The sequence below is a fragment of the Folsomia candida genome, unplaced genomic scaffold, assembly GCF_002217175.1.
Source record: "Folsomia candida strain VU population unplaced genomic scaffold, ASM221717v1 Fcan01_Sc013, whole genome shotgun sequence".
Taxonomy (NCBI): domain Eukaryota; kingdom Metazoa; phylum Arthropoda; class Collembola; order Entomobryomorpha; family Isotomidae; genus Folsomia; species Folsomia candida.
The window spans coordinates 3,343,761-3,415,849 of record NW_019091205.1 but is presented as its reverse complement, the minus strand read 5'-3'; the positions used below and the strand labels follow the sequence as shown (position 1 = coordinate 3,415,849).

General features: G+C 35.5%; 2 protein-coding genes across 2 annotated transcripts; one reads left to right on the top strand and one right to left on the bottom strand.

The window, feature by feature from the left end:
* Positions 1–3,139: 3,139 nt before the first annotated feature.
* Positions 3,140–5,925, bottom strand: LOC118437502. Its single transcript, XM_035856534.1, has 2 exons — positions 5,409–5,925; positions 3,140–3,481 (listed from the first exon to the last, which is right to left on the bottom strand). Exons 1-2 carry the CDS (start codon positions 5,923–5,925, stop codon positions 3,414–3,416), a joined length of 585 nt encoding a protein of 194 aa, XP_035712427.1. The 3' UTR covers positions 3,140–3,413.
* Positions 5,926–34,046: 28,121 nt separating this feature from the next.
* On the top strand, positions 34,047–64,623 carry LOC110855588 (probable G-protein coupled receptor B0563.6). The gene is made up of 6 exons (XM_022103995.2): positions 34,047–34,715; positions 58,565–58,714; positions 60,852–61,043; positions 61,832–62,011; positions 63,269–63,426; positions 63,926–64,623. Exons 1-6 carry the CDS (start codon positions 34,397–34,399, stop codon positions 64,145–64,147), a joined length of 1,221 nt encoding a protein of 406 aa, XP_021959687.2. The 5' UTR covers positions 34,047–34,396; the 3' UTR covers positions 64,148–64,623.
* Positions 64,624–72,089: the final 7,466 nt, after the last annotated feature.

The following is a 72,089-nucleotide window of genomic DNA, read 5'->3' as shown; positions in this document are numbered from 1 at the left end:
TTTACAATGAATTTCTCTTTCGTGGTCTCCCACGTCAACGTTGGGTAGAAATTATAAATTTTGAGATCATCCATCCATGAAAATTGTTCAGCTTAAAACAAGCAAAATTTTGCAATCATTCGAATTCTTTTCGTTTACCTATTTTGAAAAGATACTAGCTTTGGTGGTTCTATGCAAAAAAGTGTTCTGTGCATGATCCCACAGTTATTCAGAAGTAATTATACTTGACGTATGCAAAGCGAAATGTGCCCATCCCGGCCAGACAATTTTCTAAGTAGTTATGGCCACCGTTCCTTCTACCTCTCACTCGAATCGGGACTCTCGATCTGTTCCTTATGAACTACAAATTTTCCTACAATGCCAAACCTTCAAGCTTTGTATATTTACCGTAAAGTTTTCTTATTTTATTTCGAATTCCCGTGTGCATATAATCGGTCAACACGTAGATTCTACGTGAAGACGAAAAAGGATTTATTCTACTCCTTCTACGTCCCAGAGCTTATCGTGATCATTGCCATATTTTCAAACTTGGCCGAGCTCATCAACATCCTATATTCAGAAAAGATCCAAATTTTACAAGTCGTCGTTCTCCTTATTGGTCTTATTCAATGCTCATCCAACGTCACTACGGCGGCCGCTATTTCCTTAGTAAAGTATGAATACGCCGCATTCTTAAATGATCTGATCCGACAGGTTGAACGGTTAGAAAGAGGTGAGTGCTAATCAGTTTATGGATGTATATATAATACAATAACTATATACATATCTATGTAAGTAAGTAATTGGTAATCATATTTTGTTCAGAAAATTCTTGCAAGCCTCATAGCTCTTAAAATTGTTATTAGTACTACATAGGTTTTGGAGTAGTACCCAGAGTCCGTAAATATTTATGTGTATACATGAACACAATTGAAGCTAAATTACTATTTACTATATAACCTATTGAACATTTAATGTATGCATTTGTTGTGTCAGTGGATAGATTGTCTTCCTCCAGTATCGTTTTCTCGATTCTTAAGACGTCATTGAAATAGGGTCGGCACGGACAATTTTATTACCAAGTAATCCCATTATCCTTTTGCATCAAGTATTCAAATTCTAATTCCTTAGCCTGGAGTCAGTTTCAATTTTTGATATAACATTTTGAATGCTTCGGGTGGAATGTGAATATAAATATTTATATATTACCATGTCCAACGCAATGGCAACGAAAGTTGGGGAGACATACATATTGGGACATGAGGGATCGATGGAAAGAGGAGGGGCAAGATCTGCTTTAGCTGAATTTCTGGGAGTCCCTGTCCCCCCGCTTCTGCCGCCAATTGTACAAGGGTGATGTTTATGAATTGATATCTCTGTTTGTCCCTATTAAAATTTGTCCCTCATAACAGCATAAGTAATCTACAATATGGCAAATATTCCAAATCAATGTTATAATAATTTAATTATTCTCAGTGCATTTACACATCACAGGTTCAAAGAAACGTCTAGAAAAATGGGACAAGCTGGCCATCATGTTATCCAACTTTATCGTCGTATCCACTCTGCCAATACTTTTCACCCTGTTCGAAGCATACTTGACCATCAATGACAAGCTGGCTCACCTTCAGTACGACTTGGCAAATTCTGTTTGTCCAATGAATACGTATTTTGCATGCAAATTGATCACATTCATAGTATTGGAAATTTACTATGTCTTCGTTGCATTCCACTGTACCGCTATCCTTGTCGGGTCAGTAGTAACCAGCGCGGTAATTTTAAACATGTTGATGGATTCGGTAAGTAGTTTGGCCCGACTTAATCTCTGCACGCAATCGATCCAAATGTATCAAAGGTTTCGCATTTTGTTCAAAACCCTGGAGAATATTACTACTTGTTTCACCAGTTTGTTGCTCTCGACTGGATTTGGATTTACGGTCATGTGCAATTTCACAACTGTTGGAATGTTTGGTGTTATTCGGATGCCGTTCTATCTTTTTTCCCACTGCGTCTGTCATTGGAATGGTTGCAATTGGTGTGCTGCTGCCTTATGGGATCGCGTGTCAAGAGAGGACTGGGAAATTGTTGACGGGTTGGAAGGGGAAGCTGAAAATCAAGAGGGGCACAATGCGACTTGAGGAGAAAATGGTAAAGGCTCTAAGGCCTATTGGAATCAGGGCAGGAACGGGAGAATTCAGTTTTTTTGTGTTGAAAAAATCCACAAAAACAAAGTACTACGTGGCCGTGACGGATAAGACGATTGAAGCTTTGATGACGTAACTGTTGGACGACTTACACGTCCTGGTTAGCATTGCTTTAAACAGTGTTAACCTGAACGTATCGATAATTTCGAACGGGCCACAATTGGCCCGCTGTAAAGCGAGTACGAATTGGCAGTGAATGTATTCGTAAGAAATTCTACATAAATTTTAACAGAATTTGTAGATGATGCTTGCTTTTGTGAATTTTTATGATAAGTATTATATAAAATGTGTATGTGCAACTTCAGTTCATTTCATGAGTGTAAGATCCCCATCTAAAACAGTTAAAATGGAAACTTAATTTCACTAGATAGCAAAATCAATTTTGAAGCAAGAAAATGCAAACAATAAATCAACGGACGTTTAACTTTACTGTAATTCAAAACTGTTTTTAAACTACATTTCTTATTATTACTACAGTTGTAAAAATGCAGTATTATAATAATAGTAGTCCATAGTGTACCAGTCACATTCCAAGATTGTAAAAATATCGTATTGGTCTTGCAATGAAATCCAAACCTTAGTATCCGGACACCAAAGTTGACACCACTATGGCATATAAACGATGTATTTATCTAGCTCTTGTAATGCCCTGTTCGTGAATTCGTATTAAATGAACTTACATACAAGATCTACATACTATTAATACTAAAGAACATTACAACAACGAAAAATGTACTCTTGCTCACAGCGAAAGAGTTTATTCTTCATGTAGCCCAACAGCATTGCGCAATAGGAATGTCCACACTATCTCCCAATGCTGTAGGGCTTTGGTATGAATAAACTCTTTGGTTGTGAGCAAGAGAACAGGCATATGCATTTATAATGGTGACATAAGAATATCTGAACATAGTGATTTATTCAAGATTTTGTCAAATAACTATGCTCACTGCCTTAACAAACAAAAAAAATCAGGCTTATTAGGGTAAACTGATAATCCGTTCGTATTTGTAAACTCCATATACACATTAATTATGAAGCAGATTTTTCAAAATTTTTGCATCGGGCGTCTCATGGGAAACTTCCCGGGTATCCCACTCCTAAATTGGGGTCTGCATCATCTCGCAAAGCTATGGCCCACCCCACTGAAGGCCTAAGACTTGCCCCATTGTCCTCCCACCCCGTTCCCACCAATCCGGCAAACATGACCGTGGGGATCCGTTCCTTGGTCAATTATTCCTCCAAAACGACCTCCACGTGCACATAGCTCAGCGGAATGTCCTTCATCTCCAACCCCTTATCTGAAAAGAGTGGCCGTTAATACGGGTTCAAGTACATAGTGGAAAGTTTTTTAACCATTTATATTTCAAATAAATTGAAGGTATTCGTTATTTCTTCGTATCCTTAGTATTCATCGTATCGTAAAATTACTTACGACGCTTATGAGATTTTGTAAACGTCCTAAGATTTTCTCATCGAAAATCGCGTTACTACGCTTACGATTTTTACGAAACCTGACCCCAAATTCTATCTCCGTAAACTATTTTACGATACTAAGGATACAAAGAAATAAACCGTCGTAAACGCACATAAGGAAGTAGCTTCAGACTACTTCATCCCAACCACTCCCAAGACGTCTGGGAACACTCGATTTCGCTCCATTTCATCTATAGATTCAATTTTTGTAAAAATCTCATTTTGCCCCGACCACACCCCCTGACGAAGAGTGGGTGTGGCACAACTCGGGACCAGTTAATTTCACTCTATTTCATCTATAGATCAAATTGCACTAAGAATCTCATTTTGCCCCGACCACACCCCCTGACGAAGAGTGGGTGTGGCACAACTCGGGACCAGTTAATTTCACTCTATTTCATCTATAGATCAAATTGCACTAAGAATCTCATTTTGCCCCGACCACACCCCCTGACGAAGAGTGGGTGTGGCACAACTCGGGACCAGTTAATTTCACTCTATTTCATCTATGTATAGATCAAATTGCACTAACAATGGGAGCGCAAACCATGTTCAGCCGAGATTTTCTTTTGACCATGTTAGTTTGAGAGAGGAAGTCTTTAGAAACAAATTTGGTTCGGCACTTGCGCAGATGCACAAAAATCAGCACGTTATAGGCGCCACAAGTTCGCAAAAACGCTCGATTCTTAGTGCAACGTCCATGGCGAGCTGAATTTTTCTCCGTTTCTCTCGCTCGCTCTGTGACTCCCACGCGAGGACATTGGCCCTGCAACCCTTCACCACTCGCATTTATCATCAATAAATAACGTCGAACTGTTATATTTTTAACTATAAATTTTGGATTTATTCACACAATTTCGTAAATTTGACGGATTTTTTTTTCCTCACAACCAAAATGATCAACATCACTTTTTCTGTCTTTTTCTGTTGCCAAATCATTTTTAAACCTTGTTCAGAATACAACCATAATGACAAAAAAATTCTATAAAATTACGAAATTGTGCCAAAAAAATCCAGAAAGTATGGTTAAAAATATAAAAATTCTGCACGATTGATGATAAATGTGAATGGTGAGGGGTTGCGGGGTCAACGTCCTCGGATGGGAGTGACAGAACGAGCCAGAGAGACGCATAAAAAGTTGAGCTCGCGCTGGACACTGCACGAAAAATCACGCGATTTTGCAACCTTGTGGCGCCCATAACATGCTGAAATTTGCGCATCTGCGCAAGTGCCGAACCAAATGTTGTTTCTAAAGACTTGCTCTTTCAAACGAACATGGTCACAAAATAATCTGGGCTGAACATGGTTTGCGCCTCCATTGTAAGAATCTCATTTTGCCTAGACCACACCCCCTGACTCCAGGGGGGGGTGGTTCGATTGACACCAAATTTGATAGGATCCTCCCCCTAGGGTCCTATGTATAATGGCGAAAACAGATTTAAATTATCTCGATCCGTTCTCCCGTTATCCTGCTGACAGACGGACAGACAAAGTCTTCGCATAGAGTAGCTGAAGCTACTTAATAACGAATACTCTCGTTATATTTGACATGATTTGATTTTATTTGTATTTTTGAGTCATGCCCCCATGACCATGGGAGAATGACCTGTCGGATTAAATGTGAGGAACAAACTGTTTCGAATGAACTGTACTGCTTATCATTATAAATTATGAAGATGAGCATAGTTGTTTTGAATCAGGATACAATTTTAAAATTTAAACAAAGAGCATATTAAAATATGTATAACCTACGAATTGTGGAACGGGGCCGGGCCTCAGAAACATCGAGGGCCCAGGATAGCTTAGTCCGGGAAGTGGAATTTACATTTCCTTCCACATCAAAGTAACCAAACGTGGTGATCCATCCCGTAATCCAACTTTTATTCGGGTCCCCTGACATATGACCTTCGTAATATTCAACGTCACAAATCTTGCTCCACCAACTTGTATCAACTTTCCCCTCTTTGGCGGCAAGAAATTGCTGGGTAATCTCCTTCAGCATGGTCCACCACGTTTCCAATCCTTCGTACTCCCTCAGCTTATCAATCCGCTTATCAATCTCCACCCAATCGGCTACACTTCCCTCCAAAACTACTTCCGGTATACCGCACAACGTAAATGAACATTCGTAGTCGAAATATTTTTTCATCGTCGCCATGAAAATGACGCCGCACGAGATGACGTCATTTTCCGTGGTGGTGGAAAAAGCGGGTAGAATCCAGTTCTTGACTTTACAGTCGGTCAAACTGAGGTCGACCGTTTTTCCCATGAGCTTAACAAATTCAATTCGAATCAAATAGTAATGGCGAAAGGGGCAAGGAAATCGAGATATAGGGTCCTTTGTCTACTCACGTTATTCTACGTGGCGACAATATTCGTAAATCTGGCCTTCAGTAAGTTACACGTGTCTCTAAAGATTCACGGATTCGTGTACTTTACGACATACTGCATTACTCTGGTGGGTCTATGGAATTTTGATTTGGACATTGCACCCATGCAAGTGGTCAATTCATTCATGGACTTTGAGGAGAAGATACTACAGATAAAAGGTGAATAAAACGTGTCTTATTATCTCTCTATTAAATAACATTACCGTCGGAGTGGTAGTGGTAATTAAGTAATGCAGATTGGTAATACAAATACTCCGTAGTAAAAGTTGACGAAACCGGTAAAACATTTCTGATTGTAGAAATAATTTTAAAACCCTGCAATAATAAATTTACCAACCAGAAGTTAATACGTTATTTCAACCAATGTTCGGACTAAAGCATTTTGAATGTGTCGATTAATGGAATCACTGCTGATTTAATAATTGATTGACCGTTCTTATCAGACAGTAATTATTTATCAATAATCGATACATGTTTGCTCGAAGTGAAAAGTTAATGAGAAGTTCGTAGTTTTTCTTGTACCTTTCTGAAATTTAAGTATTACATTGAATTGTAAAAAATGCAAAAAATTTAAGATACTGATCCTATCCCTCCAACATATGCACCTCGGTTATAGTGAAGTGATGTTAGTGGTGGCACATATAGCGAAGGCAAGTGCACAGTGCGCGGATCATTAAAAAAGCGGACAAATTATTTTCAGGTTCGAATCCTAGTCGGGGCGTTATTTTGCTTTGCATCTTTGTTGACGTTTTAAAGGTGGAGGGTCCAGAAACCACTATCCGTTTGACATTCGATGACCTGGTGACCGTGAGGACGGGACGAATAGTGAGAAATATAAAATTTTCCGACTTTTCATCTAGTCCTCTCGGTCACCAGGTCATCGAATGTCAAACGGATAGTGGTTTCTGGACCCTCCACCTTTAAAACGTCAACAAAGATGCAAAGCAAAATAACGCCCCGACTAGGATTCGAACCTGAAAATAATTTGTCCGCTTTTTTAATGATCCGCGCACTGTGCACTTGCCTTCGCTATATGTGCCACCACTAACATCACTTCACTGTAACCGAGGTGCATATGTTGGAGGGATAGGATCAGTACAAGAAATGAATTTGTGGTATCTTTTTGCATGGAAAAAATGAGAGGTATTGGAAGTACAAAAAATAGGTCCACTCATTCTAGGGATTTTCCGCTAAATGCAGCTCGTTTCTTGCATTTCTTGCACCACTGTTAGAAATTGTGCCTGCCAAAAATACATGTCACGCACTATGTATGCAGTACGTCATGCAGTGCAAAATTTAAGATAATTTATCCACCTTTTCACCCAATTAAGATTCATCCCTTTCTATGCAGATCAACCAAATTTGAAACCCTCTCTGGAATCGAAAGCGATGGAACTCCTCTTTCAAGTCGGTCAAATCACGTGTTTCGCCGTCACCTTGGCAGTATTTAGTCTCATAATATACAAACCTTGTACACTGCCGTTTCTTCTCTCAATTTCGCCAAATTGTGGAGTCATGTCGTGGAACATGTATAGATGGGAAATTTGGGTAGCTTTCTTCGAAATGTGGATCTGCTTGCATTTGTCCCTCTTAGGATCGACTTGGATCAGTTTTGTCTTCTTTGCAGGAATAGTTTGCCTCCTGGCGTATTTCCAGGTTCTTGATAGGTATGCATTTTGTTTAAAAAACAGAACTTAAGAAAAACGATATCAGTGTTGTTTTCTTTCTTTTTTGAAGACAAATATATTTTACATGGAACAAGATGTAGAATTTTATTGAAAACATAATACTTTGCACGAAATAAAACAATTTAAGAAATAATCACTATCTAGTGGACAAGTTAAATAATAATGTACAGAACTGTATAGCCTGAACAACCAGATGTGCATATTTGGCACCTTTCATTTCGTGGAAAAAATTAATGTTTTGTAGCTACGTTGACCTGCAAGAAATGTAGGTCAGCTTCTTTCGTTACTTGCTTTGTGGTGCACTAATTGTGTGTAGCTAGCCCGCAAGAAACAAAACACTGATAATAACATATATTCGAAATTAATTAATTACAAGTTTTTCTTCTCGATTTAGAAAAATCCGAAAAGCAAAAACACAATATGACAACAAACTCTGCATCCGAACCTACCGGAGTATCCAACTCTTGGAAAAACTGATGAACAGCTACGTAACGCAGCGAATCGTTCCTGCCCTCATCATTGGAGGACCAATCCTACAAATTGTGGCGCAATACGTGTGCATCAAGATTCGAGATGAAATTGAAATGCCCGGGTTTCTCGTGTTTCCCTTGCTCCTTCTGGACGCCACGTTGCTCAACGTGCTCGTCTTCACGTGTGCATCGTGGGTTTACAACGTGTCCGTGCAGGTAATGCGGACACAGGAAAGAAATCTATTGACAGATAAGAAGAATTCTGTGTTGAGGAGGAGTGCAAAGGCGTGCGCCGTGTTGAAAATCAAATTCGGATCAAACTTTATCGATAATGGGAGGCCGTTGGTAATTCAGAATTTCTGTCTGAATCAGACCGCGTCTCTAATTCTGATCAAGCGTGGTGACAATAAGGACTAGTAAGGAACTGGATGTAAAATTGGATGGGGGCTCGAGTAGAAATCCCTGTATCGATGTCTGCAGTAAATCAAGAAAAAGAAAGATGCATATTGTCCTCTGAACAATTTAATTTTTACATAAGAAGTATTGTGTTTTAAGCTTGCACTGACAAAAATGTTACAATTGTAAAATTAACATGTTAAGATACATTTGACACGATTAATATTCGATTATGTAGCCTTTAACCTATTTCGCATTAATGTCTTACAGTTAATCCATCACGAACAAAAATATTATCAAACATAGTCGTTAGTTTATATATAAATAAATCGACTTTTATACATCAAAGAGATTCAAGCGTATTTAAGATTGCATTTGAATATTTCATTTTTCCACAAATTTTCATTTCGTACAGAGTAAAAGTTAAATACTTGCCGGTTTTAGCAAGCCAAGATTTTTAGAAGTTCCCTCCACTTCCCAAGTATTAATTAGAATTACAGACATACGTTAAGACATTTTCTTTAGCTGTCACACATTATTGAATTGTATTTTAAAACATTTAAGTAAATACTTATGTGCTTCCAAAAACTCATGCAAACTGAATTACATACCTTCAGATCTAGCAATAAGCAAATTAATCGTGCAATCTATCCCATGTTCATACCACTCCCGTTTAGTCTCCTTATTCATGCAAAACAGTTTACTACCAGCAATCCCGGCGTACAATTTCAACGATTGAATCGACCTTATCTTCCTCCTCATATATTTCTTTACTCGCGCTTCGCAACCTTTAAACTTTCCCGCACAGCCACCATTTCCCTTTGCCGCCAACCCGATACGAAATGACCTCAACAGCCGGACAGAATCGTCCGTTACGCTGTGCGTCAGGGGCAACACGAGATAAAACACTATCCCCACAATGATCGAAATAAACGGGTAAAATAAGTACACTGGAAGCGGGAATAAATCGTAACATCGTAACGTTACGTAGTTCGCGAAGGTGGAAAGCATCATCCCAAATCCGAGAAGTGTCAAAGTTCCCACTTCTTGAAATGGGGCCACATTCTTGATCGTGATTTGAAGCAAGTGGTAAATTTTGATTAAGTACAGGGTAACCTGAGACTGGGCGGGACGAGAATTTGAATTCTCTATGAGCACGGCGAACACCTCGTTGCCTACTTTTAGTCCGACAAGAAAGGTTAAAATCAGGATGACGATGGACAAGCAGATTTCCGCTATATTGACGGCAACCATTATAGAGCGGATGATGTGGAGAAGGATGGCGGTTGGGCGGGAAAGCCGGAGGCGGGCGGCAATCATGACGACGATTGGGTAGAGGACGTCCTGTCTTAATATGATGCTGGAGGGGGCTAGGATGTAAGACGCGATTTCGCCCATTATTACCATGGCGGACATGAGTATTTTTTCCGTGTTGTGGCCGGTGTTGGGGGGGTTGGGCTGTTGGAAGGTTTTGGTGCCTGGAGAATATTTAGCTTTGCAAAATGGTTAAAAGGGTTAGATGTGGACAGGTTGACCCCATGCCATATATTGCCCCCGAGCTACATTGACCGCCGCACGCCATCCATAAATATACTTACAATGGAGAGGTGTCAGGTGGTTATCGCCAATGTGGCCGGACTAACTTTAAATTGTTCAGGCCCAGAAATAAGCCCACCCGTATTTTTTCGTTTTCCTGAATGGGCATATTTACGCCCGTGGCGGAATTTTCAAACAAAATTTCAGCCAAAATCCTGATTTTTAAAAACGCTGTAACTTTTCGAATTTTAGCCCGATTTCAAAAATTGAATACAATTAGTGTTCAGAATTACTTCCCTGAAAATATAAAAATTCATTTTCAAAAATTTTTTAAATTTAATATTTTCATGCCATTTCTGAGTTTTTAGAAATGAACAAAACGATAATTTTTTGAAAATTAAAAAATTTTTGAAAATGAATTTTTATATTTTCAGGGAAGTAATTCTGAACACAAATTGTATTCAATTTTTGAAGTCGGGCTAAAATTCGAAAAGTTACAGCGTTTTTAAAAATCAGGATTTTGGCTGAAATTTTTTTTGAAAATTCCGCCACGGGCGTAAATATGCCCATTCAGGAAAACGAAAAAATACGGGTGGGCTTATTTCTGGGCCTGAACAATTTAAAATTAGTCCGGTCCACATTGGCGATAACCACCTGACACCTCTCCATTGTTAGTGTATTTAGTAGCACTAATTTTACTATTTGAATATGAACTTTTAAACTATATTTTAATATGAAATTAAGGTAATTATTAATGGGCAAATTAGAGGTGACCTGGATATTCATGTTGTTAATAATTCATGGCCCGATCCAATCCAGCTAGGTTTGGATGTATCGGATCTGAAATTGGTTTATGTAAATTGGATTTGGGCTGATCGGGATCTCAAAAAATGACGATCCAGCTCACCTCCATGAAATGTAAATGCAGTAAGTGTTTAGTATATTTACGTCGCTGGGTCAGTATCTATAGCATGAGGTCAATCCGACCGTGTAAATCTGACAATCATACCTTATAAAATTAAATCTCAGTTACATACCTTGTTTTCTTCGCCAAAGAAGGACATCCACCCAAATTTTTAGCAGTGAGTTACACCCATTGACCACTCCTTTTCCTTCGAACGCTATTATCAGGTGTACCGCCGTTCCACAAAAGTTGAAGAATCCCAAGAGATAAAGAACAATCTGTTTCGTGGCAGATTTGCGCGGACCGGTCCCCGTAAGTTGCTGGACTATGGCATAAATCATGGCAAACGAGTAGACCGAGTGGACCAAGGTCAGGTAAAGGTACCAGGAAACACCAGTTCGCCACGTTCTGAAGTGAAACGTTCGAGTCTTTGGGTCCCATTGCATGGGATTTTTGGGAAAAAACTTGAAAAGTTTGCAATATTTGGTCAAAGCTGGAAATAAGTTTGCAGCAGTCATCGCGACGGAATATTCAACAAAGTGACATTGGTTTTATTTCGAGAGAAAGTTCTATATAAAAATGACGTACTTAAAAAAGTAAAATTATGGTATCATTAAATAAGCGGTTTATTTGCATAAATAAATCTAAGCAAATAGTAAGGATATGTAAATGCCTATGTATGTTTTTCTTTAAACATGCTGGATATATGGTTGCATGTATTTATTTGGTTAGTTCGAAATATATGAATAAATTATTGAGGTTTGAAGCTTATGAAAATTTTTTTCAAATAATACATACGTATGTATTTATACAAATACATATGCTTACTTGGTTTACCATGTGTTGTCAGCACAATACATAATTATGCCATCTGTAAGTTAATACAAAATTGGTATATAGTCATACCATAAATACACCTATTTACATACGTATTTATGACATAATTCCCGAGTTTCATAGGTAAGGTTAGAATACCATCCTTACGAACAACACATGCATATACCGGAAAATTGCACGATTTTAAAGTTTAAACCCAAATTTGTTTCGAGACTTACATACATACATACGTCAATCAGTGTCTAATACTTCTTAATTTTAGGTTCATAATAAGAATAATTGACATTTAAATATTGGCTAAAACAGAAAATAATATGCTATATATTTATGTGCATTCGTAATTTATGCACAATTTATGTTATGAACATTATTTCCGCAAGGTACAAATTATGTACGTAGGTGTTTTATTATTAATTTTCAAAAGGTATGTTCCGCACTGTTTCTGACCAAAATTGTGATGAAATAACAAACTTCAAATACATTTAGGAGGCTGTGATTTTTTTCAGTTCTTAAGGTTAACGTCCACACTAGCAATAAATCGGCAAACTTTACCTCGACGGAAAAATGCTAGATTTGCAAATTAAATATCGTAGTGTGATTTAATTTTTAATGCTGGATAGGCAATACGTGTCGCAGATTTATGGTTGAATGCTTAAAATGTACAATGAAAACTGCCCAACACGAAACACAAATTCAATTGGGTCAATAATTTTTAATTATGGCGAAACGAGGTCTCGGGCAAAAAGTCGCAAGGATGCTCAAAATCCGCTTCTTCCACAGAAAGGCTCCGGAAACTAGAGGAACCAATAATGAGAGATCCGCGATTGAAACTGTCCTATATAGCAGATGAGATGGGTGTTCCAAAACCAGCAATTTGTTCCATGTTAACTGAAGACTTAGGTATGAAAATGGTTTCCGTCCGTTGGGTACCAAAATTGCTTTCGGCATCTCACAAACAGGATCGAGTCGACTTTTGCAATGCAAATTTTAACCTATTAAATGAAAACTGGAACCTGCTCAATATTTTATTAGCTGCATATGGTACTTGGGTTTACTATTATGACCCGGTGACCAAATAATAATTCCCTCATTGGAAGCTCGAGGGGTTGCCACCGCCCGTGAATTGAAAAGTGCAAAAATCTGACAAAAAAATTGATGATGACCATTTTCAAGGATACCAAAGGTCCCCTCCTTATAAAATTCATTGCTGGAAATACTGCAATAAATGGGGCCGTGTATGCAGGAACCCCGAAGGAGCTGCGTCCTCCGGTTGAAAAGAAACGTGGGGTCAAAATAAAGAGTTGGCCTTTTTTTAGACGACAACGCGCCACCTAATACCTGGCTTTTTGCGAGGGTTAGTGCAGACGAAAATCGCTTTACCTGCACAAACCACGCCCCGTGCAGTCCAGACTTGTCCCTTGGTGATTATTATTCGTTTCGAAACTTAAAGAAAAACATCAGGGGAAAACGGTTTTCGGATGATAATGAAATCAAGTCGTAAATTTTGGCATATTTTCGAGGTAAATTTTAATGAGTTATTGCTAGTGTTAATGTTAACCTACAGAACTGAAAAAAATCACAGCATCCTAAAAGTATTTGAAGTTTGTTATTTCATCAAAAGTTTGGTCAGAAACAGTGCGGAACATACCTTTTGAAAATTAATAATAAAACACCCACGTATGTACCTTAAATTTTTCAAAATTGCCCAATTATAATTTTGTCAAACGTTTACCTTGCGTCTTTGAACCATTGAACTTCAAATCCTTGAAATAATTGTGGCAAATTTAATAAGTACCGAGTCGGAAAGTTGTAGTAAACTTTTACTAGAGAAATAATCACAAACCTAGACCCAATTTGGACTAAGGGTTTGCTGAATTATCCTAATTTACACTCGAAATCGACATTGTTTTGGGGGTCGAAGGGTACAGGGAGGTGAAAGGTTTCGTATCATGTGTCTCAATAAATTTGTATACGTAAGCAGTGCAATTATTGGACCAAACAATGTGAGAATTAGACTATTTTTTTGGCGGAGAAAATATTTTTCCTCTGTATCATGCTGTCCCTTCTCTGTTTGTGGCACTCAGGATACACTCAAAACAAAACGGTGTCAATATATGACTTAACCGCCTTGGTTACAATCGTGAGTCCGAGTAGTAATGAATTCTTTCCGGCCGGTCATAACATTATAATGACCGGTATCAAAATCATCATAACTCGGATTCAACATTGTAACCAAGGCGGTTAAGTCATATATTGACACCGGCGGTGTTGATTCGACAAATTTTTATTTTGAGTGTACTTTCACATTATCAGCGTTAACGAAACCTCGCTATCCAGCCATGTAGTTATCAGCCAGGCGTAAGAAAGAACTTCAAACAAGAGCGTAGCAAAACAAAGAAAAAAACATCGTTTTTCCCTGTTCACTAATGAGCCGAGAGTGACACTCAATCATGCACCGGATGCAGTTGCCAGCAAAAAGGTGACGTAAACACAAAAACTGTGTTTTGCAAGTTGTTTCCCTCTTTCTTGAAGTTGACTCTAATTTAACTCCAGTCCGTTTTTTTGTGCACCTTAAGGTAACCTAGGATTTTCTATACTCATAAAAACAATGTAAGCCTTTTGAGCAGGAAGTATACTCTAAGTTCTTAATTGTGTAAAAAAACTAAACTCTCAGTAGCGGTATCTTGATAAAGACAAAAGCTTATGTACGCTGGATTTAGTGTAATTTTAATTAATACGGAATTTAGAGTGCATTAGCTTTTCAAAAAGGCAACATTATTTTTAAGTGTGTACATTGACAAATAAATAAATAGTTTTATGTAGCGTCGTGAAATGTAATCTTAAATTAGCATATCAAGAAGTCAGAATGAATAATTATCCTTGCGGTGAAAAGGTATATGTACGTATCTCGTGCATTTTTGGTTTCACTCATGTGCAAATAATGTTCAGTTTAATACATGTCAAGCGTATGATTTACTCCGATTTAGCGGAATGTACATATGTAAGTAGTAAATATGAAATTGCATCAACTTGTCACAGATCTTACTTTCCCGGTGGGAATTTAATCATGCATGTGATTTTGTAGACAGTGGTTTTGGTCGGTTGAAAAATGGGTAAAAATTCACATTTATGAAGACATATGTACATATATTCGAGAGTGTGTGTCTAGGTACAAATGAAACAAATATTTGTAGTATGCAAAGTGTAGAATTCTCATGAAATATGAAGACATGTTCAATATGTACATAAACATAATTCATTGCTTTTTATCAAACAAAACAAGGTTTTGGAATGCGATTCCAGAATCGCATACACTTCTTGAACTTAGGGTTCCAAATCATAATTCGTATGTACTTTTTTAAATATGTAGCTACGTCAATAGTTGATAAGTATTATCCCTATTATTATTTTTTAAACTTTTTCAGTTGTAAATTTGAATATGTTTTGTAGATTATTAAATTATTTTTATTTCTGAATAACATATTTGACAACGGAATACACATTTTATTAAACAACGCTTCTATGAACCCTGTTTCAATTTTGCACGAACAAAGCATAATAATACTTCTACAACATCACGATCATTTCTCAGATATCGTACATTCATTTTTTACAAGAAGTGAGCTTAAATTTGTGTTTGAAAGCAAATTGTTGTTTTAGAAGTGAAAGACTACTTAATCAAGTTGAGACAACTTGAAAAATGTGTTTTCCAGGAAGAAATGAATTTCTGTGATTTCATCATCGAAATTTCTGGGGCAGAATTTGTACACCGTGTTTCTCCGTCGGTCTGTCTCTATGTATTCCCATTAATCTCATTGTTTTATTTCCTGCAGAGAAACTGCAGTGCACGAAATCATAAGTTTCATCTGGCTGGCCATGGTTTCCGCCCTTTCGTAATTCGGTGATCTTATGTAGGGTTTGATGTCTGCATGTGTAATTTCGTATATGCATTTAGTGTCTCATTTAGATTGTGAGAGAATACATATTTCTCTAATAATAGATCTTGTGCTATAAAATATCTATTCATGAGAATGATATGATATGTCGTTAACGGAGAATAATAAATATCGATTGGAATACGGAGACAGTGCGGCGTCACCTTTCACTTTCTCCTTTGATTCTTCTTACAGAAAGGAATAACCCGGTTTATTATCTCTCTTACCAGGTCGAAATAGCCCTATTTTCTGTGCAAGGACTCAATATTTAACGACTTTATTACATGATGGCTACATTGCCTCGTCATTTCTGACCACGTATGTCTATCCCCAGTCTAGACAAGTGAGTCAACAACTTTCTCTTTTTTTCTTGGTAAAGAAAGAGTTGCGGTCTCATTTTTCTGTATTTGAATTTTTTCACATTAATAAAATAAATATATTTACGCACAAAGAACTTAAACATATAACGTTAACAGATACATATCTCGAAATTCTATAACATTCCGAAACCCCTTGACATTTCGGAGTTTAGAGAATCCCTACATTTTTAACCTTTTCATCTTTTTACAAATATTTCAAAAGTCCGAGACATCTCATCTCGTATTTACAATAAAAGTACACATTTTTCCGCACGGCTAACTTTTACTCATAAATGCTTACATGTTCCAGGCTTTTAGTCAGATATAAAAGTCCACGTGGGAAGGTGAAAGTAAAAATTCTCTCTTTCATGTTAAAGCATTCGTGTATATGCGGCCTCAATATTAAAGTATGTCAACCTGAAGAATGAATGAAAGAAAAAAAACTTATCTTCTTCAGTCACCATTCGTCCATCGCTTGAATAAAGACATAAATACCGTGACCTTAGCGGATTTTTGTAAGGTTTGCTTGAAAAGAAAGATTCTGGTAATGGAATGAAAGGATGAGAAGAAGCTTCGTAAAAAAAACTCACTTTTAAAATTCTGCGACGGAAATGGCGAGTATTTCTTTAAATGCGTATGTAGCTTTGACTTATCAGTTCGACAGCAGACCGGGGGATGATATTTCCGAAAGTAAAAGGTTTGCTGTGCTGAATTCTCAATTCGGTGATAACACTGGGCAACGGAAAGATAGCCAGTGACGTAGGTAGAAATTCATTCTCTTATCGGGAAGTAAAAGCAGAAAAGGGAAAGTCCTTCGTGGGAGAAAGTGAGTGCAGACTGGTTGGTTTGTCAAAGATAAGTGTAGATATGTATCCAATACGAAGTCACATGACTGTCAAATTTGACGGAATATGTAAAACATCTCGAGCCTAGATATCGAAGTATACCGTTAGTGGTATGATAAGATACATAGGTAAGTTATGTTCGTTATATAAGGTCGATCTGTACATATATATATAAATACATTCATATTCTGTGGCGTAATATCACAAAGTGAGTTGTTTTATTACAAAATTTGTAGTCGAACACTGAACTTTACTTTTGATTTTGTGTGTGTAAAATTTGCATTAATTTGCATTAATTAATTTGCATTAATTAAATTTGCATTTGCATATTGTGAAAAGGATTTCTAAGGAATCATTAGTTACATAAATGTGTCTTTAATGAAGTCAAAGTTAAAAATGTTAAAAAATTTTTATTGCATGGAGCTTATTTACGTTACATTTCTTCTGTTGTTTTTGCAAAAATTATTTACCGTTTTACCAAACATGTATGCATTAGCTGAAATAAATGGCGATTCCTTATTTTAATTTATGTATACATATGTAACGTGGGCACCACGTGGGTATGTTAGTTGTATTAACGCAGCCCTGACTGAAGATAAGCCACGTAGAACAAGTAGATACATATGTACGTATGCGTTTATTTGGGGGCATGGAATTCATCCCAGCGCAGTGTTACTAAACCGAATGCTTGTTTATCTAAATATGCACCGGATATTACACAATCCAGGGTATACGAGCCGCGTATACATAAGCTATGACATTGATAACATGCGTTCAGGATAGCCTGTTCTTTCTATGATTTAAATTACATATGAATTGATACCATAGAGGAAAGGGGTGCAGGTAACAAGCTCGCGAAAATCAAGCATATCGTTTCTGTACGGTACAATAATAAGAGAAACTCACTACCTATGTATACGTACCGTTACGTAACAAAATAATTACGTAAGACACATATGTACAGGGTGGTTAAAATGTCACGCCACAATGGAAAATTTTTTCGATGGGAAAAATTCGTAAATTTCCATGAGTTACCGAAATTTTGTCGCTAAAATTCAATATTTTAAAAATTTCGTCATCAATGTTCCATCAGTTTTGATAATAATTACAAAAATCTTGATCCAAAATCTTGTAACTAATGGAGATTTAGGGGTTTTTCCCATTAGAAAATTTTCCATTGTTGCGTGACATTTAAACCACCCTGTACATATGTACCTAACTCTAAGTGGGTACAGTTCAACTTAAAAGGAGTTTGGACGACATTCCACTAATTGTAATGGACTTGGAATTTTTGGTCAGTAGTCGCCACAGAAATTTCACCAGTGTGAAAATACATGGCATTACACGTTCACACGTGAATTGCTTATGTAACAAGAGGTTTAAAAGCAGATGGACGCCAACTAAAAATAAAAGTAGTGATATACTCCACCAGTCTTGGTTTGTCTAAAAACGTACATATGTAAGGTTCTTCCTTGTATTTTTAAAGTGTTACGCAAAACAGAACAGGGTCAGAAATATAAATTATGTTAACTCAGCCTTCAGTTCTATTGAACTAAGAAATTCTTAACTTACCGACAACGCTAAACTATTCCTCTTTCTTATATGTATGCCTTATCATTAGTTAAATTCCGTTTTAAAATTTCCCAACTTTATTCTAATAATTTTTGTTTGTACGCAATGAGTGAAAATCCTTGAAAAGTTTTAGGTTTAAATAAGTGTATAGGGTATTTAATAACGTGCATGCATATCTTCAACCTGTAGTTCAATTTTAGATAACCCCTTTTAGATAACATTACACACATATTCCCGTATATGAATCTTCCACCGGTACAAAAACCACTGTATCGGTCAACCGCAATCTCATCCATCAAAAAATCCTGACCCTTTTCTCCCCTGAAATCTAACAAGATCAATTCGCACATCGGAAGTGAAGTTATAAATCACGTCTACATCCCTGACTAGATTCCACCTTTCCGACTTTCTCCACTGACCGCAACTCTGTGAAAAAAATATTTCCTCAATATTTTACAAGCTACCTAATACGTATACTTTCTCTCCGCTACTATTCTTACACTGAAACACGTTCGTTGTCTCCACACAATTTTTTGTACGCCGCAAAGATCTTCCTACACATTTTGGAGACGAGTCATCAATAATGCATGATCTTTAACCTCCTACTTTCTACTTTCACGTGAGATCAAACCAATTTTGAAGCGTTTGTCTTCGTTAGTGCAAAAAATATACGGGTTCATGGTCGATGGTCGAGTTCCACGTGACACGTCCCATTTCAGACGTGAATGAACATTTTTATGATCCGTCTTGTGCGTGGAGTATTTTCAGTGTCAAAATTGCAATCCGTATCATTAATTTGGAACATGTAGGGTCCAGGCAAAAAGGATTTCATTTATTTGATAATGGGTTTCTATTAGTTTCTTTAAAATGAGGGTCAAGTTTTTAACATTATCGAAATACAAGATAACGGCAAAAAATACCCGAAAACTGATCACATCCTTTATGTCTGGTCACTATCGTAATGTTTGCTGGGAAATGTGAGCCTACATATTTTTGTAAAATTGGTACTCACATATTTTGTAAAATTAAGTCCATTAATTGCCACAATTTTTGCAAGTTTGATGCCCAAGAGATAAAAACTTCTTAGAAATAAAAAAAATAAGCCGATTAAATGCCAAAGAAATCTACACTTTTGCCAAACCTATTTATGAGGAACACCTCAATTCATAATTATAAAAATCTTGTTTATTGACTTAATAAATACTTACCCTGTCGTCCTTGATGGAAATTTCCTTATGCAAAATTATTCTAATGCCAATTTTTTGCAAAATCACCTATTTCATTTGCAAAATTGAAAATCAATTCCATCATCTTACATAAGATACCATTTCAATATTTCAACACTCGGAAAATGTGTCACATTTCCAATTCACACAGGTTTCGCACACAAACTTCTGGGCCCACACTTGTCTTAACTTTCCTTTCAACGCCGTAAAAAGTTTTCAATGTCGAAGTAAATTCAATCAAAAGAGAAAGTGCAACCGAGAAAATAAACTTTCTCATTTTTTCTCTAGCATTTGAAACAACTGCTACGCAATTTCCCCTGAAAACTTGGCAACTGCAAGTTCACTGAAAACAATTGCGAAGTTTTAAACGATTTCAGTTGCCAAGGAGAAAAATAAAAAAATTCGGAAACTTGGGAATTTTCAAAAGCATGCATCGATCCATCTTTTCCGACCTGATTCCTCTCACATGTCGAATTCACTCCACTCTACTTTCTCCTACTTTCTCTCAGCAGTAGATTAATGATCGTGTTTCTCCAGTGGCCGCGGAAGCCGTGGGGACATGTGGGCATACCTGTTGACTTTCATTCATGTGACTGATTATTATAGAGAATGAAAATGAATTTCTTGTGATTTGAATGAAAATGAGTAAAAGATTCAGTCATTTTAGATGAGTGACTGTGAATAAAAGAATTTTTCAATACTTTCATTTTTCCCACTATGCTTAGAACATGGGGCGAAGTAAGAAATGGGGTAAGATGAAATGAAATGAAATGAAATGAAATAAGTTTGAAACCAAATGAATGAATGTGAATGAAAATCTTCAGTCAGAATTCGGAATGAATGAACTTTGAACGAAAAAAAAATTTGAACAGGTGCCCATGTGGGGATAATAACATTGTAGGGTAGGGAAAGGAGGGGTTTATATAACATGGGCAGATGATTTGCGACACCGAATAACCGTGGGGACATTGACCCTCTGTCCCCACGCTTCCGCGGACACTTCATCGCTCTCCCTTGCTAAATACATGACCCGTGTATTTCCCGATGGTGAAAGTATATATGGTTGACTTGGTTTGTCCATTGTCCTGTGAATAATGGGATGAGCTTTCACTTCGTCTCTACTTTCTCCTCGTGTGTGAATAAGAAATATTTACTTTGCGCTTTCTTCACTGATTCAGTATGAAAAAGTTGGCTGAATAAATATGGATCTACTGCCCGAGGTGGATGGGAGATGCAGGAGAGAATAATTTATGGCGTGAAATGCAGCGAAACATTTTATCAACTTTTGGAAGAGAAATCGGATTTCGAATTTTTGAAATAAATCAAAAATTCAAAAAAAATGTATGCATTATTGATTAATTTGACGGAAAGTAATGCAAATCTCGACATATGCGCATTAGGCAAAACAAAAAGTGAGATTCAACTTAAAAACTTGGTCAACTTTCAGGGAGAAAGTAGTTTTCGAATTTTTGGAGCAAATTAGAAATTCAAGAAAATGATATAAAATGTTGTCTATTTTTTCGGAAAACATTACAAATTCCGCCACGTGTGCATTATGCAAAACGAAAAATCAGTTCCTACTTTTAGTACACAGTTTCAAAAATTACATCAAAATCAAATTTATAGGAAAAAATTGCTTTCGAGTTGTTAAAGTAGCGTTGAAATTTGAAAATTGCCCCATTTTAAATGACTACCCAAAGAAATGGTGAAAATTTGGCCGGCTAGTATCTTTAAAAACGAAAAAATGAATTTTCGAAATATTTTTACCTTAAACTAATTAAAATTCGAATTCCAAATTATGATATCCCCTTATTAATCAAAAGAAGTTACATAACCTTCAAAACCTGCACCGCATTCGCATCAATTAATTAACCGTATCTACCTACAAACTGTCCCAATTTGCAATATCATTACGTGTAAAATGAAATGCACCAAAATTAATGATCTTGCTCCCCGACCGGAAATTAATTACGGGTCACTCACGGTTAGAAACGTAACGACAATCGGAGTCAATTACACTCTGGGACAAACCTCGAACTACTTTTCATTAAGTGAATCCCTCGGTGAAAGTCCGCTTCGTGCCGCCATTTGGTTTTTCCTCTAGGAGAGAAAGTGGTTGTGCGTCGTTGTGGGCGAATTGTGTGGCCAAGCGGAACATTAAGTTTCATGGTTGTGTCACCTGAGAGATGGGCTGTCTTTCGGTTAAAAAGTTTGCCTTGTTTACCATGTACACGTGTCAAGGTGAGGACGCGATTCAATTTATTCGTACAAAAGAGAAAAGAGAAAGATGAGAGGGAAAGAAATTTGAGTTTCGTTTTAGATTTTCATTTAAACCAAATGTCAAATGTGTTTTGAATTCCTTCTTCAAAGTTTCCAGATTTAATGGAAAATTCTAATTTTGTCGGCAAATATTTAGAAACAAAATCAGAACTTTTCGAAAAATAAACAAAAATGTTGCAATAGAATTTTAATCAATGTTGGCATTGCATTTGGGAATATTTGAATTTTGGGTAAATGTGAAGTTAAAAATGCTAAATTTGTATATTACTAAAAATCTGGTAGCGGCACATACCTATTTATCTGCTCCGGACTGGTATTGATTTGGTACCAGACTAGTCAGTTTGTTTCTGAGTTGTGAGTTTTTCATTTCCATAAGATTTCTAAACGGTAATATATACATACATAGTCCGACCATAAGTTCCCGTGAATGCATTTCCGGTGATAAAGCCCAAAGTATTAGAGCCATCTGATAGAAATTTTTGTGGATGAACAAGGTATTAATCTTGTTTAGAAATCATAACTTCGTTTTCACAATTTCCTCCATGGGCTTGTACACAAGACATAAGTCGTGGCGAAAACTGCTCGATCGCGGCACGCACGGATTTCCAGGGAAAAGCGCCAGATCTTCAGTAAGTGCGACCTCAGCCCTTCCACACTTGGGTGAAATTTAGAGCATACTTGTACCTATAATTTTGACCACCAGTCATAATTTAGGGGATTAAGGTCTGCAGATACTGAGCACCGTTCTACGGATGAAAAAAAGTCATGAAAATTCGTCTGAAGCCAGTTTTGGACAATTTTGCACCTTGCGCATGAGCAGATTTTTGTTGAAAGGTCCAATGTCGATTTTCGGAGGGTCCAGGGTTCAGGTTATTAACGTTTGGCTTTAGGACACTCTGAAAATAATTCTTGGCTTCAACTTGTACCCTTTGCGGTAAAAAACAGAGATTTCATTTCTCCAGCCAACTTGCTCCCATTCACACCACGGTGATGACTTCGTATTGACTTCCGCATACTTAAACGGATGTCAGACTTCTGTACAACAAATATCTGGCCTTTTTTTCTATTAAATTTTTTGCCAACGGTGAAAAGTCTGAAATACTTTTTGCACGAAAATTGGCGCGTACCACGATCAACCTGTGGCCGTCACGAGTTATGTCTTGTCTAATTGCCCGTGGACGAAATCTTGACAAAGAAGTTATGATTTCTAAACAATATTAATACCTTGTTAATCCATAAAAATTTCGAACAGATAGCTCTAATACTTTGGGATTTATTACCGGAAATGCATTCACGAGAACTTATGACCCCACTATGTATGTGTAAGTACTCTGGTCAGTAATGATTTAATACCAGTTTTCTAATAGTGTACCTAAAATCAAACCCACCCCATTCATTTAACTCTCATAATAATTTTCGAAATACTTACACCTCAAAATTAGGACTTTCCACATTTTCAGTATTTTTTACATACTTCAGATCAATCAATCAATCACTACAAAAACTATGATTACTTTCCCACACGAGAAGAATTCTGTCGGGTTAAAAGGTTTTGCAACCCAATATGTTTTTTCCACATTTCCGGAGAAAGCACACCCACTCCACTTCCACATCTACCTACTCAACTTTCACTATTCCAATCTCTACTTTCAATAGTATCAAATTCCTCACATACATTTTGGTTGGCAAACAATTCCCTCTTAAGGAACTTACTTAGCTGGTACATAACCTCAATTCGAGTCCTGTATAAACACAAAGTTTCGATGGAACGTGCTGATTTTGTCGAATTTTGTGTAAAAAATGCTGTTCCTTTCTTCTTCCGGGAGTGAAAAGTAGTTGCATTTTTTGTCTTGGTGTGAATTTGTCATTTAAATGGGTGGGCGGAATTTGCTTACAATGCGATGGTGTGAAGTGTAACCCTCCGATTTGGCTTAAATTTTAAAATTAGGTGGTCCAAGCCAATACAACTAACGTTTCTTCAGGCAGTTTGTGCGATGGTGAGAGTTACTCAAAATATTTGAGGTCAAAGTTCAAAAAACGGCCGACTTTTTTCAGGCGGAGTGAGAAAACTCCACTTCCAGTCTCTTCCCCTCGCTTTGATTTGCAGGTGTCTCGCTCACGCATACGCCTTCATGCACAAGCACAGGCTTTGATGCAAAATAATAAAAAATAAAAATTATTAACTACAGCTTAAAAAGCAATTAATACGCATTCTACATAATTTAATTCATAATTAAATAAGTGCGATTTTTACTTATTTCTAGTACAAATTTACATAAAGTTAATTTATAAATTCGCCAACGGCAAATAAACATGGAAAAACGTAACTTGCTTTCCATTTCGAACGCGTTGGTTATTCCAATTAATTTGTATTTTAAGTGCTCCTGTGTTTGTTCCAATGATTCGATATTGTTGGTACTCGAGCGGATTATGGGGTGATGACGAAAAGCCCGAGTTTAAAAATGTAAACGACGTTTGTTTTAGAGAAAAAAAATATTAGTTGCGACCTGAATTGTGGCAATCCCACATTCATCAAATTCAGCTGGTGCAGTTTATCGTATTGTTTTGTGGACTTTTATGAAAATAATCATATGGTCACATGTACAATGAATAATTAATATTTTTCTACAAAAAAAATTAAATTTAAAATTGTTGAAATGAATTATTTTTCGGAGTGAAAATCAAAGCGAAGGGAAGAGACTGGAAGTGGAGTTTTCTCACTCCGCCTGAAAAAAGTCGGCCGTTTTTTGAACTTTGACCTCAAATATTTTGAGTAACTCTCACCATCGCACAAACTGCCTGAAGAAACGTTAGTTGTATTGGCTTGGACCACCTAATTTTAAAATTTAAGCCAAATCGGAGGGTTACACTTCACACCATCGCATTGTTAGATACAGACAGAGATCAGACAGTGATAGGCTTTACAAACAGGGAAAATAAATTTATTTAGAAAATCCGCAGACCGATGAATTTTTTGTGTGTCTCGTATTTAAATGTGGACTGAATAGTCTGGGCAAATCAAAACAATTGCTTTGATCTGTCTCCGAGTTTTCGCAATTCGCAGGAACTGCTGAGAAAATCTATGCAATAATATTGCTATAAATTGCTTGCCTATTATTTGACAAATTCACTCAAATTATTGAAAAAAAAATCCTGAAAATATTCAGTACTTTAGAAATTTAATTTTCAGCTAACTTTTGTGTATTTGGAGTTTACCACGTTTATTTTAAATGTCGAAATCAGTAAGTTTGTCTTGCATCTATGATAAAGGGTATAATATTACGCATGAATTATTTCATGCATAACTAACTATGTACGCATGCAAGGACAAAGATTTGCAAACACATTATGCAAATTAAAGTAATTAAAACATATAGCAGTAAAGTTTGTCATCAGGGTTTATTTATTTTATGAAGGGTAGTAAAATTTATAAAAAATCTTGATTTCTTTGTTAGAATTTGACACCAGAAACTCCTTCAAATTAAAAATCCTCATGTTCAGTACCCCATTTCTTACGTAATTCGCTAATCTAATTATACGTAAGTGTACATTATATGCATAAGGTCTGCCAGGAATGCATAATCTGAATTATTCAAATTCCCCGCTAACACGTGCATACATACATAAATAGGCGAAAACCTTATAAAATTCACATTACGAAAAGTATGGAGATCATCAAAGCACCATCACAAGTCGATAACTCAGGCCGAAATTTTCTCCATTTTGCTTCTTTATGGGAGCCCTTTATCCGAATGGGTATCATTTCCTCGCTCGCCCGCAAAGGTATGGCACAGATCGGATTTTTGCGATAAAGGAAACCATATATTTTTACTCTCCGACCTCCTTTCACATTCATTTTCATTCCACCTCAGAAAGATGTTTGTCATGCAGACAAGCTGTTCTCGTTTCATTCTTCGGATGGGGCGGGCAGAAATAATGTCATTAATTTTCAAGGGGGATAGTTTTTGGATTTCGGGAGTATTCGGGACAGTTGTAAATTGTTGCAGATTCATAATATTTCCATTTATTCCATGGGGTAACGTGGAATTGTTTTGGGGGGCAAAGTGAGACATAATTTTTCATAAAGACTATGTAATATTCAGACAATTCACGAAGTCCTTGGTAACATTGTAAAATCCGTAAATTTTGTAAAGTTAAAAACTGTTACAAAATTTTACAATTAAAATTAATTTACAAATTTTTGAAAACCTACACAAATCAAGGACGCCCTTTTATTTTGTGAAAGTTTTTAAAATAATTTTTAACAAATTATAAAGTTACCAAAGACTACGTGAATTGCTTCAGTATGTACTTCGCAAAATTTCTTGTGTGGCAAAAATTATAATTTAACAAGTAAGTAGTTTTCATGAATTCTTTATCAATCAGCCTCAAAACGCTTCCCAAAACATGACATCATGTTTGCTCAATCCCTAATAATTGCGGATTTGTGAGAATGCGGATGACACAAATCTCATGAATGAATAGACTCGGGTCCGCATAAAATATTTTTTCGTGGGGACAATGATGTCTGCGCTGCTGTCAAAATTCTGCAACTCTGCCACTTTCTTTGTTGACATATGGTCAAACTTAAAGCATATTGCAGTTTGGGGAGGAATTTGTGCATGCATATCTCGCCCATCTTAATGTTAAGCTTTTTCTTCTTCTTCTTCTTAAGGGTGTACATAATCATATCGATTTTCGCCTTATCGGTTTTGGCACTAGATATGAAAACATTTTAGTGAAAATCATAAGAAAAATATAAGAATTTATGCACAATTTATGGAGTTTTCAAGTTGTAAATAAATATGTGCACACTCTTAGCAATACGGTATTAAAATAATAACAAGCGGTATTCATGTATGACTCTAGCAAATTGTATTGATAAGTGATACCGTGTATGTAGTAATATTAAAGCATTACCATATCGGTAGCAAATTTCTACGGACTTGTATAATTTTAATACCAAGCTGTAGCAAATTTAATACTGATTCCTGAATATACCAGATTTCTAAAAGTGCAGCATACACGGAAGCTTCAAAATTACGTGTAATAAAATGTGGATTACACTGCGACTAGAGCATGCAATACCGGTACTGTTTTTCAAAACCGGTATTCGGTATTTTCGGTATTGGGACCGACGGTAATACCGGTATTACCGACCCATATATTAAATATGTTAAACATGTTAAATACACCAATAAAAATGATCGCACAAAGCAATGCATAGGTTTAAAAGACATCAATCGTTGATGTGCAATCATATACACAAGTATTTGTTACTGAAGTGAACATACATATTCTTAAAAACTATTTATATGTAGTTGTATGCCTAATTGCAAAAGAAATTATGAGGGTTGGAAGCTCTGACAAGAAATTACCTACGATTCAAATTTAGCTCATTGTGCACCCAAACTTCCTATTATTTAATCCATGTCCCAGCTTTTTCAAATTCATACACTTTACATATATGTATGCTTGAACCAAATTTCAACCACTAAAATTTTAACATCATCTTATGTAAAACTCATTTCGTGTGCTGCATTACTCATAATTACGATTGGTATTTTCAAGGATTTTAAAAATTGCTCCATGAGTCGTAAAATTGTTTTAAGTTGAACGGGTCTATTTATTAAAGTGTGTTAGTATATTTTTGGCGTTGGTACCATTTTAGCAATAGTTATTCAACCATTGAAAATTTTGTATTTTCTCTCAGAGATTCAAACTAACAGTACTTTGCATCGAAAACATTTCATCCCGAGGACTTAAGCTTATCGGAAACCTATCGGAAATTTTGCTAGACGAAAATCTCCTGAGAAAACGATTCAATGATTTATTTTATTTCTGGAGTTAATTTCTTTTGAATTTTTGACACAATTTTTTTGAACTTTAAAAATAAATGCATACCTGTATGCATGCATACGTAGTAAATATAATAAATCAAAATTAAATTAAATATATGAGTGCATGTACAATGCATTGCTTATAATCTGCTAAAAATATAACTATCAACACCTGATTTCAATTTTGAATTTAATAAGTGAAATTTGGTTGACTGAACGTTAGTCTCAATAAGTAAAATTTATGAGTTGAATACCGGTATTGGTTAGCTCAAAACCGGTATTCGGTATTCGGTAATACCGGTTAATACCGGTACTCGAATACCGGTATTGCATGCCCTAACTTCGACCCGGAAAACAAGGACACCTATCATTTTTTTTAATTTCTCAAACGACCTCCAAAATATTTATATGTTTCTTTCACCATTAAGTACTACGGTGGGTAGAAGTCTTGTCGCAACTTTTCATCTTGGTTCATAATCATACAACTTGGGAATCTACAAAAATTTAAAATTCAGGTGACCCATAAAACAAGGACATATCCCACAAAACAGGATGTTTGTTATTCCACAGGGCGAAATCTATTGACTTTGAACCAGAAATTTTATCATCAGTATGTTTGTGATATTTTGGTCTATAGTTGGTGTAAATCAAACTTTGTCTTTGGCAGGTATGTCATGGCGAGGGGTAAATTCCAGGCCATGTGGCGGAGGGGCAAGGTAGAAGCTTTACTTGCGGATAGAAGGGGTATATCGAAAATTGCGAAGCACGTAATTGTCAGGCGACATTCCATAGTAACGTTCAAGGCCAAAGAGACCACCTCCGGTGGAACAAACAAGCAAGGAGGCATGCCTCTGATGATGCAGAGCGAAAAATCCATCATTCTACGTCGCTCAGGCAACTCCTTTGTGAGTGCAAACCAGACTATAGTGGTTTTCAAGCTTCTTTCAGCGAAATCAAGGACAAATAAAGTTCGGCGTGCTTTCCCGATCCTCTGCAGAAGGAAAATGATGAAAAAGCGTGAGCTTTCCCGGAAGCACAAAGATGCTCGATCGCAGTGGGCAAAACATCGAATGTCATGGACCTCTAAGCCGAGCAACATCATATTTAGGAACAAAACCAAGTCACATTGGATTGTCCTGAAAGGAATAAGTATCATTTTCATGACCTTAGGCAACCAAACTTAAATCTACCACAGACAGACCGGGGGAGGTGGTGTCATGATCCCGGGGATTATGGTATGGGGTTCAATATCGTGTTGTTCCGACTACTTTGAACTCAGAAGGTTATCAGATCATTTCAGAAGAACAATTCCTTCTTCTGCAACAAAAATTCGGTAGAAAATGTGGCAATCTGAACAAGATAATACCCCATATTATGCTCCTCGGTGATCAATGAAATGGTCCAACGACAACGATATCGACATTCTGGCTTGGCCAGTGACATATTTTGATCGAAATCCGATTAAAACTATTTAGGGATATTAGTCGCGTCTAGTTTATGCTAATACTCCGCCGTGTTCAACAGGTTCGGAACAAAAACAAGGAATCATTGAGGCACGTGATTCAATACCAATCAGTCATGTCAATAAGCACGTGGCGTCAATGAATCGTCAATTTATTTCTGATATCAATAAAGTGGGTAGTTATACTGAGTATTGTTGTGGAAGAGAATTGATCAAATACACTATAACTGGCTAAAATTGAAATAATTCCAAGACTGTCCTTGTTTTATGAGCCACCTGATTTTGACATATTATTAGATAACTTCCCCGCCCCTGCATCAATTTTAACGAAACTTTGCAACAAGACTATCAGGCGCCGTAGTACTTAATGGTGAAAGAAGCACATAAGTATTTTGAAGGGCCTTTGAGAAATTGGAAAAAAATCCTAGGTGTCCTTGTTTTGTGGGTCGCAGTGTAAGTATTGGAAGCACGTGTGCTTCTTCAACGACTGAATATGAATATTTATGTAAATTATTATAGCTTAATATTTACTTTTCCGAAAGAAATTAATTTTTATATGCAAAATATAAAATCAAACTGCCTACCCCAATATTTTTCATGATCGAATCTGCAAGGAAGAGATGCAGCAGCGAGAAGGGAAATAAGAGCGTAAAATATTACAGTACGAGATCCGGACTGCAATATATATTTTCAGATACGGACTGAAATTTGCAACTTTCTCATCTCCTCAGGTGTCAGAGTATGTCATGTGGTTAGCCAATAATTCGAAGCCGCAACCGCATGTAACCAGGATATGATTAATCATCATATCGAACTTCAGGTCTGATTAAATTACGTACATTGTACCCAGGAAAAATCTACAAATTTTGAAGTATCAGCAAAATTTCTGAAATGGTATAGATAGCAAAAGTAAAGCGTATAGGGGTTCCAGTCCCGGGATTTTTCGGGATTTAATTCCCGGGAAACGGGATCCCGAAATCCCGGGATTTTAAGAATTGAAATCCCGGGATTTCGGAATTTTTCAATTTTTCATTCAGGATTGAAAATTCCTTATATTTTGCTTTTAGTAGCGGTTTTACATAATTTTTCGTTATATTAGTGCTAAGAAAAAGTTTCGATGAGCATAACCTGTCAAAATTCATTCTCAACTCCAAGATTAAAGCATCATGGGAATCCAAATTTCTTCATATGTCGTACATATATCTTAATCTTATAGTTCGCAAGTAAATTTGCAATACAAAATGAAACTCAAAATTTTCTAATTTGGATGTCCGATTTAAATTTGAAGGAAGAAATAAACCTAACCCTCGGTATAATTATAGAATCTGAAATCAGTTATGCTCAAAAAAGCTAACATGTTAGAAATATATAATTTCGAATTTTAGTCGAAGGCTGAATGAACGAGGTTGCTCATACATACATATATTTGAACTTGAAATTTGTGAATTGTCCAATTGTAGTTTTTTATAATAGTACACAAATAATAAACGTAAATTTATGTATGCATTTCAGGTCAGGTTAAAATGCTAGCAAATCGTTGATTAGTTATTTAAGTTTTCTGGAATGAAATTTTCAAAATTTTTCTTATCACCTCCCCAAGACAAAGGGCGGAAAATTAGACTATCACATTGCACCGAACTTTTACATTTACAAGCAGACACACCACTATATAATCGCTAATTTGTACTGCCATCATATTTATTTCGAGAAGGCCAGAAAATTCCATATGTTATAATAATACTTATGGATGCACAGATCTCTAAAAAACACAAGTATGCATGTGCATAAGTATTATAAATATGCTTATATTCTGTACTTTTTCGTATACCCAAATTTAACTTATTTCAAGTTATGAGGTAATTTTTGAATTCTGGGAAAAAATCCCGGGATTTCCCGGGATTTTGTACGGCTAAAACCGGGATTCCCGATTCCCGGGATTTAAAAAATCGTCCGGGATTGGAATCCCTAAAAGCGTATTAAAGTTTTTTCATAAGAAACTTTAACGTTAAATTTTCTCTTTTTAAAATTTTGTATGTAATTCCTACGTATTTAATACTGTATTTTTGCATGAGCAAAATTTTAAATTGTTGAGGGAGTTATGTGTATCACGTACAAAAATATTTGCTAATTTTGGCTGAAAAAAGATTTGACATGATCTTCCCAATCAGTGCATCTCGGGAAAGACTTTGGTCAATCAGCCCACTTTGATGAACAATCCCAACTTTCTTGTCTGTCTGATAACTTTACGCATAACAATAACAATTATGTACATAACTACTAACTCACCCACAAAGTTAGGTACATAGATAGTGATAATACTTTGCTTCATTCAAGTATTTATATCCATACCCATTGATTCTATGTGTATATTAATATAATAACCAATTAAGAAATTGTAGACTCAGCTGTCAGCTACTTTCTTAGGTAAAAGTATGTCATCTTGGGCTTACTTAACCTCTAGCACGTTGCAGACGGTCCCTGGGGTATAAATTATTATCCCATGAATGTCAACTATTTTGATTCCTGGATCATTCCAGGGTCGTCAAATCGGCTGAAATTGAAGGCAAACCGAGTCGCGAAATTCGTAGATATTTATTTTCATGAAAAAAGGCAACCAGTTTAATCGTCAAGACAAACTGGAATAAGTAGTAATTAGTAATTACCAATTAAATTTATTGATTATTTTCTTCAATACTGTAAGTATTTTCTAACAATTAACTATTAGCAAAAATACATGTTTCACTGGAAACTATGTACTTAAATATGTATGTGAGCTTCTTATTTAGCAAGCAACCAAAAATATTTAAAATCGTTAAATTATATGCTAACGGCAAACTGCGACGCGGCAGGGGGCTTTGACTTGAATACCCCCAAGTGTGCATAAAGCAGAATGAATTTATTTGTTACTGCGAATAAATATGCAAGTATTGTATGTATGTCTCATCTTGACAGAAAGGGTTGATGGTGATTCATATGTTCGTAAATCCACTTGTAGGATAACTGGTTGATACATAATTACGTACGCATACCACTTAACGAACTGCGTGATTTCTACGTGGCTTCCTATTGTATTATGTTTTTACAAGGTGCGTCATGTCCACTTGACCATGGCAAGATATGTAAATGTGCATAAAGATCTCGACTACCTATAATTAGTAAATATTTAGCCGAAAAGTGAACTGATTCTGGTTTACTTTTTTGCTACAGTCAAAAACTAAAAAAACGTGGCTCTAAAAAAATCGTCTCATATTTCCTTCATTACGTTGCACTAGGCAAACATAATATTTGCAAATTGCACTTGGTCCCACGCCAACAAAAATTTTAGCAAATCCTCGTCTAGTAAAAGTATGTAGTATAAAACACAATATTTATGTACACCTACTACCCGGGACTCAACCACCAACCAATAAAACCCGGTCCAGCTAATAAACCAGGTCTTAAGTGGGAGCCGGGTATGTTGCCCGCATAATAATTACTCCTTGTTAAGGGAAACAGTATAATTTTGCACTTTATTGGAATTCACGACTCGCAAGAGGTACGTATATTTTCCACCTTAATTAACGTGTATAACTTTGCATTTCACAATTTCTTGTGTAACCAATTCAACGACTCGTTACTTTCCATTTTGGCTGGAATGGGAGTTTCTGCAGGTTTACAAGTTTCCCTCGGGTTTGAATTACCTGGATGAAATTACGTACGCATTTAATTGCCTTTTTACTTATTCCAGGGGATGAATGAATGAATAATTATGTAGAGGCGGAATGGGGAATTATTTAAATTTTAGTGGAGGCGTTTAAGTAATGCTTATTTGCAAATCTGCGTAAAGGTTTATATTTTGCACAAATATGAGCAAATTTCACGAAATATAAGGAAAATGGCATGAATTCGCGTAAACTCCCACTTTTTTTTGGAAATATCCATTCCAAAATTAGCCACATTTAGGTGCTCGTTGGCCAAAAATACATTATAGATTTAATCCCTTTATTTTGCAAATTTCCAATGCAAAATATTTACACACAGACCCGATAATCAAATATTGCAAAAACCAGTCCAAATAAATGTTAAGATATCTCCATTAAAAAATAAAATGCTTCAACAACACGCTTACAAACCGGACAATAACATCATGATAATTCAAGGTGGGCGTACATACCCATCTCAACATCCTGTCACCACATCGCTAATCATACATGTTGCAAATATTTTGCGAAATATCGTTACGAAATAAAAACATGACAATTTTCAAACTGGGTAAACAAGAAAACAGGAATCCAGTAAAATTTCGCAAATCCATTATTTATGCAATTTTGCAATTTTCAAAAAATCTAGTATAATTTACACATCTCCGAATCATATTTATTTTTCCACCGTTGTTGTGAGTCCGCCCAATGCACAAAATTCTTAACCTTGTCATTACTTTGGATTAGTTACACTGCAAATATGATCTACTATAAATTACAATGCACTGCAACATACTCAAGAAATGTGCATATGTATGCATTCATTCTTATTGCCTATTTGCTACATATTTCTGCACGTATTATTTTCCTTACTATGCACTCATGCCTCACTTGCACGTATCCATCTCAACATTCCCAATCCAACAAAATTCCACTCTCATCCAGAACTTGCCTCAGTCAGAGTCAACCTCTCGCCACAGCAGGGTCACACCAAACCCAAACCTTTCTCACTCTCAACCAGTTTTCGCATTCATCTTTGGTAAAAAGAAGTCTCAAATTCCCTTCAACACATTCACATCTCTCATTTTACATACGCATCTAATTCACAACCACCGTCAACAAAACAAGTTATGCATTGAATTTGTCCTCTACAAAGAAACAGATAAATAAGGCGACGCGACGCATGCAAATTATTTGCAAATTTGCAAATATGTAATCTATAACTTAACGAAGAGAAAAACAGTAGTGGAGAAGTTGTAATTCTCAGCTTGACCAGATTCTAATATTTTAGTATCAAGTTACCCCCTTGCAAAAAAAATTATGGGTGAAGTGACACAGTTTTACCCGACAATTAGTGATTTTGATTTTTTTGACCCGTATTCAAATGTGACTGATTACTCGACGACAGTGATGACACCGTCAGTGACGACGATGATGACGACACTACCGTTTTGTTCGGCACGTCACTTATCCGTGACGAATTCGAGTGACGATTCCGGAACGATACAGGAATTAAAGTATTTGACTTATGGGATAATTTGGCCGAGTATTTGTGCTCTTGGGATTGTTGGAAATGTGTTGAATCTGGTCGTTCTCAATCAGCCGAATATGAAGGGGACGGCGTATATTTATATGAGGGGTGAGTGATAAGAATTTTGGCACAGATTTTTGCATATGTTTTGGCATAAGTCTCATTGTTATTGGTAAACTTGTCAGACGAGTATTTTGGCTTGATGGAAGTTCAGATATGAATCAAGTCAAATGGTAGCTGTGAGTGTGGGATATGTACATAGGTGCAAAATCGTGGTAAATAATAATAATTATCTTCACATTTTTTGCAATATGTATTTCGCAGTAATGTACAACAATATTTAATTTAAATTCGGAATACATAAACAATTGTCAAAAACACTTTCTACTCAATAACATATGTTATTCAAACCTGCTTTAATCTGGAAGCTCTTTATTCTCTAAAACTTTAAATCTAAAGCTAAATTTATAAGTGCAAGGTTTTGAGCAAAGTTGGCTGCACTGTTAGAAAATTGGAAATGTCAAACCAGCCAAATAATCGGTGCTCATTTGCATAAAAAATTGTGTAAAATAAATTTTCAAGTTTTTTGAATATGCATTTCGTCATAACCAAATGATCCAGAAATCTATATTTCTGACCTTAGTTTAATATTCTAATACAAATATGCGTCATTTTTTTCGCAGACAATTGTGTGCCGAATAAATCTGCAAATTTTTGAAAAACAAACCTTCCAGAAATATATTCCTAAAATTAGTATAGTATTCTATGAAGACAAATATGAGACCTAAATAGATAAGTTTAAGTTTGTGTACATAAGTTATGCGTCTGTCAACTTGCTTAATTTTGTCTCTAGTTTCATAATTTCCATAATTTAAGACTCTAACTTTGCGTGACATATGTACTCGCATATATTATCATCATTTGTCTTTTAGTGTGACTACCTAATTTCTCATCTTGTGCTCTTTACTCACTTAATTCTAATTTAAACAGACTTGTTTTGTCGACTCGGCGTAATCTTTTGTCAAGTGTGATCTCGAGTTCATTTAATTTAAGAAATTTGGCACAACAACAAGAAAGTTTGCGAGTGGGCGGATGGAAGACGGTAATCAGACATTTGTTGATTTCTCAGTGTGCCAAAATTAGTGTAACTGTGACAAAGTGAGAGACAAGCGTTTCTCATCAGGCAATATTTAGCAAAGTAAATAATTTGGCGAAAGTATAGACGAAAACAATAATTTTATTAGGGGAGGAAACAAAGTTCACTCGGAACTTCGTAATCGGACAAATTAGAATAAATTGTTACATAAAATCATATTTAGTTTGCAAATTTACCCAAATCACACTTGTCAATTTGGGTTTGGGATTGTAATAAACTTAACGAAAATGGCGATTTTACTGATTTACAACTGTTGGAATTAATTACGGTATCATTCCAAATAATTTTTCGTTTATACATATGCAAAATTACACCTGAAGCGTTTAATTGAACTCCCAAATTTTTGCGAATCAGAACCATGCTAATTTTTTTTGTAAATTGAATTGAATTGATACGTTTGTGAAATACCAAGCACTGCAAAATTGGAAAATTTTCATATACTTCGAAGAAATTAGACATGAACTTACATAACTTAAATTCAGAATTTCTACGGATCTAAACAACATAAAGTTTTAAAAATATGAAACTCTTAAATTTCGACAAATTCAAAACTTCACAAAATGCGTAAATTTGCAACGATTTGTAAATGGCGAGCCGCTCTTCAAACTTAAACCAATAAAAATAAAGAAGGTATACGATTGCATAATAATTTTGCAAAAATTGTACATTGCAAATTTTTTTCGGCCTATGAATGCACTCCCGCAATAATTATTCCTACGTTCCATCCCCATCATTATTTACATATTCTCGTCAAAAACAAAATTTAATATGATGCGAGCAACTCAACCGCAAAATTAGTTGTATCTTATTCGCTCCAGCTAAATCCTGGTCTTGGTTATGGTTTCATATTTTATGCAAATCAGATTTCTCCCAAGAAAAAAAATTCGAGGCATGTCCATCCTCGTAAAAAATGCGGGGGACCTCGTCGATCGAGGAGGAGATGAGATGAGAAAGATGCAAATTTCACCCAGGATCCCAATATTGCAATATTTTACGCCCTTATTTCCCTTTTACTGCAGTTTTTCTTTTTACTTTCTTCTCCGTCGCAGTCTGGCATGACTGAAGGGAGGATTAGATTTTGAGAACTCGATAAGAACTGCAGTCTTCTTGGACATTTTGGCAATATGGAAATTTAATGAAAATTCAAAATTTCGTGGGAGAATGATGTAATTATGCAATTTTCAGGATAGATAGCAAAAAATTTGCAATATTTTATTTTTGCTTGATAATTTTCAATGAATTATTAAAAAGTGTATTTTAAGAGATCATTTTTCATTGGAAACTGCACCAGCTGATGAAAAGTAGGCGTGAAAATTAATTAAAAAATCATTTACTGCTAGGAACCTGATAGCAGACAAGTATTGATTTCTCGGTATTAAAATTACTACCGCTTGGTGCTAGAATTATACCGGTCCACCCTTACCATATCGGTAAATATGATAAAGCTTTAGTACAGAACTATTGCTACATGGTATCGTTTATCATTACCATTTTGGTAGAATCACATACATATGTATGCATACCGCTTGGTATTATTTTGATGCTGAATTTCTAGGAGTGTAGAAAAACTGCCTAAAATTTGCAATATGTATCGATAATTTGCAATAAATTATGAAAAAGTGCATTTCATTTTCTCATCCGAAACTGCATCTGCTTCTGATGGAAAATTGATACATGCAGAAATCATTCAAATTTATGAACAATATCTAGACTTGCAAAAATGCAGAAATTCGTGTCACTATGCAAGACGAAAATATCCATTTTTCTTATCCATGCCACGTCAAATTATGCCATTTATTTAAAAATGTTCAACTGCAATAAAGTTTCACATTTCTGAAGGAATTGTTTCAAACGAAAGAACAAAAAAGCAACAGGATTAGGTTCGTTTCTGTTTTGAGCAAATCCGTCCCTGATGGAAGTTTCGTATTTGTTATGAAATTCTAGCTTTATGTAAAATAAATACGTTTCCGTTTTCTCCTTTGATGATTTCACAACGGTTGAACTGAAAGCATTGGTATGAAAATATTTAAAACATTTTTGGTATAAATTCCCAGGGAATTTATTGCGTGTAACGGTGATCTTATGAATGAAGGGTTTAATCTAACAATAAGTGCGTCATAATTCGTACACTCTTAGAAATCCAGTATTAAAATAAAACCAAACCATTCATATAAATATGACTATACTAACGTGGTCTAGATTAGTAATCAATTCCGTGTATGTAATAATAGCTCGGTAGTAAAATTTTATCATACTGGTGGTAAATTTTAGTGGACCGATATAATTTTAGCAAGTTGAGTACATAGAAATATTTGTAATACCTGCGTGACTACATATACCAGATTTTCAAAGTGCACATAAATTCAAAAATTTGCAGTATTCATAACCCTGTAAAATTTCAAAACTTGAAGATGCATCGAACAGCGCTATTTCGATCCAAATCTGTGGGAACATATTCTTCTTTCCGTATAAGACTTGAATGGAAGTCCATAAGGTGACATTATTGATCCATGAAAATTAATAGTGAAAACGTGCCCCAACAATAAAAAGTTATCGCTTCCTTTATCACCAAAATCCAGTCTCTTACTTTCTCCTCCAACCAACCAACCATCCACCCACCCACCTTGTTTTCCTCAGGATCCGAATTCAATTCACTCAGGGAGCTGGGAACATGAAAAATGGGAATTTGAAAAAAAATCAACCTAGATCGACCAAATTACATTATCGCCATCTTCTCTGAGTCCTTGATGCTCGATTATTGAATTATGGGTTGATTTGGTTTCTCTTGTTTGTGCGCTTTCGAGATTATGTACGATCTAGTTTAAAAATTCATAATTTGCAAATTTTATGGAAGCTCAACTTATAAAATGGAAAAGCTGCATAAATTACTGATAAATATGTGGGTGGGTTATTTGAGATTATATAACAGAGTTTCATCCCATCACGTGACACAGTTGCGAAGTCAGATTTGCAATAATTGAATCATTTGATGCATTTTTAACTTGAAATTTAAATGAATTTTTTCATGTCAATAAAATTAATTAAATTCGCAGACTCGGTTTGGACGCAACTCTTGTAAATGTTCTCTTTTAATTCGCAAACATAATAGCTCAATTAAATTTAATCTAATTTCAGTCACACGTAAATAAACTGCATTATGACATTTGTGCATCATTAGTGCAAATACGATGTCTGTCTTACTTTACACACTCTAAGAAATTTGGCCACTGGATTATTGCTGACCAGTCAGTACATGGTATTTAATTAACCGTGGGTGATAAGTGTCACCGCTAGGTAATAACCTCGTGGCACTACCCACCACTGGTTCAGTGACCATCTATCATCAAAGGGAATCATACTTCCCACCGATATATCCCATTTACAATCCCGGATAAATCACGTTTGTCATCCGATTTCTTAGAGTGCAAACTAAATGCGCAGTTTTGTATGTCCTTTTAATACTGCTTAAGCTTCACTGATTTATTTTTGTTTGAATAAATTGTTATTGACGAATTTCTGTGTAACTTCAAAAGTTACACAGTTTTTTTTCGTAATCAAAGGAATTGTTCAATCCACCGATTTATGTATTTAGTCGACCAGATCTAATTGCACTTCAAACAGAAGCAAATCCAATCTAAATCTGTTGTTCTTTTGAGATAAGAGAGAGTTTTATTCAAATAAGCGCTCAGTTAACATTTACGTATAAATAGATTTAAATATATTACATGCATAGTTACATTTACATGTCAGATACAAAAGTTTTGAGCTTCTGTCAAAATTATGTAATATCTAGTTTTTGCTAAATTCGATTGCAAAATTCATAAAAATTAAATGCATACCGCGACAGAAGATACATATAAACATTAAATTCATTTTCCATAAAAACAATTTTAATTGTCCGAATTCAACATATTTTTCAGTATAAATTTGTAATCTGAGAATCATTTTCTCCGTTCGACCGTTGGACTGTGATGAATAAATAATTTTATTGTATTTACTACCAAACCTGTTGAATACGTTTCTAACCAATTTGGTAAAAATTTGTAATGAACACATTTTTACTAAGAACATTGCTTAGTAAAAAAATCAATTTCATCTATTCACACTGTTATAAAACTGGTATTAAAGTATTACTGACGGGAGTACATTTGTATATACTTAAAGTTGTATGCAACTCTACCGACACAGGTAATAATGCGCATTACAGTTTAGTAGTGTTGTGGTAATGAAAAACTTACCACCCAAAAGGGAAACTGTTACCACTCAGGTAGGAAGCTATGACTAAATCAATACCAGTACTGAGGATATTTGTAAATATATGCTTCTATGTACCAGGTTTTTAACACTGTAAATAAATGCATATGTTCACACAAATAATCTTCGTGCCATGCATCTTACTCCATATTTTGGAAACACTTATTTATCCAAGCAAATAAATGCGACACTTTTCAGACTTTATGAATAATGTAGTACTTGACACGCCAAAGTGTTGCAAAATCTTGGGACGATATTTAGCATGCCAACAGAAAAAGGAACACTATGAAAAAAGTAGATTTGGCTTGCACTAATTCTAACCCACTTAAATGATTAAGAGGATCCTCTAATTGAGCAAGTTCCACATAAATCTTGCCCTAAACATAATTAATCCTGTAATTTACAACGAGTTACATAAACTAAATAAACTTTTGGCGGATGGATGATACAATTTTTTGAGTTATGTATGCTTAAATAAAACATGTTTGTGTATTGTGCCAATTAACGAAATGAGACGCTGAAGGGACAACATAAATATTGCAGAAATGTTCCAATTAATTTGTCTAACTCCTCGGGGAAAGTAAACTTTATGCATTAAATATAAGATACTCCTACGCGTATTAGTAGATTACTTAAAAAATTCCAGAGAGGCTTTGAACATAAATTTGGAAAGGGAACAGCTCAAAGAGCAACCGTTTTGTAGTATTGGTTAAAATGTAAAGATATTTTACTCAATTAGGGAATTAGATATTTTTAGCAAAACTTATTAGTTTAAAGATGGAGGAAATTTCATGCTAAAATATTTCCAATATGTTTTTGCACAACAGGAAGAGCAAGTCAACGTACTATTTACGTATTTCTCGTCGCAAGTAATCTGCAAATAAATTGTGGGAATAAATATATAACAGAAAGTTCTGAGATTTGTGAACAAAATCCAACCAATTCTAGGAGAAAGTCTTCATCAAATATCTTTGAATTTGGCAGTAAGTTGGGTTGCGAAATTTTGCAAAATCTTATATAGAAGTGCACCGGCATGCGAAATTTGCAAGAAGTGTTATACACAGTTAGCTTGAGAACGCCTAAAATCTTATATAAAAGCACGACATTTTTATCAAGTTAAAGGAATTAGGACGAATAGTGCAAATAATTTGTGGCACAGACTCCATTTGTTTGCAGTAATTCAGTCATCCAAGAAGATCAAAGTAAACAATACTTGATACAGGGGCGAGATTGTGCAGATGGTTCCATTATTGACAGGACAACGAGCACCCCAAGTCAACCATGTGCCCTCGTTCCACCGATATCTAAATCTGATGCAAGTTAAAGAAAGAGGGTCGTTAATCCCGTGAAAAGTGGAGACGAGAAAGTATTATCCACTAGACTGGAAATTGTATCGTGGGAGAGGAATTAAGTAAATACATAGATTGGAAAATCAAAAAAAAGAAACAGAAAATTCAAAAAGAATAATTTTGGAAATACAGTTACATATTGAGTTTTTATAAATTCTAAATTTAACATTGCACAGTGAGGAGTGAGCCCATGATTAGTAAGTATGTATTGTTTGTCCTTCGGGATTTCAAGACTTTCCATTACGTGTTCATGATTTTGTTAGGATTCAAAATTCAAAAGTTTTTTTTAATTTCTGAACCCTATTAAGTACTAAATTTTAATATGATTGAGCACTTACTGTTGCAGAATAATTTCAGAAAATGTTTACACTTGCCTCAAAACATTCGAAGAGAAAGCACAACTTTCTCCATGATATAATTCCACTTTCATTTTTACCAAACTTTCGCCCGGTATTTGCATTTCTGCTAAAATAATTTTGTCAAAAACGTTGATTAAACCTTGTTCACCTGTTAACTGTTATGGTTTCATGATGTGTTAATTTTAGAGAAACCCATAACCATCTCAATGACCTACACACTTTTGTCCTAATTAAGGACCCCCTTCTCACAGAGAATGCTAATTATGAAAAATAGAGCAGACCACTTATCACAAGTGGACGGACGACAAAGGGCCAAATTTTGAATAGCTTGGGGACCATTCACAAACCACGTGATCAATTTTACCGCCCAATTTGGCCATCAGTCTCACATGTTCCGCGGTAGAAGTTTGATGAACCTGAACCACTCTGCAGTCACGTTCTTTATGAACGGCCCCTCCTGAAAAAGTTGACTCTGAAGAACAAAAGCAGCCTGAAAATCATCCCGTTGATAGAAAGTTGTCGGAATATGAATCGTTTCAAGTTCCGGAGTGGAATACGTAATGCAATCAGACCAGTCAAATCTCGCCCGGCCGCCTGAAGTGAAAGAGAAAGTGGAGAGAAAGCAGTGAAATTCTACAGATTGCATTCAACAGATTCCGGAAATTAACCTCGTTTATGTAGCCCGATGAAAAGGAAGACCTTCCCGAATAAGCGCATATTTCTTACAGCGAGCATTCCATTCTAATGAAAAAATATGAAAATATCTTCATTTCTTAAGTTCCCGGAAAAAAAATTAATAATTTAGCGTAATTTTGATTGGGTGGGAAACGAGTCACATTTTTTCGAGTAAGATTTAACTTAATTTTTTCAATCGAGATTTTCGTAATTTATTACTTCTAAGATATCGAGAGAAATTAACCTTTAAAAATATGTGAAGAATATTTATTTACAAATTTTCTTTTAAAAAAGTACTTAACCGTACCGTACCCGTACTTAACGGTGGAAATTTAAAGATACAAAATGAAGATAAGCATATTTTTCGCTGTAAATTTAAATAACATATGCAAATTGTGACGCTAGTAGTTTTTAATTTCACAAATTTGGACTTTTAAAATTTGTGACAAACTAACCTTCAGAAGTATTTATATGATCTTTATTTCTTAATTTCCTCTCAAAAAATTAACAATGAGGTGGAATTTAAAAGAGAAAGGTTCAGTAGCATTCGACATAAAATTTATATAACGTAATTTTTGAACTATATATGCCCCATTTAAATAATTTGCGAGTATTTTTTTGCAAAATTTTTGCAAATTGAGCTAGTCAGTTCTTTCTCTATGTATGTATGCATGTATGGTTTTGCAACATTTTTTTGCCAGAAACAAAAAAAACATTGCACGTGTTTTTTCCTTCTTCACTCTCGAAACTGTCACGCCACTTCCCCTCGGCCATGGCTGACTGACGATTGTGAAGAAACACGAAAGTTGCAAAAAGAGACCGGATGCACACACGTCTGGTTGCAGATAGAGAAAGAGAGAGGATGGAGAAAGTAAAATGTGTGATTGCATGACCAGATAAGAACAAAGGGACAAGAAAGAACATTCCGTAAAATTTGTTACGTGTTCTTTCTTTCACTTCAACGTTTATGTGCAATCTTGCTGAGTTGTAGGAACAGTGTTTCAAGTCAAGTCGAGGATACGATAAATTTACAAAGTCAGCTGCGTTTATAGATTTTTTAAATACACGTTCAGGCTGAACTGCTAAACTAACCTAACCTAATTTAAGGCTGGCTGGGTAGGTTCAGAACGGTATAAAATTTCATTACTCAATTTCTTAGTACACAGTCTAGAAAAATTGATTTGTCGACTTTACACTAACTCATATCGTAATTTGATTAAAAGAATTCTAATCATCATTAAAAACACTAGTTAATAGCTTTAACAGACGACATCACACACATATTTATACGCTGAAAGACGCTAAGACACATAAAGAGCAGGAAATCATCACGGAAATTTATAAAAGATCGTATAAAATATAAACAAAAAATACCAAAAAATTTGTGACTAATGAGGTAAAAGACAAAAAGGATCCGTTCATGTAGAGGCCGGCCTATTATCAAGAGGAGACTGAAATTGATCACAACTGCACCGAAAAACTCACCTTTTTAGGTATGTAGTAGATAAGCATAATTTTTCTGAGACAAGGAGAAACTCGACCTGTCTAAAGTTTCCCATTTTTAAGCAAATCTCTTGCTTTCTACTGAACTACGACGCAACATTTGTACGTGAGTCCCTCTTGAGCTGCAGCTACTCAGCACTAGTGGACAAGATAGAGAAACTTTTCCATATATTATTTATCTTCATCCTTTCCCAGAGGGCTTTCTCCAAGCTAAGCTGGTCACAAATCAAGTACATAGCATACACCACGTTACATAAGTACATATGAATGCAAACCGTGGTTACACAAGTCAAGAAAAAAGTAGGTTAGGAACACCGGCTTAAAAATTCGCGACCTTTTTTTGAAATTGTTCAAGGTTTTACGATAATTCGTCAAAAACTGAACGAATTTTTAAAATGAGTAAGGCTGTCCATGCAAAAAAATACTTCTTCAAAAAAATGTGTAGGAGATGAAGGTGTTAACATTTTGTCTAAATTAAATTTTCTTCTTAACATGTTAACAGGCTCTGCCAGATAACCTCTCAGATTTACTTTTTTATATCTAGCAATAAAAGCGTCTGTTGGTCAAAAAATGGGGACAACAATATAACTTTTTTATAGAATTATTTGTGAAGTACATAAACAAGCTTTGCCAGATAACCCCTAAGATTTTTTTGTCTCTATTTTTTCAAAGAACCTTAGTCAATATGACCAGTTAACTAAAATTTTGCTACATTTGTTGAGTATTTCATTTAAAATCTAAATTTCCCACGTTACAATTCCGCCACTTTCTCCACATGGGACTTTCCCAGGACGAAATTTTAATTATGCAAACTTTTGCCTAGTTTTCCACACATCGCAAGATTAGCCCTTTCTCCAAATCGACATACTCGTCACAAACATAATCTGACTTTCTCGACTCGAGTAAGTAAGTAGGATTAGCTGGTAAAAAAATTGTGACCAACCACAACTTTCCCTTCTTCTTTTCTGGGGAAAGCGGAAAAACGTGTCATCGTCTAGACGAGGCAGAGACGCATTCAGTATAAGAGAAAGAGAGACAGAAGAGGAGGCAATGTAACCATAAAATAATAAAGTCACCAAATATAGAGAGGAAATAAACCCAACTAACTAACTGTAGGAGTATAATTCTACGGATAAGATAATAAACCTTATAACTTATCACTTTCACCAGTCAAGTGAAAGTAGACGCCGCAGTGTCTCTATGTTCTGGAGAGGGTGGTGTGCAGATAAGATGTCATCGAGTTTAAGATACATTCTTAGAAATCTGGTATAGTCAGAAAGCTATTTCTCGATGTTAAAGTTGTTACCGCTTGGTAGTAAAAAAATTATACCGGTCCGCAAAAAATTTGCTACGGGTATGGTAAAATTTTTATACCGAGCTAGTACCACAGGGTCATCTATTCCACTTTGGTACAGTCATATATGGATTCAACCTGGTTTTATTTTAACATGAGAGTTCTTAGAGTGTAGAGCATCGCATTTTCTGAATTTTAATTTCGAAATATGCCACTTTTTTAAGAGTGCAGAAGTCCAAAATCTACTACATCCTTTATTTTCGTCCCCTAATTGATGTCTTCCTCACAATGGGAACATATACCCTCGTACTTTCTCCACTTTCTCCATTTCGTCGATATTTCCTGGCACGAGATCTCTAATTTTCGATATCAAAATTATTATCACATCAAATGCAAACGATATCAAAGTGGAATTTCGAAAGGGCGGAGACCAACCAGACCAACCGCAACCCGTGAGATTTATGAAATCGCGTGCTCTGCGAGATTACACTGCACGAGACAATGCGATGGATAGCGACTCGTAGACAGACCGACAGACAGACAGACACACCGCATATGTACATATGTACGTATATAAATCCAGTTTCTACAGATTCAAGGATAGCTGAAATGGAAACCGGGCTGAGGATGAGGCCAGACAAATTTATTATTTACTTGTCTCATTTTTAAGGCCGTCTCCACGAAATTTTCTACCCGATTAGATTCCCAAAGTTGTCTCGAGTGACAAGTTTATTCGATTTAAAATGCGGGAGGGTAAATACACTCTTAGAAACCTGGTATTAAATCATTACTGACAAGAATGACTACCGGCATTCGTAATAAAGGGCATTACTGTTTAGTAATGAGAACGAAAAATTTACCACTCAGAAACAAAAATGCTACCAATCCGGTAGAAAGTTATTACCAAATCAACACCAGTACGAAATATACATACATATATCTGCCTCTACCAGATTTTTTACAGTGTACAATCCCCGTTTTTCAGTATGCCCCATATCGAGTTTCGTACACAGAAAAAGAATTGATTTATCTACTCAACATGTCGTTTAGCCCATTATTCTGTACTTTTCCTTTTACCGAGCTACTCAGCATACGTACGTAAATACATTCTTCTCCTGCTCGTAGATCTTCATAAATGTTAATTTTTTATGTATGCGTATCCCAACTCAACGTAACCAAACCACGAGTACTGAAGAGTATTTTAGCAGTAATGACGAGGAGTAGACCGACATAAATCACAGACTTCGTGCCGTTCGCATCGTGCACTCTGCTCAATATCATTTGCACGGAATGAATAAACTATGTGGAGAAAGGCAACCTGCTTTATTTCCGAGAGCATAATGACTTGTTCTGACTTCTTGTCGGGGTTCGGGCGGCTTGATGAAGCGTAGGTTTAGGTTTTGCTATTTATTTGTGTAGAAAGGAGGATTTATAGTTTGCTAAACAATTCAATATGTGAAATAGTGTGGTGGCGTGGATATGAGAAAGGTATGTATGTAGGAATGCATTAAGTGGAAAGTTGGATAGATGGATGCACAGTAAATTATGTGATACATACATACATACATACAAGTACATCAGGATTTTAATCTGCTTAAGTATTGTGTTAAATAGTCGACCGTGATATATTATAATCGTTGAATTATAATCATATTCAATACGTAATGACAAATAATTGTCTTATTAGACTAAAAGAAGCACTACATATTGCAGGAAATCTATGAAATCCCCAATTAACCTTTTAAGTAGCCTAGTACTGATCAAAAAACCCAAGTAATTAATACCGCAATCAGGGTTGAACTTATGCTACATCTTACATATTCCTTGCACAGAGTTATAAGAAGCTTAGGAAATGTAAGGTGCAAAAAATTACGGCAAGAAATTGTTATTTTTGAATCAAATAATTTTGTCTCTTGTTTAAAATTCAAGAAATTTCTTGCGGGTGCTTTTTAATCAAAAATTGTCAAAAATTCTTTACCCCAGGAAATAAAATGCACCATTTATGTACAACCTCATAAAATCCACCCCATTTGTGCAGCTTGCATGTTCACCCCAGCCAAAGTGCATGATTAAGTGTTACGCCGAACTCATTAATGAGAGAACAATAACAATGTTGTTTTTTCCTTGGGGGGAGTCCACTTTTATTTGTCTGTGAATGTTCGGAAGCGGTTGGCTGGTGACCAGCTGGAAGAAGAAGTGCTTTTAACCCAAATAAAGTGAAAGTGCGGACGACAGGATGCCAACTCGGATGAAAAGAAAGAAATTACTTTCTCTGTCCAAAACTCACCCTAACACTGATGCAATAATTATGTTGCGAGTGTTTTTATACATGTCAAGCATGGGAATAAAATGTAGTCGTGACATGGACAGACTTGTACTAAATAAATTTAGGACTAAATTAAGTAAACAAATGAGGGAGCTGTTTTCTAAACATTGTTTTAACGTAGGGCTTGATGCCTCTTCACGTAAATGATCAAATTAACACATTTTTAATCATTTCTCAGCTCTGGGGATTTATTTTAAAATTCTGGGCAGAGGGTAAGTTGATTAGTAGAATGGTGGTTAGTTTTTTAATTTAATTTTAGCCACTTTAGGGAGTTTCAGTTTTTGAAGCTTCAGAAATTGTTGATCTCTTCCTTCAAAGCCTGGGATTCATATGCATTTATAGAAGTAAAGGTTGCCAACTCCATTCTCTACAAATGTGTAGTCCAAAATTTTGAAATAAATTTCCAGAGGCGATAAATGATAAAAAATATGAAAATGATTCTGATGTGAGTCAACGAGTGTTAAGTATATTTGCAGGCAGAATTTGTGCCAATCTATGTTTTTTGTCCGTTTCTAGTAGGGTTGCCGTTTTTGTCCGAGATTATCCTATCCGATCGGATAGGATCGGATAATGTCGGATAGGATAAGGAAAAATACGATTCGGATATCCGTCGGATAGGATAATTTTTTCAAATTATCCGACTCGGATTATCCGATGTTATCCGTCGGATATCCGACGGATATCGGATAATTTAAAACGACGAGTTAAGTGTAATTTGGACACGTATATGTGCGAAAGTAAATATTCCATCTCCAATTGTATTTCATTTTCATCCATGGATATATTTAAGTAATTCCAGCCAAATCTTAGTAAAGCTAGCAGATGTAAAATTATTACCATGTCAGACACAAAACGGTTCCCTTTATATATATGTAAGGTTATTTTCCCATTGCTTAAAGAATCAATCTAGTTCTGTGGGTGCTTTAAAGTAATTAATTTGAATATTGACATTGTGATAAATTGACCTGATTAAATACTGCGTATCATACTTATTCAAACTATTAAAGAAAAGTGGAGACTTACAGAAAGACGTTTGTCAAATATATACATATGAATCACTTATAATTCCTACAACTCCCTTAGTAGTACAGACTGTACACTTGACATACATAATTTTAAGAGAGCATATGTAAATCGAATACCCGACAATTGTTTGCATTATTTGAAATTTTTGTATTTATTTTGCTAATTAATTTGATTATCCTATCCTATCCGTCGGATATCCGACGGATATCGGATAGGACAATATTTCTGAAATTATCCGATTCGGATTATCCGAAGAGTGGACTAATCCGGTCGGATAAAAATTATTTTTATCCTATCCTATCCTATCCGATCGGATGGCAACCCTAGTTTCTAGAAAATGCGTTCCCGTCATGGGAAAATATATAAAATCCGAAAAATTTAGCTTGAGATGTGGTACTCAATAAATGACATTTTAGTATATTATAAATAAAATTTTGTTTCCTGTAAATACAAGGAATTTTGCAAAATTTTACATTCTCCAGTTGAACGGGTCACAATACTGATTTTTTGTGTTGGCCACTTCGCCGCCTTCACGTTAGAATATGCAGGACTACAGTCAAGAGCAAAACTTTACGACATATGGAAGAGACTTTTGGGACATGTTATTCAAATGGGGAATTAAAGGCCGTAAAGTTTTGCACCGCGTACCTTTCCGAATAATTTTTTTAACGCTGTGATATAATTTTTATTGAATAAAGAGTGCAAAAGTAGGGGGTGACGTGGTAAATTATTTTTGTCGCCGAATTTTTTTCAAGGAACTACAAGGAATTGAAAGAATTAATTTTGGAAGAGACTTTTGGGACAGCCATAAGCACAATGTGTTGTCCCAAAAGTCTCTTCCAAAATTAATTCTTTCAATTCCTTGTAGTTCCTTGAAAAAAATTCGGCGACAAAAATAATTTACCACGTCACCCCCTACTTTTGCACGCTTTATTCAATAAAAATTATATCACAGCGTTAAAAAAATTATTCGGAAAGGTACGCGGTGCAAAACTTTACGGCCTTTAATTCCCCATTTGAATAACATGTCCCAAAAGTCTCTTCCATATGTCGTAAAGTTTTGCTCTTGACTGTACATTCCTGCCGTTGTAACCCTTCCCAATTTACGTGACACCAATGAGGTGAAAGTCCTGAAGGAATTTTTACTACTTTGGTAGCTAGAAACCGGTGAAAGTCACGTAACAAATATTTTAACCCGAACTACACTGTCGGCCTGCCTACTTACTCACGCATATTGCAACCTCTCATTACGTAATGAAGATGAAAGACTTGCGGGGTTCACGGCGTGGATTATATAATTTGTGCGGAATGATCACTTTGATGTGACGTGAAACAACCAACAACTATAAATTTCGGAAATTTAGTATAAACTTACTTTTCACCAACTGTCTCGAACAATTTTGTTTTCTGGCTCATCAACAGACGTGATCAGAATATATGTAAAATTATCGAAATGTAAGTAGAACAACTTTTACGCCCAGTTTGTCCAAAATATGTATATTACATAATTCTACATAAGAGCCTAAAGAACGCGCCCCATATAAATAAGTTGCTATGGATGTTCTGCATGATTAAGGGATTTGTAATAATTTAGTTGAGCCATGTACATATGTGCGTGGAGACAAGTATGAATTTTCAAGGAAATTGGAGAATTTGATCTCATTAAAATTTCCTCAGTAATAAAATAATTTTAATAAAATTACCAAAAACCAAGCATACAAAAATAACACTGAAATTTTTACTGAAACGTTAACAACGAGAACCCTTTGATTTCAGGGGTTAAACTTTGACATGTGTATATTCTTGTCTGCACATAAATATTCCAAAAAATTGCATACTTTCTTTAGCAGAATGTCATCCACACCACATTTCCATTTCTTTTATTTATTTGAAACGAACTACGATATATAAATTGACACACGATGTAGTCTGTAAAAAAATACAATAAATTGCTAAATTGCCCCCCACAGGGCAATTTCCTGACAGGAAGAGAAGTTTGAGAAAGTCGGGGTTTGAAAGTAGTTCATATCCATACATAAACAAAGGTGGGTTGTCATGTGTCATGTCAAAACTGTCCAATAAATACATGACCTGATTTCATGGTACTCAAATTTCTTCAACTTTCTACATGTACATATTTATGTATTTCGCTAAAGAAATATTTTGGTAAGTCTGTGTCGTAAAATAATAAAACCATTGGAGAAATTATGTGGTGCTGTCGTGGAAATCAATTTAATAACATTATTATGCACGCTAGACATACAATCTTGGCTTGTTCTGTATATTTAATATTTTCACGTAAAGCGTGTAAAGTATGCAAGTATGTGTGTCGTGAGAAAATTAAAGGATAAATCTGTCGTCTGCAAGTCCACACTTATCACGCGAACCACATTACACACTCTTATTCTATTATGTTCATGTTTAATCACAAATTTCTCGAGTAGGGTTCTTAAAACATCATTCTTTTAAGGATGATCCAGTTAAACTTGTTGTGTTTGAATGTTAAATATATACATTTTGAGTACCGAGTTATATGAAGTCGGTACTCAAAGCATGCATGCCAGCAAAAACCACCAAAGTCTTTAGAACCCTGTATCCAAGAAATTCAATCCGCCACATGGAAATTTCGCATTTCTCACAAAACATCTGACAAACTTTGTCCAAACATTCAATATTCAACTCGATCACAGTATTTGCATCACCACCGTCAAATCAAACCGTGTAAGAAAATCGAGACAACAATTTCTCAAAAACCCAGTGGCCAAACTTGTTCAACATTTATTAAATTCATGTAGTGAATGAGTAAGTATATATGCCCAAGTTTCTGCGTATATTTGCAATAACGAATAGAAATTCCGAGAACCTCCACAAACTGTAAGATAAACAGTATCGCAAAAAGATTACTTCAAAAAACCCAAAAATTTCTAATTAGTATTTTAAAATAAATCCTGTAAATATCATTTGCATTATATACACTGTCCTTTTGGAAAGGATGGAGTCAGCGAGTAATTCACACGGAGTAAAAACTTGAACGGTTACTTGAACGGTTTTCGTGCCGTAATTTGGCCCAATTTTCTTCATAGGACCTTTTACACAAAAATATTTGTACAGAAAACTGTTCAGACTGATAAAAATGTAGTTCCGCAAAATAAAAAAATACTAGTTTTCTATACGATTTTGAAATAGCATGTGTATGTATCAATCTTTTTGTCTAGTGCGGAATTCGTCAATGATTTCTCATCGGGAGCAACCTCTCTAATTTGCATATGTAAGAAGACCAATTACTTTAATTGACAGGTTACAATGGTGCAGGTATGTATTTAAGGACCATGAATATTTATAATGTTTTCTCCACGTGCTGTGGTCGCACTCAAACTAATAATGCGCAAATAAACAGTATGTCATTTGTCACACTAACCACTATCTTCCCACACACTTAACCACTATTCACTGGTTTGTTACCTAAATACGTGTTATGTGACATGTATTAAGTGGTAAGTAATCCATTCCTGCATAATATTTCAGGTCTTGTGGTAGCAGATACATAGGCAATTACTGTAATCTCCCTCATTTTCCATGCCAAGGTTATCGCTTCCCCGGGAGAAAGTTGGAGGAGAAAGTCGAGTGACACTGAAGACTGGCAGTGGAAATTAGGCTGAGACAAACCTCTTGTCACGAATGAATAAATTGCAGATTTCCTAAATAAATTCCTTTCGAGAAACTTAATCTTGAATGCATAAGTAAATACATCCACAATATTTACACATATGTACGTAATTTATCTTGTAATGCTTAGGAGATTATAATTACAGGATAGAGAGCATGAAATGAAAATACTTGCATACATGTCTATGTGTAGATCAGACTTGAGACAAAACTATCCTTAAGGACATATTCCATGTTATACTCAAAATAAGTTTGTAACAAAACCGTGTGAAGCACGACCATGTGTTGATAAAAATTTGCTACCGAAAAGTAAATTAATTTAGGGGAGATTCAAATTACTACCACATTTTCATCAATTTCCACCCGAAAAATTTAGCATTTTAATTTCTGCTGAAATTATTGTAGCAAGATTTTACTAATGTGGTAAAGCCCCATGAATGTATACTGATAATATGCCGTGACAATTTTGTTACCAACCTATGTTACACAAAACTAATTTTGTACAATATCAGAATTCTAACTAAATAGTGTTTTCGTGATTAAAGCTGTGCCCACGTTTAATTACGATGCATGCACAAGATTCCCAACTTTTCCGTGGTAAACACATAAATTAAACCATTCCAGACCGAGGCTTGTTTATTTTCGAACATGATGCACAAACAGAATTCCTCTCCGTCCAATTTCCACTGCACTTTGCTCAAGATCTCGACACAGAAATTTGTCCTCTATTCATGCCACACACTAAAAAATTATGTTACTCTAAATACTCGTTTGAGAAGCAAATCCGCTCTGAATTAACCAAACTATACAAAACCCAGTGTAAACTTTACGCTTTATCAAGTTAACGTTAATCTTAACAAAATGGTATTGACTCATCACCGACCGGAATGCATATACATAACTTAACCTTCACGGGTAAAAACGGACATTACCGTACAGCAATGAAGTATACATTTGTGGTAGTGAAAATTTACCAGAGAGGAACAAACTATTACCAAATTACCAATCGGGGACGAATGTATTAACCAATCTATACCAGCACGGAGTGTATATGTGACTTCATCACATTTTGAACACTGTAGAATTCAGAGTACATGTACTTTTCAAAAGGGCAACCTTATTTTTAAGAGTGTCGAGAATCTTAATTAATTCCACCACAAGAAGCACAAAACGTGCATTCATCTCCATTACACAGTTTATGTATGTTTGTTTGCTTGTTGCACAGAACTGCGTCTTAGAATATGCACATATGTACGTTCATCTAGCCACCCACTTAATCGTGACCTTCAACTGCATCGCATCACAACAAGTAATAAAAGCTAAGTACCATTAACGACCAAATAACAAACACGTCATTCACTGCAGCAACTAACGGCCGGCTGGGGTGAAAGCAACTCGGAAATAAATTGTGGCTTAATTTGCGACGAGTAGAGAGGAAAATGCATATCTACGTACACTCTTAAAAAACTAGCATTGAATCATTAGTGAACCGGAATACATGCATAAATAATTCAATGAACTATCAATATGTATTTATGTGGACAAACTTTTACCGGCGGAGATACTAAATACACATGTGTACCCAATTCTACCGCACGGTAACACAATAGTAACAACTTATGTCCTGAGAGTAAGAAATGTCCTGCGTGGACGGTTATATTTTTGTTAGCAGAGCGTTGATACTGGGGACTGAGCAGGATTTATCTTCTGTATGTACATAAATACGTCGGTGACAAATTATTACCAAAAGGGTAGAATTGTATACGTATGTATGTATGTAGTACCTCCGCCTGTAAAAATGGTATCATAAAGTATTAAGTGTGTTGTAATAACGGACATTACCGTTTAGGAATGATGTAATGAAAAATTTACCGCTTAAAAACGAACTGCCATCCATCCGGTAGAAAGTTATTATTATTACCAAATCACTACCAGTGCGCAATAGGTATATGACTCAACCAGATTTTTAGCAGCGTATCAGCTGACAAGGAATCAATTAACGTCAGCACTCAAGCCGAAAACACGTTTCATTAACTCTTTCCTCGTGACGTGAATAAGATTTCGGAGGGCTTTTCTTCAATCCAGTTTTATCCAAGGTTTTTGCTGAATAGTGAATTGCGGAAAGAAAAGAGAAAGTTTGGGGAAAAGCAAACCAGGCAGGAGAATTTTGAAGTTTGGGTTGCGGTTTGTTTACCTCGAAAGCGCCACGAGTTTCAGGTTAAAGAAGAAATTTATCTAGATTGGGTACGAAGGTATTCATGCGATCGGTGTGGGAGGAAGTGAAAGTGAATAAGCTATCTATATATTTTGGTAAGAGAAAGATAACCAAATTGTGTAGAAAGGCCCTTGAGACGTCACATTTATGACTTAAATGATCCCGAAGGGTTTGAGCTGAGCAAGTTTTCAGCTAGATTTAGTCGGTTTAAGGAAAAGTCGAAAAAGTGAAAGTTCAATAGCGACGCGTCAAAAAATTCAGCCAAGTATGGTCTTGCCAATCCTCTAAACCTATGCATGGCCTCGAATTTTCCTGCGACTTGGAGAAACAGAACGCCGAATTTTTAGATCCTATATTTATTACTACAGATTATAAATCTCCAATCAGACATCTTCGACCCTAAACGTGTGGTTCTTGAACTATATAAAATTATTGGTTAGCATTTGCTAGCTGAAACACTAAACATATCATTATCTTAATCGCTAAACGTGTTTTTACGGAATTAAAATTAGTTTAGAAATAACAGATTTGTTCAACTTCAAAAACTAAACTGCTGTCATTTTTCATCCTTTAAATTGAGCATTCGTGGAAGTAGATACTAGTATTTTTGCGGCCAGGATCATGAAATTATGTTTATATATAACCCAGCATAAAACTTACAACAAATGCTATTTACTTAATTACATAAAAATATGTCACCTAAAATCAAAATTGCCTTGCAGTTACATAAAATTGAATTTTGAATTTGCCCGATAAGATGTACGCACTTGTTCTATCCACCTTTTTCCTAATGGATTAAGGACTCGTGGTTTTTTTATTTCTTTGCCCAAGAAATAAATTGCCAGTCGGTTGGACAAGTGTGTGCATGGTTGACTTGGATTGTTCGTTGTCCTGTCGATAATGGCACCATCTGCAAAATCTCGTCCCTGTAGCAAGTACTTTTACTTTGATCTTACTGGATGACTGGATTTCTAGAAAGAAAAACTGTAGCCCTCTCTTCTAGTTTCTAAGAATTGTTTCCTATTTCTGGTTAAAAATATCGATTTCATCTGTACAAAAAATATTGGACATACTCAAGTCAAGATTTTATTCCGAATAAACCCTCTAATTAAGGAACAAAAATCCCGTCATTTTCTAGAACAAAGTTCTCTTAATACGTGTGAAGTGATTTTGGCGTCCTCCACATGCGAAAATTGTCTTTGATTACGACAAATGAATTAAATTTTGTTAAATGACTTTCCTCATATGAAGAATAAACCCTATTTATTTCACTAAATCCACATTTGCTGCCCTGCGTGATTTTTTTCCGCTCAGAAACATATTCTATCTTGGATGCTCGTAATATGATCCGGTATTTTCTGGTGAAGAAAGGTTTGTGTAACTCAATATGCTACCATTTCCGGAGAAAGCACACTCACACCACCAGCCAGCCACCTGACCTAGTCTACTTTCACTTTCATCTCAAACTCACCGTATCACATTTCCCCGCTTTCACTTCCTTACTTAAACAAAGCTAGCGGATTGCAATTTCCATGAAATTCGCGATGTTTGGATTATTCTGCTGCATTACGTAATCATCGACCGGACTCCTTCTTACCGCAGAATTCCGTCGCAGTGATCTTTTAAGTGAGTCGAATTTTTGTGGCGTGCTGTATATGTACGCACACGAGCGAGATCACGTATTTATGAATCAGGAATCCGTTCAGACTCTCAAATGTGGAAATTAGAATTGGAGAAAAATTGGCCAGGCGGAAAACATCAAAACCAATACATAAATGTTTAATGAATCGTTTTTTGAATAAAACATGGAATTTTGTATGACAAAAGGGTGGAATTTTTGGTTGCCTTGTACGCAGTTTTATTTTCTGTTTTATTTTTCGTGTATCTTTGATTATTTGAAATTTGATACCTTACTTAAAAAAGCATGTGGGTCCATAAATGTTGTTACCTTACTGTTGCGTTACTTCGTACTTAAAAAAATTTGTATGCTTAAATATTTATGTAATGAGACAATTCACCCAGACCTTGGTAACGTTGTAAAATCCGTGTATTCTGAAAATTTACAAAATTTTAGAAATAATTCTATAAAAAATTTACTAACAAATTTTCGTGAAATTATTCAAATCAAATACGTCTCTTAATTGTGCAAAAGTTTGTAAATTTATTCCACCATAATTACCGATTTTGATTTTCAAAGTTACCAATGTCTGCGTGAATTTCCAAAATACCTAATTCGCATGTGTTACACAGCAATTGCGAATATGGTGGCGAAATTTGGCACGATTTTTCATTTTATATGAAGGTCTTTTATCAATACCTGTATGGATTGCTGCTCTGTTCTTAACGTAATGTGTACAAGGAATACGCACATTAACGGCATATTTAATGCGAAATGTTCGTGCCTATCATGGCACAAGAAAGTATTATCAAGTTTATGTAGTTTATGTTTATGTAGATATTTACTTATCCCCAGTTTCAATTCTACCAGTGTTTCGTTGTTCAACACTTTGAAATATTTCTTCATCATGACTTTCACTTTTTCGCATTAATCTTAACAAATTTACGTACAGATAAATGTTTTTGTATTTTGCTTGCGTTTATCATCAGTTAGATACATAATAGGCCAGTGTTGCACATTTGTTTCTTAATTTTCGATTACAATAATGGAAATTAACACTGTGGAAAGTTTAGTCAAAATACAAGAGTGAAATTGGAAAGGTGAAATTGATTATTTTTTTATTAATTTCACGTTATTAAATATTTTCCAGACAGGCGTGCGTTCAATATATTTATATTTGTCAATCATTTTGTTATCTTCATCTTCAAACATCTACCTGAAAAAAATGCAATTAAATACTTCAACCTTAGTTTGTATACATCCATGTGTGAACTGTGAAGCGACGTCTGCAAAAATGTAGCATTCTGTTAACCTAACCATAAAGCGCGTGTAAAAATGGACAGATAGAATGGCAACCACTTAATTTTCGAGACACATTTCCCTCGTTTCTGTCCTTTGTACTTGACTTGAGAGACGATGTTTAATAACTTTTTTATGGGAGACGTACATAAACTTTGTGTCTTCTTTCGACTAAAGGATCAGGCGGGGAGAGTACAAAGTATGCAATGCCAGATTTTGAAACCATTTTGAATTTACAGATATATGCAGCTAAGCAATATATAGAAAAAGTCCTCAGTTTTAAAATTTTCTATCTCTTAAAAATTAGATAAGGTGGTTAAATATATTTGTCACAAATTTATTGCTGACTGAATTTTACCATTTTTTGTAAAATTTGTTTTTGTCCTACGAATCTGGCGATGGAAACTTTGAACATCATCCTTCCAGTATGCAAGATGAAGAAATTCATTCCCTTAATTAAAAAAGGAGTCCGCAATAATTTTCCTGTCTCCATGATTGAATTAGGTAAATATTTTACAGTGAGCAACATGTCTACATTTCTCATTTGGCGAATGTCATTTTTGTAATGAAGGGCTTAAATAAATAAATTAAATTCTTGGGTAGTCAAGACAGCAGTATTCCATTAATTAAGTCATCCTTACATCTTTACAAGAATAAATTCATTACTGAAGGAACTTACAATTTTAAATTAGAGTTCTACACACCCTTAAAAATACTGGCACACTTTGGAGAAGTAAATACACTCCGAAATAAATATTGAATAAGCTGTACTAAACCCGGGGCAAACTTTGCATAAAATAAAGTTAACGCTACTCTAGATTTAGTTTAGCTTATGAATACTTAACAATACGTATCATTGAATTTCTAATGCATTTATTTACTTCTCTAAAGGGTAACATTATTTTGAAGAGTGTGAAAACATGAATGCTTAGCTATAGGAAACCCAGATTTTTCTAAATACTTCCCCTTTTACTTTCTCCTGATGTTAGTGAGTCCAAAAAACCACGAGCAATTAGGTGAACGAAATTCTTCCAGTGAAAAGCTGTCTCCTCTAACGAGCTCTCTCCCTTTCTCCAGTTATTACCCAGCGGAAAGTGAAAGTGCAATACGTGCCTGTCATTCACTCTCTCTCATTACGAATCGTGTGGGTGGTGAAATTGGTGCACATTTCAATACCATTTTGTTAATGGGGATCCCTCGTTTATTTGAAATTGCAGGTTATTCCTCCGCCGCTCTGATGGCGATCATTGTCGCAATTCCGTTCGCTGTCCGGGTCCTTTTTCACAATGAGGTCGGTCCCTGGAGCAATCTGTACCAAGCTTTCTTTCACACGTATCTCGAGCTCTATCTGGGAAACTCGTGTCTTGGTGAGTGACAAAATTTTGGGAGTGGAAAATTATTTAAATCTAATTAAGTTAATGGTGCAATTCATCATTGTCTTAATTATAGTACTTACAACAAGTCAAACAATTGATCATGGGCGAAGCGAGGCAAATTGATAGTTCAAATTTTACGACTAATATACAAACAATTCTATACATTGTGTTTAGTCTTGAAACAAATACTAACCTGTTGTGATAAGATTGATAAAAAGTAGAACGTAGGGCAATACTGTTTTACAAAACAGGTTAAGCAAAGTGAAATAGCTGAACTATGTAACTTTTCACACTAGGTGAATCTGCAACAGTCCCGAGCAACACGCTACCGTACCGATATATTAACTGGTACATAATTGGTAAATATTACGTAGAGATTAGGCAAAGTTGGTAAATATTTTGAATTTTTGCATCGGTAAAAGCAAATGTTTTGTTACAGTATAGTGAAGAATAATCTAGTGCAAGTGTGGCTAACACAAGATGGCTATTGCTTACCAGTGACGCGGTAAAAAGATATCGGTTTTCCGAATCGAAGGTTATGAACCTTTTGTGTTTCTCGGGTTACCAAATACCTTTTAAGCCATCCTCCCACACACACACACACACATCACGGACACGTTTTTGGGAGCGTGCTGAAATTGAGTGAAAGCGAGGGATGAGATTAACAAGAGTGACATTTTATCCTGCGGCAATTCCAACTTTCGGATCTATTCTTTCCTACAATATTAAACAGGAAATGACACGAATTCTGGGCGAACTCACGATAACTTTTGCATATCATTCGAATCGAACAAAATACTTCCACAAGTTTTGCTTAATTTACTTAGATTTGATAAAACTTTTCGCAAATTGGGGTGTTCTGAAATATTTGCAAACTACGGAGTATTTTTCCAGATGCTAACAAGATTAGAATGTCCGCCAAGCGATTTTGCACGTGATAATATGAGAACCTCGATTATTAGCAAAAATAATTTCAAAAATTTAAAAATTTAAATACAAATTTTTCAAAATTGTTGGATTCATAATCCGTACAATTGTTTTCTCAAGTATCTAATATACTTACCAGCTATTATTTAAGGCATCTCGATCTTCGGCCTCAAATAACCGTGAATTTAAGCAAGCCGTCACGTCGCACCGATTTGAAGAGCTATTATCCATTCCATAAGTGAAAGTAGTTTGGATAATGTGCTCAATCTGTTGAATGCACTTGGCAGTTTTCCTCTGCAGAAAAAAAACTTTCTTCATTCTCCTCTGATTGCGTAATACCGATTACATAACGGATTTCAAATGCACCCTTCAAAACCAAATCACGTAGAAAACTTTCTCCAAATAAAAGTGTGCATATTTCTGAACCTGACGTGCTTAAGGGTTAAAAAAGTTCGATGACAAAAAAAAGATCTTTCTTTAACACGCTTTGTTAAAAAAAGCCTATAAATAGACATGCTAATACAGAATTGGGATTTAATAAAGATTACATAACTACTTAATTCTGTGTTTCGGTTGGTGAAGTTGCACAAGCGTGAAACAAAAGTCAGACCGCAGATCACTAGAAAACCGCATTGGGTGAAAGAATAGAAATCTTGATATCGAAGAGGTCGAACGGCACGTCGGAAAGAAAGGGAATAAATCAGGACAACACGTCATAAATCTTTTAGCTTTCTCCATGCAACTTTCTCTCGGTGCAGTATCTCAAAAAAAGTACTCTTAGAAATCCAGTATCAAAATAATACCAAGCGGGAATCATGTGTGGCACTGGCAAACTAGTATTGATAAGTAAGCAGCGTAGTGAAGCGTAGTAAACACTAGCACGGTATTAAGGTTTTACCATATCCGTTTCAAATTTATACGAACGGGTATAATTTTAATACCAAGAGGTAGCAACTTTCATACCGAGAAATCAACACCTGCGGGACCATATCAGATTGGTAATAGTGTACGCCATACAGTGCGGTAATAGTCTCGGTATAAAATTTGTACAATGTCTGTATTAGTTAGTGGCCTATAATTCTAATATCAGCTGGAGACACATTTAATACCGAGAAATTCATACCAGATTGTTAACAGTGTAGAAGAAAGTGTTTCAACCCTTTTTCTAAAATCAAGGTCATTTTCATCATTTTCTTTTCAGGTGTTGGTGTCATGATGCTGGTGGCATTGACGATGGAGAGATTTGTGGCGGTATGTCATCCCGAAAAGTCGAGAGCGTTGCAGGGGTCGCACAAGGCGTACGTCATCATTGCCTCTATTCCCGTACTCACACTGCTTGCACACACCCCACACATGATGAGGTTTTCACTTGTGCAGTGTCAAACGGACGACGGTAAGTCAATTTTGGTCAAATTTTAGGAGTTATAATTTTCTAAAGTTACTTATTTTTTTTAATTAGTGCATAAATTGGATTTTTATATTGACGATTTTATAATTTCCGGTTATTAGATGGGTGAAATATTTATCTAATTATGTTTAACCTTATTAGTAAGTAGCTCAGGTTTTAGCCTGCAGATTGGAATGTTGACAGCTAAACGTAGACATGGATAAAAGTTGAAACATTACCCTCTTAAAGATAACGTTACCCTTTAGAAAACTAATTTTATATTTATCTAAATATACTAAATCCAGAGAGACTTTCCTCCCTGTCAAGCTAACGTTACTCGGGATTTAGTGAAGCTTACTTAATTTAGAGTGCATTTACTTTTTAAATGGATAACAATATTTTTAAGAGGGCATGTTCCGGATATTTGAAATCTGAGACTTTATTAATTTAAAGATATTTATAGAAAATTTAATAACTTGTTTCAGGATGTTTACATAATCACCACTGGAATTTACAGTACATGACATGCTACCCCAACTTTTTGCAATAACAAACATTCCACCAATCTAAAGACTCCATTTATAAAAATAAGATGAAGCCGGGGGAAATCTGATCATCTCACTAGTATCAAATTGCATAGATCGCAATATCCGCAGTGAAACTAGAGCAGTGAAAGTGCTCGAAATAATCTGATGATGTTAACTAATCTGTAAAAATTTACAAAAGCCCTGAGGACACTTTTTCGAAAAGCTCTAAAATTTCTAAAAATAAACCTTTTAATTTTTGATTCGTAGGTTTTGAAAAATACCAGGGAAAAGAAAACCAGGCCTTTCTCTCGTCCACCTTCTACCTGGTATACAAGTGGTTTATCAGTTTGATTTTCCGCCTAATTCCCACCATCCTCCTGGCTTATCTGAACCTCCGAATTATTGTGGCTTATCGAAGAACTTGTGCCAGAAGGAGGCTCATGACGGGTAAGTTTCAAACATATTCTTATCATGATATATACCTTGTAAAAGTTCTGTTTTAAGAGGGATCGCGTGATTATCGTGTAATCATCCATCGCTACAAATACAAACACAAGTTTTACTTAGCAGATTAATGAGTAGGTGTATCCAATCACAAAACAAGATTAATTCGATTAAATCGAGAACAAAGAAAGTAGATAATTGAGTTTTTTCCTGCGTGAAGACATACCAAAATTCGTATTAATTTGTGCAGTCGTGCAGTTCTGGTCGGATTGGATTCTGGGCATCCATCTGATAACAACTCATTACCAGTTTTATCCCTACATACTTCTCCTTCGGCTAGAAATAGACCCAGATTTGGCCAGAAATTAATTTATCTGTGGAATTCCCGTGAGCCAAACACGTATGTAATTTCGTTGCACAATGCCACAATATTCAGGCCATGGCCAATACATACGCGTAGTTCGTCTGTCATATACATTTATTTACGTCATGTCGACTCAATTTTCTCGTCTATCACTTCCCATGAAGAGAATCGTGTATTTGTATCTAAAATTTAACGTATTGCTATTTATTTCTAGTATTTCTAGTGTACACTCTTAAAAATAAGTAATGTTACCACTTTGAAAAGTAAATGCACACTGAATTGTAAGTTAATTAAGCTATGCATACCAAATCCAGAGTAGCGTTAACTTGATAATGGGCAAAGTTTACCCTCTATTTGGTTTTGTTTAGTTTACTTATCGTGTAATTGACTGCGCGTTTACTTTTCTAAAGGTAACATTATTTTTAAGAGTGTACATATGAATAAATATTTTTATACGTATGCAAATAAGACACTGACAACGATAAGCTTAGCATTTAGAAAAGTCCCTTATTTAAAAAAAACAAGCCATAAAAAAGTTCACATAATATCGAATTCAGAGCGCACATACTTTTCTATAGACATTATTTTTAAGAGTGTGGACTTTCTATTCATTGCTTTTCACCGCAAAACCGCTAATGTCTTTCTGAACCATTTCTGCAATCACTCAACTATTTCAGTCCCTATTTGTCAGTCAACTGCACCGAATTCTTTCTCTAATGGGTGTTTACTACTTTCTCCCAAAATAATATATTTTGTAATAAATACACGTCGAAAACTTTCACTCAGAAATAAGTAGGATATTTGTGTAACGAAAAACACTACTTTTGATTGATGCATGTATGTATCACTTAAAGAAAATGTTACTAAAAATTCGTGTGTGTAATGATCTGTTACAGGAAAAACGAGCCGAGATGAAAGCAAGAAATTTGCTGAGGAGAGCAGAATCATGTTATTGCTGGGGTCCACGTCGGTCCTATTTTTCGTCTGTGTGACACCAATGGTCATTCTGAGCCTCATGTTCACAAAGTCGTTACTGAAATCGTTTTCGTTCCAGGTATTTAAATTGACATAATATTTTTAGTATGTAATATGGCCGTTAGTTGCAGGGTTTTATGCAATTCGGAGAAAATTGATTTCCGGGGAACAATCGATATAAATGGGGGAAAGTTCAAATTGTCCTAAATTTGAAAGTAGGGCAGTATTTAGTGTAATTTAAATAAACGGGAGTTCTACAATTTACTTTTATGATGGAAACTTGAACAAATTATTAATTGCCGTAAACTGCACGAAATTTGTTTGTCGCAGACACAATTTCAAGAGCGCAAGAAATGCAAGAAATAAGCGCCATCTAGCAGACAATCCCTGTCGTTAAATCCATTTGAAATTGTGAGCCGCTAGATGGCGCGTATTTCTTGAATTTTTTACACCTCACATTATTTGCATAGCGGTGCAAGAAATGCTGAAACTTTAAAATCGATATTTCTCACTTCCACTCGTCGAAATTAGATGTCATATTACCCCTACTAAATAACCCTTCCTTTAAAACCTTTCAGGTGTTCCGCTCCGTCGCGAATCTCCTCGAACTGACCAACTATTCACTAACATTTTACATCTACTGTTTATTCTCTCGGGAATTTCGGACCACATTTTTATCCTTTTTCAAACCCAAGAATGGCAAGAAATCACCCATCGTAACGAATAAGATATCCGGCGGGAGAGGAAATCAGGGGTCAACCCCTCTCGACCCACCACGTGGATCAAGTCCTCTTTTATGACAACAGGAGACCATGACCACGGCAACGACAAGTTCCAACCGGAGCGGTCCTGGTCTTGTGGTCAGCACGTTTTTAATCCCACCGAAATCCAGCTGCTCGTCTTCGGAACATTTCAATGGCTCGATTTAAATGAGTTAATAAATTAGCGTGTAAAAAGTCAACTTTTTAATAGGGGTTGTTCACAAAGGATGTCATTGATATTGCAAAGGGAATGTTTTTTTAATGTTTGTGTAACATGAAAAAAACAAAGAAGATTTCTCAAAATTGATTATAACTTTCGACCAAATTATTTATTGAATTTGATAAATTAAGGTGATCAGTGGTAGAGTTAGTTTAGTTTTTGGACTGATCAGGGTTCACAATTTTTTATATAAAGTTCATATAAGTTTTCTGAGATAATAAATTTCATGTGTCACAATAAGTATATATGTACGTGTAAATATTTGTAATTAAATTTTGAACATAATTTTGAACATATATAATCTTGAAATAAAGCATTTTTTATGAAATTCATGAAATGTGAAGGTATTAAACTATTTAATTAAATTCGTCATATTATTTCACTTTACGTCTTATTTATCACATTCACTTCAGGGTCGAAATTAAAATGATTTTATGAGAATCGTAAAAACATGTGGAATCCATATTACAGTTATTTTGCGAGTTTTTCGAGGAACTTAAAAAGGAGAAAAATATGAGTAAATTAAACATACTACATATTTATAAAGCGTTTTGTGTGAAGAATTTCAAATTTAGATACGGCTTTCATAATTTATGACTTTCTCCATAATTTGGAAAACTAAAAGCAGGAATTCCACGTCCACGACTGCATAAGAAAGTCCCACGTAATTTACATTTTGAGCATTTAATATTTTGCAGGACTTTTGCTCCAAGCAAAAAAAACAGCTACCGGAACCAGATGCACATATACACACTTAAAAATAATGTTGTCATTTTGAAAAGTACACGAACTCTTGATTCTATATTAAGTAAACTATGCGGAATCTAGAGTAACATTAACTTCGTAAAAAGTAAGGTTTACTCTGAATTTATTACAATTTACTTAATATAAAATTTTGACTGTATTTAATTTTCGAAATGGTAATATGATTTTTAAGAGTGTACATAGTCTTCCTAGAGCCATGAAAGTGGGAAAAGCTCAAAAGAGTGTGATCATAAGACAAGCTAAGGACAAAGGGACAAGGAAATTTGTTGCATGTCCTTTTTTACTCACATTGTTTGACTTTTATTTTACACGCTTGCTGAGTTGTTACACTCTTTTGAGTCAGAATGCACCAAGGGGTATAAATTTTAGTGACGCGATGCAAATATTCAAAATAACTGGAAAATGCAGTACCTACTAAAAACCGAGAAACTACAGTTTTTGTTAAATTATTTGCACATAAAATTTCAAGCCAGAAATATTTAAGCGGTAAGAGTAAAATCCCCTTAATGTCGAGTTAATATTATATGCAGAAATCGTACTTGTCCTCAACTGTGCCTCTAGCCGTTCGAAAAAATATGTACACAATTTCTGTCCCTACTATGGGAAAGTCCGCAGTTCGAAAAATAACCTTGAAAATTTACAACTTTCTCCTCAAGATTTCACTTGAGCTACGAAGAACTTAGGTTCGTATTATTAGTCAAGATAAAGGAGAAAGTTGTCCGCTCGTATTTTGTGTAAGTCTTTCCAAAAGCACCAACTCGGAATATTGTGGTGTCAATACTTTGCAAAGTTTACTGAAATATGTAAGCACTTTTGCGAATTTCAGTAACGGGACATGTCTCGGTGTGATACTAATAATTTAACCTTTTTATAACCAATTGGAAAGTTATTACCAAATCCATAACAGCATAGAGCACAAAAATATATTGACTCTACCGGATTAAAAAAAAATTAGGTTAGGTTCACATGATTTGCCCAGTACACAAAATATGTATGTAATTCAAAAATAATGGTTTGTCAACCAGAAACTCTTACATTTTCCCAGAATTTTATAAAATTTAGCATGGTTCAAGATTATAAATATATTTGTATTGGCTAGTGTTTCAGTTTTTGAGTACACTTCCACCCAGCAAAACCGTACGCTTCATCCTAATAATTGTGGGAATAAGGTTTTATCAAGTCTTTACAGAATTCATACCTCTCTCCACATGGGATTTTGCGAAGCGAGTAGCAAAACTTTAATTATACAAACTTTTCAAGTTTTTGTCTCCACGCTTGCTTCTTCTCTCGACTCGAGATTAGTTTTCCAAAATCGACCTCATTTTACTTTCCACGGAGTCTGAATTTACCGGAAATATAAGTGATGAGAATGGCTTTATCTTGTATTTCTAGACCGACGAGAATATTGTGTCTAGCCTGCAGAAGGAGAGACACATCTCCAGAAAGACAATGGAGTAATAAAGTTGCAAAATATTTACACAGAGAAATGAAATCCTCAACTCTTAGAAATCCAGGGTTAAAGTTAAAACAATACCAAACGATACTTACCAAAGTGTAGTATATGATAAAGCAGAGGAGAAGGATTGAGAAAAAGCGTAAACCAGAAAATTGTCAGTCAAGTGACAAGTATAATTTAGAATTCTCGACTTTCTCAATAAAATAAAGACATGACAAATAAACTAAAAACGTTATCTACACACTTATTGTTACAGGTCGCCTTGTTTCATGTGTCACACGTCGCCTTCAATTCCTTTGATTAAGTGTCCTCTCAAGTCGTTAGTGAACCATTTTTTTCTCTGTATCGCTCTTAGAGGCTGATTCTGTTTAGGTAGATACATACATAAATGTGAAGGAAAACAGCTCTTTGGTGAAGAGACAGCTGAGGACGAAATGCAGTTAACCCTAATAAAGGGAAAGTGTCCTCGACAGCAGGATGCCACAACAGGAAATATTTGCCTGGGCTGCAATTCACGCTAATTCTTGCATTCGAACAAAGCGTGGCTGGAAAAATATTTAGAGAAAATGTCTCTAAAGTACATAAGAGGTTGACTAGAAGCCTAGTAAATGAACTTGATATAAACGTTGACATATTTTTAAAAAATGCAAATTATTCATTATCCATACCTTCGAAACCTGAATGTGAGTATGCACAAAAACTAAACTCTTAAAAATTTAATATAAAAATGATACCAAGCGGTATTCATAAATGCATAAATGACCTGACAAAATTATTATTGAAAAGGAGTACGGTGTATTAATGGTTCAGTGTTAAAGTTTTGTTATAAATAGGTGGCAAAATTTATACGAAGCGGTATAATTTTTTTAATACCAAGCGGTAACAACTTTATTACCGAGAAATCAATACCTACCTGACTGCACCAGATTGCTAACAGTGTACATCTCCAACTACACCAAGTTCTCAAAATTTTGCTTTCCCCAGTCTTCTTCCCTAAAGAATTTCCTTCCTTTCTCCTCTCCTCCAAATCCCACATCAAAGTCAACATGCCAGGAGAAAGTGTGTCAGATAGAAATCTAAATTAAATTTATTTACCACATGCATCTGGAAAACTGCATTATTCTACTCGGAACTACGTCGTCTCCGTTCCAGATCCCACTTTCCGCTCACTTAACGACCCCCACGACCTTCAACTGCATCTTACTCTACTAAACGAAGAATAACTTTCACCGTGAAGTGATGCACACCAAGACTTTCATCCCATTCAGTTCTTGGAAGCAATGGCCGAGGAAGCGTGGGGACAGAGGGACAATGTCCTCACGGTTATTAGATGTCCCCATTATCTGGCCATGTGGTATAAACCCTGGCTCCTCTATCAAATAATACTGATGCCCCAAGCATACCTGTTTACCTTCATTCATTTGACTGATTATGATAGTAAATGGAAATGAATTTCATGTCATTTTAATGAAAATGACTGAATGATTCCATCATTTCCGATGAATTATTGTGAATGAAAGGATTTTTCATTCATTTCATTTTTTATTACCCTATGCTTAATACATTAGGCAAAGTAAGAAATGAAGTCGGATGAAGTGAGAAGTAATGAATTTGAACGACAATCACTCAATGTGAATAAAAATCTTCAGTGAGACAAATCGGGATGACTGACTTTTGAATGAAAACTAAATTCCTGAACAGGTATGATCCCCCACAGCTTTCGCGGCCACTGCTAGGAAATGAAGTAATGAAGGTGGTGGTGAAAGTAGTCCCAAAATAAATTATGCTCCACTCACCATGAGGTGAATTTAAGCTGACAAGGATTCAATTAACGTCCGCATTCATCCTAAACACGTTTCATTAAGGGGACGCTCTTGGCGTGAATTGGATTTGTGTTGACTTTTCTGCAGGTGAGTGAAGCTCAAAGGAGGAGGAAGAGAAAGTCAGTCAACAAGAATTGTTAGGTACAGATTTGCGATTCAATTTAGGCTTGAATAAATAGTGTAAGGAACTTTGGAGAAAGTAGAGAATTTTATCATTTCCCGAATTTTGGAGAAAGTTGAAAATTTTAATAAAGTTTGAAATATTGGAATACCTAAAATTTTCATTTTATTTATATAAGGTTTTCATTGCAATATTTGCAACTTCAACTTTCTCTGCGGGCTGTTTCTTACGAAAATTAACGCTAATTTGCTTAACAACAAATTTCCCTAGGAAGGAAAGCGGTTGCATAAGTTGATGTCGTTAAGTGTTTGCCTAATTTATCCAGATGGTAACATTGTAATTAGCGGATTTGTCTACAGATTTTTGTTAATAGGGACAAAGTCCCGGGGGATAAATTTTTTAGCAGGAAGTAAGATTCGATTAATTTGCAAAGTTTGTTTTTCCCACTTAAACCAAAAAAAGCAGGAGAAAGTTTTTGGTCAATTGGGACTAATAATTTGAGTTAAGGCAAGTTTGTCACGATAATTAGGGAACACGGGTGAAATGTTGCACAACCAAAAATCTAATTTTCTTAGTCGTGATTATACATTAGTCTACAGATATTCGTCCTTTTTGCTAATGGGCTTAGCGACTCGTATTTACATATACGTAATTGTCAACAATCGTCAGATACATATTTTCAAAACAAGAAATGGTAACATTTCTCGAAGCTAAAATTTCTAACGTCACCAATCTTGTGACTAAATTTCGTCTCGGGTGCAGAATTTGTCTACTTATGCAATTAATTAGTTTAGAATCGTAGATTAGCATAATGAAAATAGGCATATCTACCTAAAACGCTGCACATCTGTTCATACCGGGTTGCAACAGTTGGCGGAATTACATTCAGGACTACCTGGTGAAAGTACCTAGTTCACTTTCTCCTCTCCAATTTGCTCACCTCGGAAACCTTGAAAGCTCACAATGCATTACGTAGCCTCACTTCATACAAAGCAATAAATATAACTTATGCACAAACTGCAACTCCAAATTCTACTGCATTCCGTTTTTGTCTGTTACACTCTTAAAAATAATGTAGCCCTTTTGACAAGTAAGTGAACCCTGAATTCCATATTAAATAAACTATTTTAAACCATAACTAACAATGGAGGCGCAAACCATGTTCAGCCCAGATAATTTTTTGACCATGTTAGTTTGGAAGAGCAAGTCTTTAGAAACAACATTTGGTTTGGCACTTGCGCAGATGCGCAAAATTCAGCACGTTATGAGCGCCGCAAGTTCGCAAAAACGCTTGACTTTTCAGCAACGTCCATCGCGAGCTTAACTTTTTTTCCGTTTCTCTCGCTCTCTCTCTCAATCCCACGCGAGGACATTGACCCCGCAACCCTTCATCACATCCGAATTTTTCATCAATAAATAATGTCGAATTATTATATTTTTAACTACAAATTTTGGAATTATTTAAACAATTTGTAATTTTATAAATTTTTTTTCTCATTATGGTTGTATTCTAAACACGGATGAAAAATGAAGAAGACAGAAAAAGTGATATTGATCGTTTCCATAATGAAAAAAAAAATCTACCAAAATTTCCGAAATTGTGTGAATACATAATTCCAAAATTTGAAGTTAAAAATATAACAATCTGAATTTATTGATGAAAAATTCGGATGATGAAGGGCTGCAGGGCCAATGTCCTCGCGTGGGAGTGAGAGAGCGAGCGAGAGAAACGTAAAAAAAGATGAGCTCGCGATCGACGTTGCTGAAAAATCAAGCGTTTTTGCGAACTTGCGGCGCTCATAACGTGCTGAATTTTGCGCATCTGCGCCAGTGCCAAACCAAATGTTGTTTCTAAAGACTTGCTCTTCCAAACTAACATGGTCAAAAAATTATCTGGGCTGAACATGGTTTGCGCATCCATTGTAAGTAAACTTCGGTCTTTACTGAGGGTAGTCCCCATCCGTGAAAACGATTTTGACCTTTAATATCTTTGGCGCTAGTAGAAATTTTGAGTTGAAATTTTTACAATTTGTTCACCATGTAGTCAGCATTATGGGTGCAAAATTTCAATTCGCTAGTCTAAATGGCGCCAGAGATATATGCATACGAAAAAATAGTGCTGTTCTAAAACTTTCCAAAACTGCATAGATTTTAAGTTTCAGAATATTTTTAAAACCTTCTAGAATTGTGAATTGTTTATGGAATTTTATGTAGGTGGTATGAAAATTTTTGGCATCTATGTGGCTTTCATAAATAACTCAAAATTTTCCAATTTTTTAAAATTCATTCCATACGAGGTGGATTTGTACAAAAAAAAATCGTGAATAAAGTTTGTTATTGTGTTAAATGGAATTTTATAAATCACAATAGCTGAAATGTTTTCATGTTTATTATTTTAGCAGTTAGAGGAGACATTACTGATGGTAATGCAAACAGATTTTGTACTAAAAATGTTTAATTTCGTGTAATGGAGGTACTTGGGAAAAATTAGCGAAATTTTGACAAATTGGGGGCTGTTATAGCTTTTACTCTTAAACTCTACCCAGCTATTTTGTATCAAAATTTAAACTGAATTGTGTACTACGGACATGGGCTCACACAATTTGCTATTTCCTGACATTTGTAGCCTATCATCAACTGCTCCATGTCCTTTCATCGGGTAATTTATGTCTGGAACAAAAAAGTCATCATTGTTTTACTTTGGGGTTAATTGAAGGTCTGCTTTTTACACTAGAGAATTGAAACTTTGCACCTACAATGCCAACACTAGTGCCTATTAATTCACAAAATTTCAAGTTGAAATTACCACCAGTGCCTAAGATATTAAAGGTCAAAATCGTTTTCACGGATGTGGACTCCCCTCAGTATCAAGTTAGCGTTACTCTGGATTTGACACAGTTTACTTATTTAGATAATATAAAATTGAGACTAAATTTACTCTTTTTAAGGGTATCGTTATTTTTAAGAGTGTATTGTCCATCCCAGAGTGACATAATCTTTGATCTTTTCGAATCTATGTAGTTAGCCCGTGAAGAGACACATGTGCAAAGAAGAAATCTGCCCACACAGAGAATGAACAAATTTCATATGAGTACCCACAATAGGTATTTGAATTACAAAACAGTTCGCATCGGATACGTGCATGTAGCAGCGTCTTCTCAGACGGCTGAAATGAATCGTTATTTGAATAAAACATGGAATTACTTATTTGAAGAAAGGAAGACAAAAGTTGAATTTTATTTTCTTCTATGACATTTTTCTGGGTTGAAGACCTTGTTTAGAAATTCTTTTGATTATGAAATAGAGTATGCATTCACATGTGTTCGAAAAATGGATTTCTACATAACATAACATAATACATACATGTCAGTGGTCTGTTACCCTCTTAAAAATAATATTGCCCTTTTGAAAACAATATGTAAATGCAGTCTCAATTTGGTATTAAGGAGTAGAAGGTCACTACTTGTCGGGCCCCGATTTCGATCTCCTTTGGATATGTTGCAGCACTACATGAGTGTAGAAAAAGTGAAGGAGGGTTAGACTCCATGAGCCCATTTACGCCCGCCACACCCCCTCAAAGGCGCCCAAACCCCCAG

Excerpts from the sequence above, each read along its gene's own strand:
- LOC110855588 (XM_022103995.2), top strand. The coding sequence starts at position 34,397 with ATGGGTGAAGTGACACAGTTTTACCCGACAATTAGTGATTTTGATTTT. Across the intron at positions 34,716-58,564 it reads GGCGTATATTTATATGAGGG|GTTATTCCTCCGCCGCTCTG; the intron begins GTGAGTGATAAG and ends TTGAAATTGCAG. Across the intron at positions 58,715-60,851 it reads TCTGGGAAACTCGTGTCTTG|GTGTTGGTGTCATGATGCTG; the intron begins GTGAGTGACAAA and ends TTTTCTTTTCAG.
- LOC118437502 (XM_035856534.1), bottom strand. The coding sequence starts at position 5,925 with ATGGGAAAAACGGTCGACCTCAGTTTGACCGACTGTAAAGTCAAGAAC. Across the intron at positions 3,482-5,408 it reads CCGGCCCCGTTCCACAATTC|ATAAGGGGTTGGAGATGAAG; the intron begins GTAGGTTATACA and ends CACTCTTTTCAG.